The sequence below is a fragment of the Setaria italica genome, chromosome VI (assembly GCF_000263155.2).
Source record: "Setaria italica strain Yugu1 chromosome VI, Setaria_italica_v2.0, whole genome shotgun sequence".
NCBI lineage: Eukaryota > Viridiplantae > Streptophyta > Magnoliopsida > Poales > Poaceae > Setaria > Setaria italica.
The window spans coordinates 20,535,551-20,607,639 of NC_028455.1; the positions used below are offsets into that span (position 1 = coordinate 20,535,551).

Consider the following 72,089-nt stretch of genomic DNA (forward strand, 5'->3'; position numbering starts at 1 on the left):
AAAAGTTGTAGTCCTCAAACCAAAGTCCAACATTTGTTATTGAACCGAGTTCAAATTCATGGTAGATTCAGAGATACAAAGCTCCAAAGTTTAGAGAAACGCCAATTTTCCGGACTTAAGAGGAAAATCAGCGGTCTAGCTGTTTTTAAGGTGTTTGGCTGACTTGAGCTTTAGTTTTGAAAAGCTTCGAAGGCGAATTGGACTAGAGTTCAATTGATGAAGTTGTTGTACAAGCTTAGTTCTCAAACTCTTATAAAGGATTTTTCTGATATTTGGTTCAACTTTTGAGAGATAAGTTCGTGCCAAGATGTAGGGTTGATCTGATTTCTAGACTCAAGTCTAAATTGCAATTCTTGAGCTGAGTTGACCAAACTAGATGACTTTGACCTAGATTTTGAAGGTTTTCAGGGCAGATTTAGAACTTACTCCTTAAATCAAAGTTGTTAAGGTCTCGAAGCTCTAAAAGTTTGATATAGAGCTCAGCTGTAGTTTATATTGGACATTTCGAAATAAAGAGCCTCAAAGTTGGGAATTTGTCTGTTTTTCTTAAATTGACACAAATTTGTACTTTGAGTTTTTGAAGGTCTTATGCTCAGATTCCAGTAAAACACCAAAAATAAAATTTGTTAGAAAAGTTTAGTTCTACAACTCTTAGTTGGACATAGTTTTGAGTTCTTAAGAAAAAATTCGAGTTATGATTTAAATAGCGGTCAAGCTTGCGAGGGGCAAAAATTCCTTTTTACTTGCCTTCACTGCTACCAAAGTTCTTCTTTATGCGCTAATGACTTTCTTTAAGATTTAAACATGGCTTAATTAGGCTAGTTTGTTACACCGGCGGCCATAGAAACCCGTGACACACGCCGCTTTGCGTTCCCGCGATGGCAATTTGTTGGCGTCGCGCTCGCGTAGCACCTCCGACGATGAGGCTCTCTCGGTGGAGACGCGCCGAAATGTGGACTTCCTGGCCGCAGTGGACTTCAGCTGCGGCGACTCTCTCTAAGGGAATGTGAGCACACAGGCAGCTCGCCGTGGAGCGGCTGCGGTGCGTGCGTGCATGGAGGATGCTGCTGCTACGAGGAGCCGAGGACACGATGACCCTAAACCCCAAGCAGCCGCTATGCCCTCGACCACAATGCGGCGGCCAAGAGGGGTTTCCAGTGCCGCACAGGGGTGTCGCGCGCGGCATCTTCGACGATGAGGCTAGCTTTCTTGGTGGCGATGCGCCGCAATCTGGACGTTGGCTGGAGGGGAGTTCAACAGCGCCAACGAATGGTTGAAGGGAATGGTGAGCACAGGCACCTCGTCGTGAGCGTCTTCATGTGGCACGGTGCGGCGGCGGCACGCGCATGGAGGATGCCCTGGCCGCGAGGACGCTAGCACTGAGGCCCTGATACAAGGCGCCGCGAGCGATGCCGTCGATGGCAACGCAGAGGCGCGCCGGTGCGGACGCTATGGTGTCGGTGACGACAGGGCTGGGTTCGCGTCCACGCGCTGATGCAATGAGGGCGGCCGGTGGTGCTGGAAACCCGAGGCACGCACCGCCCTCCCGCGACGGCGACCCGAGGCCCTCGCGCAGCATCTCCAACAATGAGGCTGCCTGGGTGGCGATGCCAATGCGCCGCAACGTGAACTTCCTTCCCGGTGCGGAGTTCAACAGCTGCGACGAATGGTTCAAGAGAATGGCGTGCACAGGCACCTAGCAGTGCAGCGGTTTCTTGCGGCGCGACGCGACGGCGATGCGCATGCTCATGGAGGATGCCGCGGCCACGAGGACACTGATGCCCTGGCCGTGGCAGCCGCGACGTCGTCGACGGCAACGCGGGGACCAACAGGGGCGCGCCCGTGTGGATGCGATGGTGTCAGCGGCGACACGGCCGGCATTCACTGCACGTCCACGCCGCTGACATGACGAGGGCCGCGCGAGGCGCTGGTAACCTGTTGCGCGCGCGTGTGTTGGCGGCACAGCAGTGGCAGCGAGGGCGCACGTGCCAGCGGCTGATTGTTTCGGTCGGTTGGCGTGATCGTGCCCCGCTGGCGCTTCCGCCAGCTGGCCGCTGCTGGCACTTCCTCTTCCCTTCCATTCCCTCCAGCAGCGCTCGCATTTCAAATGCCCCCCCACCTCTTCTTCCTCTTCCGCTTCAACCCCCCTCCAACTCCATCGAGAACACACGAAGCAACTTGAGCCACAAGCCTACCACCCCACCTCGGCCGAGATGCCGGAGGAACCGGAGGCCCCGCCGCATCGCGCTCTCGCGACGGCGCGTTGTGCTCGGAGTCACCGCCTGCTCCCCGATGGGTGATCCTCCACGGATTCCCGTCCACCGTCGACGCCGGATCCCTTCCCGACGGTTTCGGCTTCCACACCGACCTCCAGGCACCCCCGCGCGCCACGACGATATCGGTCAGCCGCTCCGCCATCCCCGAGCCCGGGAGTGCCCGCGCAGGCCCACTTCTCCGGCTGCACTGCGTGGACTCCACGAGGCAGCTCCTCCTCCTCTCCGCCATGCTTGGGTCCGAGCCCGCGCGGTTGCTGGTGTGCCGGGCGGGCAGCGGCAAGGTTGCCGCCCTCCCCGTGGTGCCTGCCACTCTGGGTGCTGCCATCTCGTCCAGGAGCGCCATGGCAATCGTGGCCGATACCAGCGGTAGAGGCGACGAGTACTTCGTCGGCCACCTCTTCTACGGGACGGCGCCCTCGTCTTCCGCACCCGGGCCAGCACCCCCGGCTTCCGCGCCGTCCTCCTCCACCTCGTCCTCGTCCGTGCCCGGGATCATACCTGCAGCTTCCGCCCGGTCCTCCTGCGTCTCGTCAGCGGCCGCGCTCGGGTCCGTGCCCGCCGCTTCCGCGCCGTCCTCCTGCGCCTCGTCGTCGGCCGCGCCCGGGCTCGTACCCGCAGCTTCCGTGCTGTCCTCCTCCGCCTCTTCGGCAACCGCGCGTCCACCAACAGCGCCCATGCCACTGCCCCCATCTGCGCCTCCCGCGCCTGCTCCCACGGGGCTTCATCTGCGTCTTCTGGGTTACGAGAGCGCGGCAAACACTTGGGGCTCGAAGGCCGTCGGCATCACGATACTTAGCTTCCATCCTGACTGCGTCGTCCCGCACCGTGGGAACCTCGCCTTCTTCGACCTGACATGCGGGGTAATTGTCTGCTCTCCTGTGGTCACGCACGTTCGTCAATTTCCCAATTCCCGGCCGGGCCACTACAGATTTTGGGATTGGGATGCGGCGGTGCTTTGCTCGAAGCGATGGGAAGCTGGTGCTGCTTGTAATCCATGAGCTTGCTGAGATCGGACCAGCGATTAGTTGTTGGGCATTTCCTGATGTTGGGGAGGACTTTGTGGCAGAGTACCAGGTTCTATTCCGTGACATTTGGACGAACAACACGTACAAGGCAGCCGGACTCAACTATGGCTTAGTTCCTGCACTGATCCTTCCACATCCTCTGGACAGCAGCGTCGTTTACATGTGCAATGGAGCATCCATATTCTCAGTCAACCACTAGAGCAGACAGATTGTTGAATTTCCATAGCTCTGCTACTGTGTTTTCGTTGGGAGTTCGAAGCGAGCTCTTTTACGGTGGACAATACTACCGGTTGGTAGTATAGAGTATATGTCCTTTTTTAGTATGGGTAAAATTGTAATTAGCACGGTATATATTATTTGGAGAATATGTTTTTCCGCCGGTCATTTTCCCCGCACGCCAGTCCCCCGCGATCCATTTCCCACGCGCCGCCGGTCTCCCACGCGCTGCCGGTCTCCCGTCGCGGGCACGGCGCTCTGCCCCCGCCCGCACGCCGCGTCGCCGATCTCCCATCGCGGGCACGCCACTCCGGCCCCGCCCGCACGCCGCACCGCCCGCCGTCATGCTGCCCTGACCCCGCCCAGACGCCGCCCCGCCCCTTCCCGCACGCAGCGCCGCCACCTCCCGCACGTCGTCCCGCCGGTCGCGCCGCCACGCCCTCGCGCCGCCCCGCCCATCGCCGCTCGGCCACCGCCACCTCCCGCACGTCGCCCCGCCGGTCGCGCCGCCACGCCTTCGCGCCGCCCCGCGCCGTCACCGCTCGGCCACCGCCACCGCCGCCTTGCCGGCACCGCCCGCACGCTTCCACGCCCTTCTCCCCACACGCCGCCACTCCCCCACGTCCCACATCTCCAGTAACAATTCCAGGAGATCTTATTTTGTAAGAAAGTGACCTTTCCAAGAATTTGGGTATGTAATAACATGTTTCTTGCGGTATTCATTTATGCAACTATGAAATTCTTTGTTATATTTATTTACAAATAAGTGTGAAATAGCTTATTTCTTTTTCCCTTATTAGGAATTTACAAGTTTCAGCTATTTACTAGCCTACTCTAGAAAACTGAGTTTCATCGAACTTGTACTTATTTAAGCGAGAGAAATAGCAACAAAGCTTTAACTTACATAAAACCTAGCTGCAAACTTTTATTAGAAGAGATTAGAGAGCTGTAGCAAATGGAACCACAACTGGACTAAAGCTCCCAGCCCCAATGAGGTTATCAGATGAAAAACCATTAGTTGCGTGGGCCAATTCAGCATAAGATACCCTCATGTGTTGTTCACCAATGACTGAGCTCTGTTGGTTTGCTTTTATTTTTTTATTCTTTCTATATAATGAAGACAGTGCAAATTCTAAAATGCAACAAAAACACAACCACTGCATATGGCAACTATTATGGCAAGTTTTTGCAATGGCTTATTCCTGGAGTGGTTAGAGCAGGGTGACAATTTTAGTTGAGGGTTACCACCACAAAGGCCATCATTTCCAGCAATGGTTAGGTCAGACGGTGTATTGCTTAACTAATTGCTGCTGATTATTTTAATATTAACCTGCAATTGTAGATGTGGTAAGCTTTGTTAGTTAGGTTGGGATGAAGAACTTCAGTTCCGTCCTATGTTGATACGAAGGTATTCTTTGAAATGGTTGTAATACCTGTAACTTTTTTTGTTGCAGGTTACCGTAATGGAGGCAGGAGGGTACGTTAGCCTGGAGGAAACTAAAGAATATAAGTGTATTGTAGATCAGACTTTCACGAGGGAGGAAGATTTCTATGAGTTTTACAATGATTATGCATACCATAAAGGGTTTAGTATCAGAAAGGGCAGAGTTAGGTACAAGACAGGCACCAAAGAGGTGATATGGAGAAGACTCATGTGCTCCTGTGAAGGATATAGATCTGTTAAGTACTTTGAAAGGATGGATCAAAAAAGACAGCCACGTGCCCTCACCCGTTGTGGATGCACAGCTAGGCTTGATGTGGAGTGGAGTGAAAGTATTGGCATCTGGTATGTGAAGGACTTTGTGGATGTCCATACACATGCCCTTGCAAAACCAGAGCATGTTTTTGTTTTGCGGTCTCATCGAGGGCTTAATGATCCTCAGAAAGCGGAGGCAGTAGAGCTGGGACTAGGTGGGCTGCGTCCATTTTAGATCATGGACGTAATGGAGGCCAGCCACGGTGGTCCGGGGGAGACTGGATTTCTTTCGCAGGACTTGTACAATTTCTTTTCAAGGTACAAGAAGGGAAAGGTTGAAGGAAGCGATGTAGAATTTGTGTTGAATCATATGCATCAGATGCAAGAGAAAGATTCGGAGTTCTTTTTCACATTTAGTGTGGATGCACAAGGCAGGTTGAAGAACCTATTTTGGTCGGATGCACAATCGCAGATAGACTATGGTGTTTTCGGAGATGTCGTTGTATTCGACAACACTTACCGAGTGAACCGGTACAATCTTCCGTTTGTCCCTTTTATAGGAGTTAACCATCATCGAAGCACAGTTGTCTTTGGCTGCAGTATTTTATTGGATGAAACTATCTTGTCATATGTGTGGCTCCTCGAGGCTTTACTGGAGGTGATGCACCAGAAGCATCCAAAATCCTTAATCACTGATGGGGACGCAGCGATGATGAGAGCTATTGAGATTGTCATGCCTGATGCAGATCACAGATTGTGCAGTTGGCACATAGAGCAGAACATGCTGAAACGGTTCCGTGGTTCGAAGCTCAAGGATTTCAGGAAGTTCATATACCATGCAATGGAGGAGGGTGAATTTGATAGGCTTTGGAGAGAGTTTAGAGGTACCCATAATATCAAAGAAGATAACCTATGTGTAAATAGGATGTACGAACTTAGAAGGAAGTGGGCTGCCACGTTCACAAGAGGGAGATATTTCTTGGGCATGCAAAACAATTAGAGGAGCGAGAGTCTGAACTCAAGGCTTCACAACCATTTAGACCGAAAGATGTCCTTGGTTGATTTAATGGAGCATTACGAGTTTTGCCTATCACGCATTCGTCAGAATGAGATTGAGCTTGATGTGAAGGCTCTATGTTCTATCCCATTCACTAAGATTTCTGCTGATGTTCTTGAGAAAAGTGCTGTGCAGATCTTCACACCAACTATTTTCCAGAAAGTGAGCTTCCATATAAGAAAATCAAGTAATTGGTCGGTGACAGAGGTACATTGCAGAATGGATGTTTGAAGTATGAGGTTTCATTGCAAGGCAACAACAAGCGTTGGTTTCACGTGACTTGTACCTTTGGGTCATCGTTGGTTGATGCTAGATGCCATTGCCGGAAGCTGGAGCGGGAAGGAATTCCATGTGCGCATACTTTCTGTGTCATGAAGTATTCTCGTATAGAGAGCATCCCTTCTTGTTGTGTTTTCGTGAGGTGGACTATGAATGCGAAGAGTGCTTTCCCAACGGAGATGCGTACCAACACGCATGTTTGGATTGAACAAATGGATCGTTACCATTCCCTTCGCTCAAAGGGCAATCGTGCTTTATTCAAAGTTTCTAGGAGCCAAGGTGAGACGAAGAGGGTAATGAAGTTACTTGATGATATTTTGAAAGAAGACACGCAGGAGCAAGGGATGGAAGAGGAAACGACATTTGGGCCTTTGCCGGCTCATTTCTCAGCAGCCAACCAGCGAGGTGGCACCAAAGTACTTGATCCGGTGAAGATTGTTTCGAAAGGTGCTCCGCGATCCAACAAGAGGTGGAAGGCAAGCCATGAATTCTGGGGAACTGTTTGAAAATGTGCAGGTTAGATAGTTAAATCAGGTTTTTGTTTTTTGGAAATATATGATATATTGATATATGTTTATACATGTTGGGATAATTGACTAGATTTCATCCAACTAATGCAGGAGTCTGCTTCGTAGAAGGTGATTGGTTAAGAAATGCATTCAGGTGGAGAGAATCTATTGGTCCATGGGAAGAGAGGCCTGGACACTTCGGGGATGTTTGGCATTACTGGACTGATGAGGGCCTTGGATATTATGAATTTCTTCAGGTACCAGTTTACACTGCTTGATTCATCTGTTCTTTCATATCATTGCCCCTCTAACAATTAACTTTGAAATCTACATCAAATCTTGCTGAGGACCTGGACGCTGCCCCAATCTGGGTATTCAACAATGGTAATTGTTTTCATATTTGTTAAATCTTTTATCACTGTTGGCCTTCTAAACTAATGGAAAGTCTGCTCATAAAACTCAGGAGTTAGCCACAACGATGAAGTTGATACTGCTGCTATTGCTCCATTTGTAAAGGTATGTTTTGAGTTCCAGTTATTTCTCTAGCAGACTAAACATTTTTTGTTATAGAGATATAGGAGTATTCAATTTTTAATGCATTGTACTTTATCAGCAATGGGTGCAAATTACCGTTGTATATCAGAATAATATAATTTCATTTTTTATGAGAAAGAAAGCATATCTCAAAATGAAAAATTTATTGCTCAGATCACAATGAGAATAATTGCATATGATCAGTTTGGATAATCTAAAGTTATTCACTTATTCTTGAATGCTGAAAAGGACATTGTGATGGGCTTCATCCTTTACGTTTTATTCAGGCAGTTCACATGCAGATACGATGCTTGGCTTGAGTTGTGAAATAACTCTTTCATGACCTGTCATTTACATTGATTCAGGACATCCTAACATTTCTCTTGGGGTGTTCTTAGGATATTATAAAAAGGGTCCTGTGTTTCCTATATAAAACTTAGCAAAACCCTGAAATATGCACTCAATAACAACCTGAAGAGTTATAACTTACAACTCCTAGGACTAATCCAAGCGCAAGAAAGAGGATGACGAATAAGGTTGCAAATTCTTAGGTGCATTCTAATTCTAAAGGACTATAAGAAATATATATGTGGAGCCATAGTCGTGAGTACTGCCATGTGTGGATGTTATTTTCATGTTCAAGAACTTCATTGACTTCATCCTTCATGCCTATTGGCATCGCCATGTCCTGTTCAGACAGCAAACATATTTCTGAATATGATTCAAATGCAGGCTTTTGTGAGTGAGTACGCTGTTTGGAGAAGTGATGCAGGTAGAGGAAGTCTTCTTGCTTCATTGGCAGAAGCTGCTTTCCTTACCGGGCTGGAGATGAACAGGTGCTTTTTCCATTACTGAAATTGTTGGTTCCATGATGACCAGACCTGAGTTGCCATGGATAAATTTTAGATTTGTCCTTTTACTTTAGTCACCATGACCTGATGGACTTCCATCTGCTCTAGCTTCACTACTAAGAAAGCTTTCACTGTGAGTTATTTGACCTTTTGTTGGTTCTTTGCAGTGACATTGTTCATATGGCAAGTTACCTTTTGTTGGTTCTTTGCAGTGACATTGTTCATATGGCAAGTTACGCTCCACTGTTTGTAAATGACAACGACAGAGCGTTAGTATCCATGGTTTGATGCTTTATTTGCTTCTGTTCTCCTTTCATCTAACACTGAGGTAAATTGCGTTTGAATAAAACTGTCAGATGGAACCCAGATGCTATCGTCTTCAACTCGTGGCAACATTATGGAACTCCTAGTTACTGGATGCAGACGCTGTTCCGTGAGTCCAGCGGTGCTATGATTCATCCAATTACAGTCAGTTCCAGCTACTCTGGTTCGCTCGCAGCATCTGCAATTACTTGGCAGGATTCAGAGAACAGCTTCCTAAGAGTAAAGGCAAGTAAAATCTATCACATCCATCCTAGCTAGTAGCTACTATCTGGAGGAGCAAAATGTCGTAAATAATCTCGGAAAGCTCCTGTGCTGTGCAGGTTGTAAACTTTGGATCAGATGCTGTTAGCCTCACAATTTCCACAAGTGGACTTCAGGCTAGTTTTAATGCTCTGGGATCAACCTCCACTGTCCTCACATTCGGGAATGTGATGGATGAAAATTAAATGTCCACTGTCCTCTTGTTCTTTTCAGGTTGAAATTGGGAGACAGTCAGCATCAGAGCGTCAATGGGAGGTCTACAGATTGGTATCTCGAGCAATGATTGAGCTTTTGTTTGGTTCAGGGATTACTGGATGCTGACATAGATACATGCATGAGCCAGTCTGTTGTAAATTATTTTAGTGGAGATGTTGTTGTCCTCCTGCGCTTCACCACCTTTGCCTTGTTTTCCTGCCTCCTTCCTACCTTTCCTTGTATGATTGCTGCTTGTACTTTCAGAATAGAAAGAGAGGAGTAATGTAAAGCCCGGCCTCCTCATGTAAGCGCAATTTGTTTTGCAAAGCATATGTATTCAAGTTAAATGGTGAGTTTGTTTCATACTATTGAATTATTTCATATTTTTATATATAACGAATTTAACGAATTTGGTGTCAGTGCCGTCACTAGTACCTGCGAAATGCAAAAAGCCTACCGATTTGGACCATCCTTCTGGAAGCTGCTCGTAATCCTAATCTCACCACCAACCTTAACAGATAGAGAATTCATACGTGCAATACAATATTCAATTTGAAAACTAACTCTATCCATAATCTCCAAGACAGAATTGACACGTAAAGATAACAGATTCAAATTGGTAGGAGATATCCGGATATCCATACAGTACAAATTTCTATATAAATAAATAACCCCCATCTGGGAATTTGTCTCACGCCTCCATCTCCTCACGCCTCCATCTCCTCAACATGGAGCAGAAACATACACCTGACGCACAACACAAGGAGCATGCCCCACCTGCGCGACTTGATCCAATTACACCTGCACCATCCTATCCAGTAAGTTCAATCTTGCCTGCAACAATACAGTTTATGATCAGTTTATCAATACAACATGACATGGAAAAATTGTATAAAGTCCTAATTTTTTAATCAGATCCATTCATCCCAGGGAAACAATGGGGTACAGACCATTTATAATGGTCACTTAGAGAATAACACTGATGACGAATCAGATTATGAAGATCCTATCGTTAGCTTTACTGAGGACCCATTCACCTATCCACCCAAGATAGGAAGGAAGCCAGTACAATTTTTTCTGCTCTTTTTGTTGCCGTCATCATATTTTAAACCGTTATAATTTAATTAATCACAATTTTATAGGTGTCAAAGGCTTATGGTGACATAATGGCCAAATTACACGCCATGGATACCAGGGAATACAGAGACTACAATTACCTAAAAACTGCACAGGATTCAATCTGTCAGCAAGTAAAAGAAATTACTAGCGCCTTTCACACAATTCAACGTTCACTGATTGATATTAAGTGCTACAACCAGGTACGTACTGATGAATTTTGAATCCTACATGTGAGTTTGACTTGCCTACTCACAACCTTGTAGCCTGAAGAGCAGATCAACGAATTTGGATTGGCACAACAGAATGTAGCACAAGGGCGACTGATTTCAAGCACAGCCAGAGAGGCACCTAGGCCAATTGATGAAAAAGTAAGTAAGTTCTATGATCATGATACTAAACCAGGTCCCTATGATTGCACAAAAAGGAGGCGAGGCGAGTCGGATAAACCTGATGTAAAGAAAGGCAATATGAAGTGTTTCCAATCTAACATTTGACATTAATTCATATCGGTAACTGATACTATGTGATGATGTGATTGCAGAGTTCAGCTGTTTCATGGATGAATTTCTTCAAGTTATGAATATAAACAGAGGCAACGATGACGATATCATTATCAAAATAAAGGGTATTGTATTAACAAGAAAGGAGATTCACACTTTGACTATAAAGTATGACTACGACTCTTTCAACAAATGTTTAGATGACAAGGTCTGTCCTTAAACATTGTTCATTTACTTGTTGTTTAAGATACCAACATTAAGATGTGAAGTGGAGTGTCATTTAAGTACCTTGTTGTTCATGCAGATAGTAGATGCACGCATACATGACATGCGGGGGAAGATTCCGGACGACAAACGGATGTTCACCAATGTTTACCTGGAGAACACGCACATGCCTGCAAGGTTCCAGTACACACAGAGACATGAGGCTGAGCTATGTGAAGAAGAAACAATGCACAGGCGCGCAGTTACATTTAAATACGTCAGTCATGAAATGGTAGGACATATTTACTTAACTACTAGTCAATACTTTCATGCGTTCAATACTGACTACAACATTTGTAGGTATTTCTCCCAATGCGTGTGCAGACACACTGGTTCTTGGTGGTAGTGAACGCTTATTTGCGAACTGTACAAGTATTGAACTCCGACAAACAATTCGTTGCAAAAATAGTGCAACAAGTCAGGAATATGGTGAGGTTTAAGTATGCTTTGTACTGTTCAATTTTGATTGCACATTATGAAATAACATTATATGAAATAGGTTGAAGGCTTGCACTGTTATTTGGAGATCATTCAAACCGATGAGAAGGTGGACTACCATCGGTGGAAGGATTTTAATGTCAGGACCTGGGACATCGACATGCTCGGTGGATTACCACAACAGGATGACAGGACATCTTCCGGCCTATTCATGCTCAAGTACATGGAGCACTGGAATGGTTACAGACTACAAAAAGGCTTCACACAGAACCTTATTGATGAGTTCAGATCTAAGCTTGCAGCTATACTGGTGAACTCGGTCTTCAATGAGGAGCAGACTATGAAGGGATCCCCTGAGATCTAGTTCGACTCTTACAATTTAAAAAGTTATCTTCAGTTTTAGTTCCTACAATTTAAGTGTACTGCTATTCAGTGTGTTACATGCTCATTATCGCAAACAGATTTTAGAGCTATACTTGGCTAAAGCATAAGACAATACTGCGGTGAAAGCCTTAAGCCAGGAAAATATCGAAATGTTAATGAATTATTGACCCTAGTCTAAAGGTACCAGTATCTTTCCCAAGCACCAACTTGCTTTCGATTTTATATGTGGGCTCCCTTTTCCTTGTGTTAAAAGTGCCAACTTCTTAGTTTTCATACTTGAATTCGGAATTGGCAAAACTTGATCCTATTTGACCTACTGTATAGATAGCCCTATTTAACAAGTCTGCAAACAAAGAATTCACGAAACACACGTTAAGCATCCTGACCTTGTCCTTGTCCGGGGAGGGGATAACACACAGGAGGGGGGCGAGCTGGGAAGGGTCCTTGCCTGTGGAGTCCTAGACGCTGGCGCGGAGCTGGCTGAAGTTGTCTGCCTGGTCGGCGCCGGCGGCAGAGCTACTACTGCTGCTTGGGGTCGGGCTCCTAGGCGAGCGATGCGGGGCGAGGGGGTGGCACGATGCGGGAGGTGACGGAGAAGGTGGGCGCGCAGGGGTAGAAGATGAGGTAGACGGTGTCGACGAAGGCGGCGGCGAGGAGGAACAGGAGGAGGACGGCAGTGCAGGAGCAGCAGCAGGCGCAGTGGATGAGGCAGCGCCGCGCCGGGCGCACGGCGAGCTTCTTGTAGTGACGCGCGGTCTGGGGGCGGCGAGAGTGGGCGCTCCTGGAAGGACGGGTGCAGCTGCAGCGGCGTGGTCTCCGTGGCGGCCGTCGCCGCGCCGGCGTCGGCGGTTGGTTGGTTGGGTCGGGGGCGGCGCGATGCGGGGCGAGTTGGCGGAATGAGTAGGGTACGTAGAGGCACGAGGTGTTGTTGGGCCGGGCCGTTTCTCCAATTCGGCCTAGTACGGGCGAAATAAACAGAGAACTATATTATTGCATGTAACAACATCTAAAAAGTTTATAATTTATGATAATATAAAAAAGAAAATAGTTTGTGAAAATTTAAGTTTCATAATTCAAAAACAATGATATACTTTGTTTCAATTTTTAAACTTACATGATGACCTTATAGTTTGTGTCATAATTCAAAAACAATGATATAGTTTCATAATCCATGTAGTTTGTGTCATTATGTTCGTGTTAGATGAAGGCGCGTGCTTTGTGACTTGTGGTCTTCAAGAGTACATGTATGGCCATGTAGGGGAACATAGGCAATTGCATGATAGGCCAAAGGTGGCAAACAATTTGGACGGACATAGTGACATGTCAAGTAGCTGTCGGGAGCAAATTGGGTACATGCCACCTTGAAAAACATATATATGAACTTAAGCTCATAATTTTGAAATTACATGAATTTACAAAAAAATGGTAATATTCCAAAAATTATTGAGTGTTTATATACTAAAGTAAGGATAAATATTGTAAAATAAAAAAAGTTAAAAAATGGTGACTTCAAAAAATTCGTAAAGGAGATCGAACCCATGCCCTTTCAAGGCAAAGTCCACCGCCTAATCCACTGGGCTACTAATCCACTGGGCTACTAGAGTACATTAATTACATGTGCATTAATAAATTTATTTGTACCCTTCATCCGGCCCACGTAGTGGCATGTATTAGTTTACCAAGATTTACGACTCCTTTGAGGTCAGGGATGACTGCAACGGCCTTCTGTTGCTCCAGAACTGCGTGGTGAACCCAGCCACGCATCAGTGGGCGCACCTGCCCCCGCGGCCGCGACTTCCGTGCGTGGGGCCTGACTACTACGCCAATGAGTACCTCGTCTACGATCCGACCAATGCTTTGTATCATACTACTATATTCAACACGATTATATCACTTAGAGTACTATCCATGGGCAGAGTGATCACTATTGGCAGTGCTTTCTCTTTGATTTTCGTAGTCTAAATCACTAGCAGTAGTAACTTCTAGACTCTTGGACACAAGGTATCAGTAATTTGCTTGGAAAGCATTGACAGAAAAACGTTAGTTGAAAACTGTGCTATCCCGTCGCTGGAGGCATGTATGAGCTTACAAACTCTTCACGCGAGGCCTAATTTAAACAAACTCTTCACGTGAGGCCTAATTTAAACAAACTCTACACGTTTGGATATCATAGCACCTAATTTAAACTAACACTTGATGTTAGATAATAAAAACAATCTTGCTTCACACGGACTCACATGGACAACAAACTTGGTTCGCACTTATATCTTTGGCCTTCTCTGACTTGTCAATCTTGCAGCAGCCAGGAAGGGTAGAAGGCAGCTGCAGCGGCAGGAAGGCAGCAGGTAGCGGCAGTTTACCATCTTGCTTCACATCAGACAACTCAACCACCATGGATGTGGAGGGAGCTACTTCTTCGGTGCCACCATCAATCCTGACACACAAGAGCAGGACCATACACCACCTACGCAACAGAAGGAGCATGCACCACCTACGCTAATTGATCCAATTACATCTCTCCCATTCAATCCAGTAAGTTCAATCTCATCTGCAACGATAAAGTTTATGATCAGTTTTATCAATACGACATGACATATAAAAAAACTGAACAGGACCAGATTCATTCAACCAATTTTGAGCCACCAAGGCAGATCAAGAAGCAACCAAGCTCTATAAGCCGTGTAAGTCTTCCTACCTGCTATGAAAAACAACTTAGAAGGAACAAGTGCTACAAGCTGCCACTGGTCAAACTCATAGTCTTCATACAAACTCTCACTGCAAATAGACAGATTACTTTGAAAACCGATTCTAGACTTAACCAACACTGTGATGTGCATGAGCTTGTTCAAGACATAGATAGTGGTGCAATTGGAGTACTGGTACTAATGCTATGCGAGGGTAATGATTAAACAAGAGCAAAGAGCATTGATATGTACAACACTACAGTAGCAAGTTACCAGCCATATAGAACAGGGAGCACTAGGTTCAAGCGACCATACTGATCAGCTCATAAGCACTAGGTTGGGTGAATTTCTGCGACCATACTGAAAAGCAGTAGGTTGGGTGAATTTATGCGACCATACTGAAAAGTACTAGGTTGGGTGAATATACTGTGTTCGTGCCACCAAGACAAGGTAGACATTAGAATAAAAAACCTCCTATAGTTTCTTTTTCCAATACAATTGTTGAGCCACTGTTGAGATTGAGGAAAAGGGAGTTATTATATAATTTTTCCAAATCAGAATATAATTTTTAAGGAGTATGTTACCCGGCAGTGATGATCAAAACCATCTACACATTAATATTAATTCAACACCTACAAAGGAAATAGAAGACTATTAATATGTTTATTGAAAAAAAATAGATCAACAGCAATTACAAGAAACATACCTGAAGTTCACATAAGCTGCTAAAAACATCCCTAATTATTATTTTCCTTCAGGGTACATGTAAATGCTCGCAGAAATTACTAGTAGAGATTATAAGCGTGTTCAACCAAGAACAAAAGGATGCTGTTGAGAAAGCAGGATTTAGTTCTTTACTTAAGCTTAAGGACATAGAGATTCGACGCGAGCTATGCAAGGAGATTGCGGACAGTTTCGACTTAGACAAAGAAGAATTCAACATTCAAGAAAACAAGGTGAAAATATCCATCAAAGATGTTGATCATATACTAGGCCTTCCATCCTAAGACGATGAAATAAAGGAGCCTCCAAAAAAACATGTACCTGGTCTGTTTGACAAGTACACATGGAATGATTGTACTAAAATTCATTCATCGGAGTTGAGGGAATATTTAAGCAAGAACAAAACCTATGGTGATGAATTTATTTGCATATTTGTGTTGTACACCATTGGTTTCTACTTGTGCCCAACACTACAGCCATACGTCAAATCAGATTATCTTGGGCTCGTTGAAGAAATTGATAATATCAAGAACCTGAACTGGAGCAGCCTGGTTCTTAATTTATTGATCAGAAGCATATGGGAATACAAGGAGGTAAAGGCAGCTAACCTTAAAGGGAATCTAGTTCTTTTGCAGGTATGTACATTCCATATGTTGAACAAAGATTCATGACACTATGTTTATATTCACAGCAAACACAACTACATTTTTTTAACTACAGGTCTGGTACTGGGAGAAGGTGTCTATGTCTCATATGTACCCTAAATTAGAATAGCCTGGAGGGGACAAACCACTTATGCAATATTGGGACGAAAAGAGAGCCAAAGAATGATGCAAACTAGCACGCAACCATCATTTTAGGGAAAGGAAGGTAAAAGTATATCATACATCAATAACCATCTCATTACTTTTTAGAAACCCCAGCAGCTACTAACAAAATCCTTCTTTCTATTCTATGTCAGATTGTCCATGACATTACAAGACATAAACATAACAACTCATGCTCAATCCCCCAATGCCACACAACATCAGAACAATCGGACAAGGGACAAGCTGATAGCAATCACAAAATTATGCAGGAACTTCAAGAGTTCATTACCAATCAGTACAGGTTACTATCAAATCAAATTGATGACAGGTTCAATGCACTTAACAAGCGGTTCGATGATGTAATACAAGAACAACGAGTAAGTCTGTTACCATATTATTTGGCATACCTTCATTCAGTTCCAAGCTCAACTACCATCATTTGTAGCCGTTGCTAACTTGCAGGAATCAAGGGCAGTGGTACAACCTACAAATGTCATGCTTGAGGCGACGGACACACATATAGGCAAGCCTGAAATCAACATAAAGGAGGATAAGGCACAACCAAAGCACAAAACTACAGCAAGGAATCCATTGAATTGTCAAAAAAAACCCATCCAACAAACAAACATCCAGTATGAGTACAGTATTGGCACAAAACGTCATCGACCCAACAAGAACAAGGAAAAAGAAGAGATCCCAGATGTTGCGATGCCTGAGGAACCACTATCAATTGATAGCACGTCAAATGGTACTACTCCGTGCGAATTTCTTTACCAATACATAGAAAATATTATTCATCTAACTATTATCCGTAGAGTATTTGATCAATGCAGATGAGTTGTCCACTGTCCAGTACATAAATTCAACATCACAGGATAAAGTTTTGGTTGATATTGGTTTTTACACAGCAACAAAGAAGGATCTAGAGTGCCTTCTCAACAGTGAAATATTCCTGAATGATTCGGTTAGTATATCTCTACATAAAAATGTTCCTATTTCAACAATACAATCTAAAGAAGTTTAACTTGCAAGTGAAGGTTATGAATGCTTACATCCAAATACTAAAAGCACAACCTATTATCAACGAAAGGGAAGATGGATATGCCTATCTAGAGACAACTTACAATGCCAACATGATATGTGGGGATACCATCGCTTCATTACAAAATAAAGAAGAAGGCAACTTCCATTTATATCGGACATTAACTTATCTCAACAATGACATGGTACAACTTGCATCCTATTACAGCTATAAATGGTTGATTTGGCGTAGGCAAACATCTAACAAAATAAGTTTTTTAGGTCTTCTTTCCAATCAACATTAAAGATTGTCATTGGTATTTGGTGGTCATCAATGGTCGTAAGGGTGTCGTTCAGGTACTTGACTCCAAGGGGACTGCCACTCGCCGGCCACAACTACATCAACTGGTGATACACTAATAATCTGGTACCGACTTATACATGATTACCTCAACCACTGATGCTTCTATTGAACTCAGTTGCAAGGGTTGCAGAACCGTATGACACGCCTTGAAGACCTGCAATTGATCAAAGAACATAGGTGGAAGGACACCCAAGTCAAACAATGGCCAGTCATTGAATGCATCAAAAAGACAATCCAGACTGACAAGTACAAGCACATCAACACCTGTCAATATACTTGGGTTCCCATAATTAGTACTTCCTAACTTGTGTAAATACCAAATAAACTTGCAGTGCATCGTGTGGACTATTCATGGTTAAATTCATGGAGCTTTGGACCGGAAACAAATTATCTTCCTTATTCACACAGGTAAGTTGAACAACACAAATTCAGCAACCCAATCTATGCCCATCTTACATTACAGCTAACAGGCATTTGTATTTGTTATGTGCAGAAGGATATGACTAATTTTAGGTTTGTTATGTGCAGAAGGATATGACTAATTTTAGGCTCAAGCTAGCTGTCACATTGATTAACTATGCATGGAACAAAGTGAAGGGAAGTCCAGGATACAAAGCTACCGATGCCGAGGAGACATACACGATGGAAGACAATGAAAAATAGATTACATTCCATTTTTTCCGTGTTTTAGTAGCATAAGTTTTAATATATTGCCAGATCCTTTATTGACTTAGTGTTCGATACTGCCAATGTTCATAGTTCATGCCTAATGACTGATAAGTTGTTATACAGTGAGAACATTACAGAAGAGGCCATGGAGTCCACAGAAAAGAAAGTGCAAAGATATCATTATGGCAACTTGTAAAAAAAAATCCATCTAGTATACATTACAGAAGAGGCTATGGTGTATTTTTTTAGAAAAATTATGGTATGAATAAATTGCAGTTGCTAATCTTTAGAATGATGAAGCTACTTAAGCACTACCAACAAATTGGATTTCGACATGGCATATTTCACAAGGTTTAAAGTGTCACAGTTCAGTTTGATCCCTCAATTCGATCAAAAGTCAATACAAGCCAGGCTGCCAAACTGATAAACAAAGCACAATGCCAATCCAGTTTATAAAGCAAATAAGTCTGCCATGCCTCAAAACTGAAACTCGAGCTTGAATTGAGAAGAAACATACCAAAACGCAGCCCAATGTGTAGCTCCCAAGTAGATCAGAAAAACCACAAAAGCACCTACACATCAAAAGGTGCTTGATTATGATTCAGTAAAGGGAGTGTACATTTGTTGATGAGTTTTTTGAGAAATTATTAGAGGATAGAAAGGAGGCTTACGCATGGAGCAGCAACGAGTGTCGGGGCAACCAGCCGGCAAAGTGGCTCATGAAGCCTGAGGCTCATGAAGCCGCCCGCCGCGTAGTCGCCGCCGCCCGATGCCCGCCGCGTAGTCGCCGCCGCCCGCCGCGTAGTCACCGCCGACCGTTGGAGTCGCCGCCGCCCGCCGACGCTGAGTCGCCGCCGCTGCCCCATTTCAACCCTAGGTACCATGGAGCAGCAGCGCGGCGCGCATCTCCTGAACCGCGGAGTCGCCGCCGCCCGCCGCGGAGTCGCCGCTGCCCGCTGGATTCGCCGCCGACCGCCGCCGGGGAGTCGGCACCGCCGCCCCGCTCCTGAACCCTAGATGAGCCTGCGACCGATTGGAAATGAAGAGGCCAAGTTGCAACCTCTGACTAATTGGAAATGAGGAGGAATAAAAATAAATAAGATTATAATTAATAAAGATTTCATTTCATCTATTACAACATTGCCATTTTACATCTTTCCAATAATACCCTTATACTACCTATACAACTCATGCATACTACATATACTACCGCTTAAGGTTTTAGTAGTATACAATTAATCTCAACCGTTGGATCCTTCCATACGAGTCCTTTTCGAACAGTAGTATAGGGTAGTATTGTCCACCGTAAAGGAGTTCGAAGCATAAATCCTAGCATAAATTGGTTCAAAACTCCTCAGGAGCATTTGGATGGTCAGGAATGATTGGATTTTTAAGAGGGTCACCCCATCTGTGCAGATTTATTTGGTTAAATTTAAATTGATTTTTACTCAGGTTATTTTTAGAGTAAAAGAGGATTGGAAATCTCCTCCAATGTCTTGGACCTGATCGGAACAACTAGCTGCAGCGGCTGCGGCTGCAGCAGCAAGCCAGATGCTACAGCGGCTGTAGCTAGCATGCGGGCACAAAATTTTTTAGACACAAAATAAGATCGGGCATGTATTATTTAGATGCAGCTGGCTGGGCAGCCGAGCAGCTGCGCTGTTTAGCTGCAGCTCTTTTGCTGCAGCCGAAGCATTAGCTAGAACAGATCCTTTAACCTTTTTGATCTTTTTTGTTTCTTTCTTTGTTTCTTAAGTTCTGGGCTGTAAGACTTTTTCCTGTCTTTTTATAAATATATAGTCAATAGGGACCTATCCCCTCCTGTTTTGTTAAAAAAAAAACTCTGGCATAAGAATTATGGCATGTATGCTTGGAATCTTCTGCAGAACAACAGGAGGTACCTGGATATGGCACAAGGAGGAGCAGGATGGTTCGGGCCGGTTATTGACCGCGCATTGCCTGTCCCAGTGTGTGCTATGGCTCAGAGTGCATCATCCTATCTCACGAACGGGATCCAGATCGGTGAGTTAGTGGGTCCTTTGCTCCCACATTCTACTGGTGATCAATCTTATTTCTTTAGTGTGGCCAATGAAGATCAAGCACGGGACACCATCAACGAATGGAAGGAATCCGGGAAATTAGAGCAGATGTTTGTTTACTTTGAGGATGATATGGATGCTGCTGATGTTGCTTCGCTGAAGCAACTGTTCAAAGAAGAGGGGGCAGAGAGTTTGTTACTGCTCTGTGACTGATTCAGTTTGTGGATAGAGCTTCCTGTAGTTTTTTCTGAAAATTAGCAACAGTATAAGGGCTTGTAGTTCGCTATTCATCTTGTTTGTTAGATATTCGGTCAAATAAGATTGGTTTAGCCGTGTTTAACAATGAAGCACTGTCTGTACTGCTTGAACTGCCTGTACCTCATGCCATGAACTTGCTTCTTTTTTCTGAATTTCCAGTATGCCATGAACTGCCGGTTCCAGTATTAGTTGTCCTTCAGTGTTGTTTTAGTGTTAGGTAATGATGGAACTCTCTGCAGGATTCGGTTGCCATTAGCCTTGTCTTCAGTAGTAACACAGTACCAGCACGTACTAATCTTGCTAACTGCTTGTAGTAGAACATATAATCTTTTACCAAATTGTGCATGTCTAACTTCATACAGAGACAACAGATCAGATCAGTTCAGAATGGCTGCCTGCTATCAACTACGCTCATGTAGTCTATCAACTGCCTGCTATCTGTTGTTCAGTAATTTCATAGCCAATCTATGAGTTTAGAACAATCTTAATTTCATTATTGAACAATTTCAGCATTCTGATCATAGTTGTACTTATGCAGTTGAAAACATGTTTGACAGAATAGCACTTCTAGAGAAAATGTCATCACTGCCGGTTTTCAGTGATCTGACGGTGATGACTAAAACCGGCAGTGATATTATCCTATCACCACCGGTTTGTATTACGAGCCGGCGGTAATGAGTTTTATCACCGCCGGCTCGTAATACAAATCGACGGTGATAGTTGGTTCACGGACCCGAATTTTTTATCAATTTCAATTTTGACTCAACTCTGGCGTCCGAAACTCACCCAACAGGCCAACACCCACCCGGCCCACCCCCATCCCTCCCCACTTAATCTTTGTCCTTCCCTCTCTCCGCAACGCTCTCCCTCCTCTCTTGCTGCTCGCTCCTCCTCTCCTCCATCCCTCCCACCGCCCTCTCCTCCCCCTGCCTCCTCTCTCACCACCCCTCACCTCCGGCCCCTCTCATCCCTCTCCAGAAGATGTCGCCGCTCCTTTTCTCCCCCTCCGCGCACCCCTCACAGCTCATGGCTATAGTGACTAGCGGCGTCGGGGCAAGGAGAGCGGCGGCAGCCCGTGGGAGCAAGAGCGGCAGCGCGGGAGGAGATCCAGTGGTGGCGGTGCGGGAGGAGATCCAGGAGCGGTGGCCCCCCTCCCCCGATCTCAGATTTGGTGAGCCACCTCTCTCTCTCTCTCTCTCTCCCTCTCTCTCTCTCTCTCTCGGGTGGCGACGGGGCTCCGGCGGGGCGTGCTGCCAAGGTGGCGGCGGCGGCAGCAGGGTGGTGGCGTGCGGTAGGGGTGGTGGCGGCGGGGCAGCAGGGTGGGGGCTCCGGCAAGGTGCAGCTGGTTGGATCCATTGCTACTTGGTGGCGGCGGCGCGCGGCGGCAGGACCCGACGCTACGGTGTAGGGCCCAATTTTTTTTGTTTTTTTAATACAGCTTCACCGCCGGTTCTAGAACCAGTAGTGATGGGTACCCCATCACTCCCGAAATTGATAGATGGATCCAAAACCGACGCTGATGAGGGGTTGGGGGCCAGCAGTGATGAAGGTATGTGTAGTAGTGTAGATTAATCTTCTATCAAGATGTCGTCACTCAAGGGTTCCCTTAAGTAATAAATTTGGAATAGCATAGGTTAGAATCCATATGGACTAAATGTGATATAAAACAAATGAGTAAAATGCATGAAAGATCCATCAACTTGTAAGGAGATGTTATTGAGATCCACAAACTCCGAAAGTGCATTTAGATCCATAAACTTGTTAAGTCGTTCATCACATGTCCTTGCCCCTCCATATAGGCATCTAGCGCTGACATGGCAGACTGACTGAGCATCTTCTCTCTCATCCATCTCATCTTCCCCCTCTCTTCCTCTCTCTCTCCCCCTCTGGCATTTCATCAAACATGTCGACAGCAATGACACGGAGCTCTTCATCTGGTTCACCTCCCGCCCCTCCACCGCATCTATTGCCGTCAGTGCTCAAGACATTCGACAAGGGAGCCACCATGGTGCCGGCTGAGGAGATGATGGCATTAGAGGATCGAGCGTTGGCAACAGATGCGGCAGAGAGACGGGAGGTGAAGCAGATGAAGAGCTTCGTGCCGCAACTACCATCGACATGTTCGATGAAATGCCAGAGGGGGAGAGAGGAAGATGAGAGGGATGAGAGAGAAGATGCCCAATCACCGTGTCATGTCAGCGCTAGATGCCCATGTAGTATGGACCTGCGGTGAACGACTTAACAGTTCATGGACCCAAAAATGCACTTTCGGAGTTCGTGAACATAAGTGACACCTGTAACTTGGATCTCTAATACATTTTACTCAAAACAAATATAGGTTAGGATCCATTTAGACTGAATGATCCATAAAACAAATATTCTTTATTTTGCCATTTGATAAGGTCTAATGCTTTTCCTCAAGTCTAATACGCATACATATGTTTTCAAAAGAATTGATAAGGTCCTGGATGGATAACAGAGATATGCTTTTGCAAGAAATCTGCAGAAGTTTGATGTTATCATGCCTTCTCAGAATGTGCATCTAGTATATTTATGTTCTTAGCTTTTCATGGGGATAAATGACTCATTGTTTTTTCTCTCTTGAAGCTCTATAATGGTAAGCTATTTCATCTACTAATTACGTGCACTCTACTTTGTAAACAGGACATTGGATGGAGGGTGACACCAACAAAAGATGGACGCAAGTGGAGACTTTCATGGGGACTTTCAGTTGAGCTAGCGCAAGTTCCATAATTGCTAATTGTTGTGTTTGGGCCTAAAGCTTGTTAAAATTGTGTTTCATCTAGTGTAAATTCAATCAACCTAGCTCGCATGTCCTGTGCCCAAGACCTAGCTCGCATGTCCTGTACCCAAGACTTTCAGGATGGTTTACAGCCATATCTTTTCAGACAGCCAAACTGATGAACTGCAAGCAATGTCTCGTTTTACAAACCAGTAGTTGACAGTTCTTCTACAACATGTTGCCACAGGCTGCAACCGTTGACAAGGACACCTCACGGGTCAGCGTCTTTATCCCCTGCACCTAGTAAAATGGTTTGAGGTGCAATGACCCTCAAAGGGTCGTGATCTTTCTATTATGTGGCTAGGACAAATTACATAGTCAGATGGGTTTACTCTATCTCCAAGAATTCTAGCACTGCACAACTAGAGAGTTAGAGTCCGAGTTCTAGTAGCAAAGAGATTACAAAGGACACATACTTCTAACTAATAAAACATCAAGTTATCCAACAGCCTCCCTCAATCTTGACATCATTCAGTTAAGATTACGTCGAAACTTCTCAAAATCTTTAACTCCCAAGGCCTTTGTGAAACCATCCGCCACCTGATCTAAGCAAGTGTGTAGAAGCTCTTTCTCTAGCAGAATGATAATCGCTCTCGATATGCTTTGTTCTAGCATGAAAAATTGGATTAGCTATTAGGTACTTTGCTCTTATATTGTCACACCATAAACACGATGATTGCTTTCAAGAAACTTCAAGTTATGTAAGAAGTGATTGCATCCAAATTAGTTCAGCTATACCTTTTGCTAGCGCCTTATATTTACTATTTAGCTTCTATGCTTGAACAAGACACAGTAGATTGTTTTCTGCACTCCATGATATCAAGTTTGATCCAAAGAATATTGCAAAGCCTCATGTTGAACTCCTATCTTCAACACTACCAGCCAAATCCGCATCCGAAAGGCGCTTATAAGCAATAAGGATGGCCTATTAATTTCAAGACCAACCTGTAAAGAGTACTTAACATATCTTAAAATGCGCTTGGCTGCAGTCCAATAAACCACAGGGGCGGCATGAAGGTATTGACACACTTTATTTATTGCAAAGGATAAATCTGGGCGAGTAAGTGTCAAGTATTGAAATGCACCCACATATACCGACAACTTTTCACCTTGTTTAGTTGCCAAAGTTTGGAGGTGCCAAATTACTGTTACAGCACTGTAGCACACTGTAGCGTTTCGTTTGTATTTGTGAATTATTGTCCAAACATTGACTAATTAGGCTCAAAAGATTCATCTCGCAAAGTACAACAAAACTGTGCAATTAGTTTTTAATTTCGTCTACATTTAGTACTCCATGCATGTACCGCAAGTTTGATGTGATGGGGAATCTTCTTTTTGCATAGTGCCAAAGTTGGGAGTTGGGGGTGAACTAAACAAGGGCTGAAACAGATAAGGGAGTGGTGACAGGCTTGCAATCCTTCATGCCTATTCTTCCCGATAAATCCGCAGCATATTTTTCTGAGATAACAGAATGCCCAGGTTGGTCTTTTTAACATCAATTCCCAAAAAGAAGTGTAGGTCACCAAGATCTCTAGGAGCAAAATCTAAGATTTTTATGCAATGGCATGACAGCTTTATCAGAAGAGCTTGTAATGATGAAGTCATCAGCATGAATGAGCACAAATATCATACATCCAACTTATTAAACTAGTCCATCAACTTATTAAACTAGTCCATCAACCGTACTCCTGCATTGGCTAATATTTTTAAAAGATATTGAATTTAAAAATTATTCAGAAATTAAACTTCTAGCTAATAATAAAATTGTTTCCCTACTACTCTCTCATTTTTTCAATACTTCAACATAATACTCATATAGGTGTGTACTTATCTTTGTCCGGTTGTGTGATTGACTTTTAATTAGTAATTACTCTATATACTTTTTCATCCACATTCACACTTTTTTTTTATTTCGTATCGCAACTCCATACATTGTGTTTAGCATAAAAATAAATATTCTTCATCACTTCCTCATATATATGTATAAATGGTCTACATGGTGACACTCAACATACGTATATACCTTAACTTAGTATTTCTATATTAACAATGACATAACTAGGTAATTTAGAATAATATATTATTTTTTTTAAGTATTTTTGTATGATGCACATGGAGATAATTAGATTAAGATTTAGGTGTTTACTTTAGGTTATTTTTAATAACGATAAATGTGGGTAACATAGCTACAAATTTAGAATGGTATTTTAAGTTATGCTTTATAATGATATGCATGAGCAAATTGGATGATGATTATGAGGTTACTTTAGATTATTTTTCATAATGGCAGAACTCAATAATTTAGATATAGGTTTAGGGTTAATTTTAGAATATTTTCATAATGATAGTGACAGGTAACTTTTTAGAAAATATAATAGACTAATGACTATAATTATTAGAGTTTACATGATTGATGTTTGATTTTGATGTTTCTGATTTTTGTGAGAATTTCTAGTATTTGTCTTTTTTTTCTAGCGTGTCTCGTGAGAACTAATGTAGAGTCTCCAATAGAAAAAATGAGGCCACATTGCTATAGAACTATTGCCTTGAGTTACCTCTCATTTGTTAAATATTCAAACACAATACTTATATAGATACGTACTTATTATCTTCATCCGATTGTAATAGATTTTAGTTAGTAACTACTCTATAACATTTTCATCCATATTTATGGTCTTTAACTTTTCACTTTGCATCGTAAGTATGCACTTGAATTTGTTTAATGGACCCTAAGTTTGAGATATAATTTTAACATAGAAATTTATATTTTCATCACTTCCTCTACATATTTATAAATGGTAACACACATCATCCGTATATACCTTAATTATTATATCATATACCAATAGTGTAAGAAATAGATGATTTAGAATTATATATTGGTGTACATTTTTAATTAAGGTTATTTGGATTCAAATTTATGGTCACCTCATGTTATTTTTGATAGTGGCATATGTGGGTAATATAAATGCAAAATTAAGGCATTACTTTAATTTATGTTTTAAGTATTAGTGGTGGCAATTTAGTTGAAAATTTATAGGGTTATTCTAAATTATTTTTATAATGGCATAAGTGGGTAATTTTGATGAAGATTCAGGGTTTACTTTAGCTATTTTTATTTAATGATAGTGGTGGGTAATTCGGATACAGATTTAGGGGTTATTTTAGGCTATTTTCATAATAGCATAGATGGGTAATTTTTTAGAAAATATAATAGATCCAATGGCTACAATGACTGATTGATGGCTCGATATTTTGATTTTTTTGAGAATTTTTAGGATTCTCTCTTTTTCTAGAGTGTCCACTTAGGATTCTAGGTGGCTTCACCTAAAGATTTCTAAAGGTGTCTCCAATTAGTAATAGTAAGATATAAATAAGAAAATGCTTGACTCGGAGGCTATGGAACCCAAGTCTTGTAACTTGTTACTAAGTCTAGAACACGGGCTTGTTTGAACGGTCTTGTCAAGTCTGCAAGCATAGTTTGGAAATATGCTATCTTCGTACCAAGCTCTTGGGTTTGGAACTTGTGTGCGAGAAGGTGTGCGAGGAGAAATTTAAGTTGAAGTATTTTAAGCGGGTGTTTGGATACGAGGTGCTAAATTTTAGAAGGATCACATCAGATGTTCGGATGCTAATTAGAAGGACTAAACATGAGCTAATTACAAAATTAATTGCACATATGGAGTCTAATTTGCGAGACAAATCTATTAAGGCTAATTAATCCATCATTAGCAAATGGTTACTGTAGCACCACATTGTCAAATTATGGACTAATTAGGCTTAATAGATTCGTCTCGCGAATTAGACTCCATCTGTGCAATTAGTTTTGTAATTAGACTATGTTTAATACTCCTAATTAGTATCAAACATCCGATGTAATAGGTGCTAAAGTTTAGTATGATGTTCCCAACCACCCCTAAGACGCAGCTTTATTATTTACGGTGCTCCCAAACAGCCGGCGCAACTGCCTCCTTGGGGAGTTCCTTGAATGGCAGGCGGGCATGACCGTCGCTGCGGGAACTCCAAGTGCGCGGGCTAGCACGACGTAGCAGCAGACGTTGTCACCACTTGTCAGATGCCGCAGCCCGCAGCCCGCGGGTGCATGGGGCCGCCAGGTGTTCCTCCACCGCAAGAAGATGGACGGCGAGGGCGACGCGGCACCCTCGTCGAAGGAGTGCACGGCGCCGTAGCGGGTCGTCCCGGCGGTCGTGGAGCTCTGCTCAGCGCAGGCCAACGAATGGACGGACGCGCGCTGGTCAGAGTGGTTGATCTTGATGTAGCACTTCTCCTGGGAGACGCCTGTGGCGATTGGCGGCGAAGGCGAGGGAGAAACGCCACCGCCGCGGCCGGCCAGTAGTGAGATGGCCAGTAGGGGCAGCGGCGCCATTGCCCTAGTGGTGTCGTTCACTTGCCATGTCGGAGTAGGTTAGAGGTTTGATGAGGTGAATCCAAGTCGTGCTACCACACCAAATTTGTTTCAGCAAGGTGGACTCGGTTTACAGTTCGGCCGGCCTTTCAGACGTCGTCCTTCAGCGGCCCGGTCGGATTTCAATTCGTTCTTTGCCTTGAGCAATTTTATTTATAATAACTATATAAAACCTGCTAGACCGCCGGTTTCGTGGGGGATCAACACCTACGCGAGCTCGCCAACTCGCCCGCCGTCCTGCCTGGTTTGCTTCTCCCCGCTTGTGCGGAGGAGCGAGATGGAGCCAAGAGCCCAAGATCGCCGGCGAGCTTCTCCTCTCGTCTCAGGTTCGGCTGCGTTTTGAATCCTTCGAAGTTTTGCATCCAGTCGAGTTTTCACTTGGAAGTTACTAGAAAACTATTTTTTGCAAGTATATATAAAAAGGAGAAAGATAGACAATCACACGGAAATATATATGTACAAACTTTATATGCATGCTTCCTACCCCTAGATGTTTATAGGAAATTAGGAATACTTCTTTTGTTTATCAGTGCACCTATAGTTTAGTTTCAATCTGATGGCCGGTAGGAGGGACTTATACTATTGACGCCATATAGTGTCAAAATGACAAGCAATAATCTGGAGAGACAATGAAGAAAACAGGCCTTGCTTTTGGTGAAGCAATAGATAAGGAAGGAAGATCATGCATTCACTTCAAAGACCTTCCACTGGTACGTTCAACTTTCCCTTAACCTTCATTGGGTTGATCCCTGGATGTGATACCTTTGTCGCAGGACGTCCTGTACACAACTGCGTCAAAACTTCCATCGAAAGAGTTCGCAAGGACTAGTGCTTTGTCTAGTAAGCGGAGATACATGTGGCCGATTTGTCCCAGACTGACATTCGATGGTGTTGCAATGTGCAAATGTCTTAGGGCTGATTTGCCGGAACACACCCGGAGATTCGTTGATGAGTTAATGCAGTTCTACAGCAACACCATGGCAGAATGCTGGTTGAAACACTTGAAATCAGATTCGATCTTGTTGATGCCAACTAGTGTTCATCACCTGAATAATTGGGTCAAGTTTGCTGTCTCATCCGGACAAAGAACATAACTTTGGATCTAAAGCCCGAATTATTTTTCTTTCATGACTTTGAGCGATATGTGTTTCCTTTCGAACTTTTTGACAGTGGAAATATATATCATAACAGCATATGCAGCTTAGCTTTGTATCTATACATCTACCATCCCACTTTATAGGCTTCCCGAATCTAAGAAAGCTTAACCTACAGGCTACAGGTAGTTAATTCCAGCAAAATGGATCTCGAACACGTGCTGTCCCAGTGTTTTAATCTTGAGTGGCTATGCATAGACAGATGCAGTCTCAATGATGAACTAACTGTGAATGCCCCCCTATCCCATCTACTATATTTGCATGTTGACCGCTGCAAATTTACCAAGATAGAATTCAATGCTGTGAATCTAGCCACCTTTGAATACGATGGGATCCTTTATACCTATTGGACTCAGCCACTCTTTGAAGCTACAAAATGCAAATATTCAGTTGGACAGAGCAGTTTTTCAACATGCTCTCATATCACTTCTTAATGGCCTTCCGAACGTGAGAAATCTAACTTTACGTATTGCGTGGTTATTCATTGAGGTAGTCCCCTGGAAGATTCTTTAAGATAATGTTTGACTAATAGGGAAAAAATATATGTTTTACATATTTTATATCTTTTCTCTTTCAGAAACATTGGTTGTGGGACAACCCCTTGAAGTTTTCTTGTCTCAGGCACTTGCAGTTATTCATGTTTATATATGCCAGAAATGTTGAGAACATTCTTTATTCGGTTTCATTTATGAGAGCCACACCTTTTACTGAAGAATTGGAGGTCCATGTAAATGGCACATGTTATATCATTTTTTTTCCTGTTTAATTATTGCTAGGATCTCATTTTTCTATTCCTTTTTACGCTTTGATCCTATTTCATACATCTCAAATTGCTTTAAGCGGTAGTTTGGATCACAAGAATTAAAAGTAGTTTTCCTAGAACAAGTTTTATGAGTATTTGCAGAAGATAAAAGGAGTTTTACTAGTACGTTAAGGTACTATTACTACTACCTTCCATCCAGCGCTTTTATCTTGATTGACTTTGGATCCGGAACTAAAGAGTCTTTAGTTCCGGATCAATAATGAGACACCGAAGGTCACTAATGGGAGGGGTTTTAGTCCGGTTATAAAGATTTGGCACCGACGCCCCCTCCCCTTTGTCTCAGTTGGAAATTCCAACCGGGACAAAAGATCCCTCCCCCTGTCGCGGTTGGAATTACCAACCGGGACAAAAGATTTAGTCCCGGTGGTTCCAACCGGGACAAAACGCCCTCCCCACCTCTCTCCACAATAATATCTTCTCCTTTCTCTCCTTTTCCTTATCTCTCGGCAGGCGCCCCCTCCTTTCCTCCTCTCTCGCGCAGGCGCTCCCTCTCTTCCTCTCCCGCGCCCCTTCCCTTCCTCCTCCACTCGCCCCTCACTGGCAGTGAGGAGCGGCAGCGGGGCAAGGGCGGGCGGCAGCGCAGGGGCGGTGCAGGTGGAGCGGCGTCGGTGGGCGGCTGCCAGGCGGCGCGCGCGGGCAGCTGGTGGGCGTGGGGTGCGTGGTTTTTTTTATTTTTTTTTTGAAATTTTTTAGTCCCGTTGGTGCCGGTAACACCAACCGGGACTAGACCTAGGACTAAAGGACCCCTTTTGTCTCGAAAAATTAATCCCGATTAGGCATTGGAGAGATATGGCCCTTAGAGCAACTCTAAGAGTTCCCCAAAAATTTTTTTCCCAAAATAAGGTATTGGGGGCTATGCTAAAAATTTTTCCTAAAAAACATATCAGCCCACAACATATTGCTAAAATTAACCCTCAATAATTCAAAATAAACCACGTCATCGTATTGGGCCCATTAGAACCCGTCGTCACGGAGATCAACCGCATGAGCATCCACGACAAGCCCGGCTATGGTGGCGCCGGCGCCGGCAGCGTGTAGAAGCAGGCGGCCTACAAGGAGAAGGCGGGGGTGTTCGTGGAGCAGGACCAAGGGTCGTACGGCGGCTACCATGATGGCGGCACCGTGCAAAAGCAATCATCCTACAAGGAGGAGGCGTATACGACGTGCGAGGGTGCCGCAGCCGGCGTGACGTGCGAGGGTGCCGCAGCCGGCGTGAAGAACTATGGCTACAAGCAGGAGAAGTATGACGAGACCGACGGTGGGTACGGTTCCCACTACGGCTCCGCCGCCGCCAGCGTGAAGAAGCAAGTCTAGGCTACAAGCAGGAGGCCTGCGGGGAAACCCACGCGGGCCATGGTGGTGCTCACTACGACGGTGTTGCCGGTGCCGTGTAGACGTACGCTTACGACCAGCAGGCGGCATACGGCGTGCAGTAGCACGACTACCAGAAGGACGCGTACGGCGGGGCCGTGAAGAAAGAGAAAGACAGCTACGGGTGCGCGGGAATCGCGATTGGGGAAGAACGTGGTGGCAGCCTGTTTTTTAACGTCGTGAAAAAATTAGGGAAGGTTTAGAGGAACTATTGAAGTTTTTTTTTTCATTTTCCCCTAAAGAAGATATTAGGGGTAAGATTAACAGTCTTTTGAAGTTGCCTCTTACCAATCGGGACTAAAGTCAAGTTTTCCCATAGGGTATGGAAAATAGGTTAGAGTTGTTTTTTTTCTCTCTCATAAAACTGAATTTCTGAGTTTTATAAAAAACCAGATTACGTTAGTCTGGTTGTATCTCATCTAGCCAAACAAGATTTTAGGTAGCTAGCCCCTAAATCTAGTTTAACGTAATCCGATGTGTCTATAAAAAATGGAGATCCAAACAAATGCTAAGTCTGCAATCTAGTAATTTTTAGTGTACCTTTCATGGAACATATGCTTGCACACGGGCACTCTAATTTCACGATTCCATCATTACATATTTTCATATTTATTTTAAATAAATCAATGAGCCATGCGTAACACTAATCTGTTTACGCTCTGCAGTTTACTGGATATCTTTTATGGTTGGCAGATGTGGGCCCTCGCAGGCAGGACTTTGGGCAATGTAAATATAATTACTTGAAGAACATGCGCATCACTTGATTCAAGGGGGCAAGACGACAGCTCGAATTACTTTTACATGTCGTGGAAAGTGCTCCTGCCTGGAGGTATTAACTGTAGATACAAATGAACGGGCATGTGAGGAATGTTGGCCGTATGAAGGTAGGGAACCACCCTTCAAGGATGCAAAGAGGATTGCGCTAACTTGCCTGAAAAACAACTGTCCCATAAACTGTCAAGTGTGATGTTATTTAGGGCAACTCCAACAAATTAATCTTTCCATTTGCCCTTTCTCACTCTATCATCTTTCATAATTTTATCTTGTTGGGGAAAGGTGCTGCACCAGATCTCCTCTCCTCTTTTCCCTTTCGAATCCCTAACACATGGGACCCACTTGTCAATAGGTCAAACATTTTTCTTCCTCTCCTCTTCCTCTCTCTTCACTCTTCCTTCCCTTCCCATTTCTTCGAGTGCAGGGGTGGTGGAGGCCTAACCGCAAGCCTGGGAGGGCGTGCCCAGCCAGCAGGGGCGCAGGCTAGGGAGGGGTGGCATGCGACGCGCGGCGGCGGCCATGGCGGCCCGTCGGTGAGTAGGCGTCATGCCTGGGACGAGCGGGTGGCCGGCACGCAGGCAATGGCTGGGTGGCGCGCATAGGCGACTTGCCAGGCAGGCCCGACAGGGGGGCGGGCGGCGCAAGCGGATGAGCCTAGCGGTAGCCGGGGCAGCGCGAGCAGGGCGCAGGTGCCTAGGGCGGCCAGTCAGAGGGGCGGCGGTGCGGCCATGGGCCATGGCCGCGCGGGGCCATCTTTAACTCGCTCGGCGGCGGTGGCATGGACAGTGAAGGGCTCGGGGTAGAGGAGCGAGCGGCAGGCTGACGGTGGCACGGACGGCGGCGCAGATGGCCGGCGATAGCGCAAACGGAGGCCGGCTGGCCGGTGGTGGCACAAGACGGATCAAACGATCCAAGAAGGGAGAAGGAAAGGAAGGAGCAAATACCTTTTGTAAAGCCGTAAAGGGGAGGAGGAAGATAAAGAGGATTGAGAAAAAAAAAGGAAGAGGGAGATAGAAAGGGTTCTGTTGGAGGAGATTTTTTCCCTCAATCTCCTTTATAGCTGAAAAGTGGAAAGAGGAAAGAGGATCTGTTGAAGTTGCTCTTAGAAGCAGTTTGGTACGGCTTCTAATTGCATGTAGCTCAGTATCCGAGCCGAGTATCCCAAGGAGCCGGTGAAGTCTAAAGAACTGGCTTCAGCTTCTCCCACCTCTTCCTAGTTCACTTTTACTTCAAACGGCGGCGCGCGGTTCAAAAGGAAAAAAAGCGCAGCAGGCAGTCGCGTCGAAGGTGCTCTAGCGGCGTCTGTGCGCGCCGCAGGTTTCCCGTGTTCTGCTTCGTCCTTGCGTCGAGCGGCCCGTCGCGGTGCCCGCGGCACTGCAGGTAACAAGCCGTCGAACGCATGCCGTGCCGCCGGCGTGCCAGAGCGAGCGCGGCATGCTCACAGAGGCACTACGGTTGCTGGTCATGGTACACGGTGCCGCGGAGGAGGCCAATGAGGCATATACGTGCGCGCGCGAGGGTGTGGTGTGCGCCGTGTGCGGACGGGGTGAACTGCGCCACGAGATCGGCTGGGCAGCGGTGGATGCGGATGGCGAGAACCGAGCAGCGCGCTGAGCGCAGCCTTGTGCGGTGCGTACGAATTAATAAGCCGCATGGTGCCGCCATGACGGCGGCAACGGCAAGCACGCACGTGTGCAATCGGCGGCTGCGGGAACACGAAGGTGCCGCCCGGAGTCGGCATGATCGACATCTCGTATACATGCATGGCTACTGCACCGTGCGCACCCTGGAGGCGGAGGGGAACACCTGGCGCCTCGTGCCCATCACCAACAACCCCACGGCCCGCCGCGAAAACCGGTTTTCACGTGGGAGAACGTTTTTTCTCCGTATTTTTTACCGTCTCCTATGATGACGTACCAAAAATTCTTGACTAGCAAGCATATATTGCTGATGAGCAATACTTCCTCTGATTTGGCATGCTGTGTGTTTTTATTTGTCATTTCAGACCACCACCATGTCCCCATCATGTTACTTTGACAATTTTTCAAAGTTGTATGCTGGTAATAGTTATCTATAATCATATATATGTATTTTTTTTTGGACAAATGCAGTATGCCACTAATTTTGTATATTACTGGGCAAAGATGTTAGATTTTAACCGCATGTATTCACACATCTATTGAAAATGAAGGTAGCAATAGAAATAAGATTCCTTTGTCTTTGAATTCTCTTTTCTGGCAACTAGTGGCTGGTTTTAGTTTTTCCTATCCGAGTTAACTTGAGAAGTAGAAAGCCTAACTAGCTCTAGCTATTGCACTTGCAAAACAGCGGTAATGTTGAAATGTTACATACCTCAGATTCATCAATTGGTAAGGAACAACGCTCACAAGCAGCATTGTTGACAGCGGAAGCTCCAGTTCACCTATATGATAGTCAGATGTAGGTATAAGCAACTGTAGACTTTATAACATAAGTTGATTCAGAGTCTACACTACAAGATGTGAACTGTCTTCTAATTTGGTCCAATAGAACTATGATCTAATTGTGTCCTCATTCCTCCTGTTACTTCTGTTTCAACTTTGTATGAATACTTGCAAAAAGTAATGGAATCTGTTCATGTTGGCCATAAGATCTGAGTTGTTCCCGTAAAATAACTGTAAATGTTGCATCACCTGACAAACAATGTGTGAACTTATTTATTAGAATGACAAGAAAGAAACTTCACCATGAATGTTTTACGAATGGTGTTTGTTGCTCTACCTGGAATGAAGAAGAACAAGCGCACCAACAGAGCAAGAAAAGCAGTCCATTGGCTCTAATCACTCCTATAAACCAAGAAACATTATAACATAAAATTAGGAGGCGTCAATATAGAACTTTCATTTAAACCAAGAAACATTATAACATATTGCAGACAAAGGAAGATTAGAAAACCAAGGTATGAATTATTCTTTCCACATATAGCAACATCTTACTTGATCCATGAGATTATGCTGCAAGGTGCTTGCAAAGCGAAAAACGGCACAAGGAAAGATTTGTGTATGGCTGTTCCTTTAGCAAGCAATAGCACTTTGCAAAAGACAAGATTGACATTGCTCAAATAAAAATCTTACATGGTACTGCGAAATTATACTGTGTACGTGTTCCACAATCCCAGGTATTGTTGAAATAATGGGCCTAGCCCATTAGTAATTTCAGAATTTCAATTAAATCTCAAAGGCCCATGTGGGCAAGAGGTGGAGTGCAAATCTTTAGTCTCACATTGCTAGTGGAGGGGAGGGATGACCAACTTAAATATGGAAGTTGTCTCCACTCCTCCAAGCTATGTGTGTGGGAGGGAAGAAAAGCTCCACACGCGCGCGCTCGCTCGCCTCGCCGGGCCGGGCCGGGCCGGGCCGGGCCGGGCGAAGGGCGCGGGCACGCGGCACCTGCGTGAACGGTCCGCCGAAATCCGGCCCCTCGCCTTGCGGGGGCACGGCTTCCTTTTGCCGTTTTATTTTTTGGTTACTTGGTCGTTAAGTCAGCGAGATATATGGAATCCTAACCGGTTTAGATCACGATCGCGACGTGATAATCGTGGGCTCTCCTATATATGTGACCTACCGGCCTCTACCAAAAACATATCTATTCGAGCTAGGGTTTTTGCCTCCTCTCGCTGTTGCGCTGCCACCGTAGTCTTCTCCATCCCGATTGTCGGCGTGCACCGGCGATTGGGAGAGCAGGTCTCCGGAACCGTCATCTTCAGCGATCCTGCACCGGGAGAGGGCAAATAAGGTTTTTGGGAAGCGCTCTGCGCGACTGCTCGATCGCTTCCTCCGCTTCATCAAGTTCTTCGTCGACTTCTTCACCACGGCTCGTCTACCTCTTCGTCGCTCGGGCTTCACTCGTCGTCGCGAACAACGTCAGGCTGCTGATCGTCGTCGCCTGCTGTATCCGGTAGTCGTCCAGGAGCCGGTTTTCATCAAGAAAGAAACGTACGTTCTCTTAACTCGCATTATGTCTTCCATACTAGCTATTATGATCTGTTGCAGTCTGATAGCACTGGATAGTATGGTAGAATGTCTGATTCTATTTGCAATGATAGACTTGTCTAGATCTTGCGTAGACATGTCTAGTTTAATCTGCTGCTTGTTCATCATATTCATGATTTATTTCTGGATTAAGTTAAAACTAAAAGTGCTTATATATCCAACAGGTATTATGCGGAAATCACTAAAAAGTTAGCAGGAGCTGAATTTCTAAATAGACTATCTTTCTCCCTGTTTCATTCCATTTTTTTTACATTACTGTCCAAGTGTCCGTCCTAGGGAAGAATATTATGGATTACATGAACAGCTCGATAAATCATCAAACATCTGAACGAAGATTGCCACCTTTGCATTAAATCAAGCTTTGCATGTTACTTCATTCTCTTCACAATATGAGCATGTTAACATTTGTGAACCATGCTTCTATGTAATATCTCCTATATAGTATTATAAAGTTATTACTTATTAGACGAACTCTCGGACTCTTGTAAACAGCTGATTGGAAAAACTTTCCACCGTGGTGGGTGGGACTCGGTTTACACTTCCACACGACGATTTCGATCGACTCGGCCTGCCTTCCTGTGTTTGACTATAAAATCTCCGCCTGCCTCGCTCCGGTCGCGTTGCCCCGTCGCGTCCTGCAGGGTTTGCTTTTGCTGAAGGGTGGATTAAGTCACTTCCGATCCCATCTCCGGCTGGTATCTCCTCTCCTCTGCTGGCTCGGTTCCGATCCCCTTCTCGCGTTCTCCCGTCCTTAGTTGTCGCATTACCTCGTCAGAGATCGCATCTCCTTTTTCTGACTATTTTTAATAGGTCGCATACGCCGAGCATTTATAGTACGTTAATTAACGATGAAATAGCAAATTAGATGATTGCACGGAACCGCAGAATAGGAATGTTAATAGCCATCTGCTCTGTTTCTCTAAATATTCTTCTGTTGATTCCGATACAGATGGCTCAACACTTTAGCATGAAAATGACGAACGATCTAATAAGGCAAGAAAGAAATGCAGACGAAGCTCGTGGTAAAGCAATCCATGAGACTAGAAGACAATATGTTCAGTTTGAAGATCTTCCACTGGTATGTTCAACTTTTTCCCTTTTTTCAAATATGTGAAATTTAGGATAAGATAATTAGTTCTATATATTTTAAAACGGAGGGAGTATACTTTTTGTACAAATGGGATGTCTAAACTTTGCATTGGGATTTCATATCGCTTTTGCAGGACGTCCTGTACTCAATAGTGTCCAGATTACCACCAAAAGAGTATGCAAGGACTAGTGTTTTGTCAAGTAGCTTAGGTGGAGATGCATGTGGTCGGAGTGCCCTCGATTGACATTTATGCTGTCATAGTCTGCAATTGCAACACGGATGATGTGCACCTACACACTGATGAGTTCATTCATAAGGTTAATGCAGTTTTGCAAAAACACCAAGACATGGTGGTTGAAACATTGGAAATCAGTATTGATTTCAATGACAGCCTGATTCATCATCGATCTTGATGGTTGGATCGATTTTGCTGTGCCATCACGGACGAAGAACCTAACTTTGGATCTAAAGCCCCAAAAATTTTGGGAGCGCAATGACCGCTATGTGTTTCCTTTCAACTTTTAGACGATGGAAGCATATCACGTCTCCAGCATATGCAGCTTAGCTTTGTATATCTGAAACTACCTTTGCAATTCAAAGGTTTCCCAAATCTAAAAAAGCTTTACATACAAGTAGTACATGCAAGCAGAAAGGATCTTGAACATGTCCTGTCCCATTGTTGTAAACTTGAGTGGCTACGGATAGACAGATGCAATATCAACGATGAACTAACAGTGGATGGTCCGTTACCCCATCTCCTATACTTGTATGTTGAGAACTGCAAATTAACCGAGATAAAATTCCATGCTGTAAATCTAGCTACCTTCAAATATGAAGGGGCCTTTATACCTATTGACCTCAGCCACTCTTCCAAGCTACAAAATGCATACTTCAGGTTGAACGAAGCAGTTTTCCAGCATGCTCTCATATCACTTCTCAAGGGGCTTCCGAACGTGCAAAATCTGACTTTGCGTATTTTGTGGCAACATCTTGAGGTAATCTCGTGGAAGATCATTGTGGTTACCATTTGACTTATGACTTATTGAACATACTAATATCATTGACCTTTTTTGTGTATCCTTTTTCAGAAGCATTGGTTGTGGGATAGCCCATTGAAGTTTTCCAATCTCAGGCACTTGCAATTATTCATGTTTTCATATTCCGAACATGTTGACAAGATTCTTTACTTAGTATCATTTCTGAGAGCCACACCTTTTATTGAAAAGTTGGATGTCCACGTAAGTAACATGCATGTTACCTTTCAATGTTTGTTACGATATCCCTTTTTTTTTTCCTTTTACATTTCACATATCTGGAGTTGCATCAAGTGCTTACATAATGTCCCCTTTTTCCAGGGACCTTTGTATCATGCCATCAATGGCACATAGTTGTTTTATTTTTACAAAGTTGTTTGATTTTTCATGGAAGTGTTTAATAGCATGATAACTCTTCATTAACTCGTGTATTGCATTTCTGTAACAACTGGGAATCCATATTACTCTTGCCATTCTTAAATATATATATTAGGTTTAGCAAAATATAATTAGTTCATAATGAACTAAGTTATGAACTAATTAGCTTGCCCAAAATATCATATATCTAAAAATGGGGGAGAGCGTCGTAATATATAATTACTCAAAGATTATATATCTTATAAATAAATTAGTGAGCCGTGGATAACACTATTATGTTTACACTTGCAGTATTCTGGCTTCGTCTTATGGTTGGCAGATGTTGGTCCTCGCCGGCAGGACTTTGGGCTATGCAAGTACAATTACTTAAAGAACAGGATTCAAAGCAGCAAGGGGACAAGTCGAGCTTCTTTTACATGTCGTGGAAAATGCACCTGCGCTGGAGGGCATAACTGTAGACACAAAACAACGGTCATCTAGGGACCTTTGGCCACATAAAGGCGAGGAAACCACCCTTTGAGGAAGCCAGGAGGATCGCCAAAGAATCCTTGAGCACAATATCACTCCCGCAGAATGCCAGGCTCTGTGTTATTTAAATTAAGTACACAAAGCTGGATCGGCAGGGAAATCTTACGGTTTTCCAAAGCTGCGGCCTGTCCATTGTAAGGTACAAATTCAGTAACGGGCATGCATATACTTTGTTAGCTCTAACCCTGCAAATGGTTTGGGCTGAAAATAACTTTAACAGTTTGGATTTTACTTTGGGCTTCCTTAGCTTGGGTGCTAATGGGCCAACACTGCTAACAAATTCACTTGGTTTGGGCTCCACCTCCCTAGCAGTTTGGTGTGGTGTGGTGAGGGATAGTTATTATTGGAGTTCTAATGGGTTGAACCCGTGGGTTCCAACTGCTAAAAGATCCGCTGGGCGCTGGCCTCCGCCTCCGGCCTCCCTCTCCCGAGATCCCGCCGGCCTCCGCCTCCGCCTGAACGCCTCCGGCCTCCCTCTCCCGAGATCCCGCCGCCGCCACCTCCGCCTCGCCTCCCTCCCTCCCCATCCCGAGATCCCGCCGCCACCACCTCCGTCTCGCCTCCCTCCCTCCGCATCCCGAGATCCCGGCCAAGGACCCGGCAGGGGTGTCGTCGTCGGCGGCAGGGGCGTCGGCAACTTCGACCCGGCCAAGGACCCCGCCAAGTACAACCTCGTCGACCCGCCGGAGAGGAACACCGTCGGCGTGCCCGCCGGTGGGTGGACGGCGATCCGGTTCAGGGCGACGACAGGGTGCTTCGTCGGCGACGAACATCCGACAGGGGTATGCCTGCCTATTCCCCTCCCTTCCCATCGTGCTGCGCGAAATCAAACACCCAAACCCCTAACGTATGGTATTTGTATTCGGATCTGACCATGATTTTACCTACTAAATTCGATCTTTTTGCAACATTGGTCCAGTATGCTAATCCACCGATCAATGTGAAGGCTGACTTCGCTTCTGTAACCGATCAATGTTGGTCCAGTATGCCTGCCTATTCCCCTCCCTTCCCATCAATGTGTAGTCTCTAGAAAATGATTCACCCCCCTGGTCCTATTCTGTTAGAATTATTCCACAATTATTCCACAATTATCTTGTGATTTCACTTTGCATTGCTTACCTGGTTGTTTCGTGGCAATTATACGAAACTGGAATTGGCTGATCATAGTTCTTGGTTAAAGTATTACCTATAGCTCTGATTAGTTCTTCGCTAATTGCTCTGATCATAGTTCTCCGCAATTATCAAGGCTCTAGTTTATTATACGAAACTGGTCAATTATTCCAGAATTATCTTGTGATTTCACTTTGCATCAGTGGAAAAGTGATGTGCTTTCCTTTATGTCAAGCAGAGGCTGCAGGATTTCAGAAGTTCTGCTGACCTGCTCCAGTCTTTCGTTGGTGCAACTGCTATATTTTGGATATAATTAACTCATTTTCCAAACATAATTAAGCTGCAAATTGGCAGGCCATTGCTACTTGACCAGTCTCTTTTGCTTTTTTTTTACCTTGATTGATTTCAGCATGGCCGAACCATCATTGATTTGTAGGTATTAGTAGAACCGCAAAATTTTTGAAGGAGCAATTAGCGGTAATTACATGCCAGATTGGTGTGTGTTGATGCTTTGATGCAAATCATTCTTTTGTGCCCATGGGGATTTGGAGTTGGTCATGTTTTACGTCAATGATAGGTAGTGATTACTGTTGAGTATTTTATTTGAACATGTCCTTAGGAGTGCACAAGACAGAAGTAGTTGTTTCTGTTGAGATTCACTGACTTGAGTTTTAATCAAAACTTGTTTTGCTGGTAAGTACTACATGAAAAAACATTTCACTTACATGTATTACTAAATTTCAAGTCGAGACCTAAAGTAAAGTTCAAAACCTATGGCATTTTGGCTGTACGGTACAAGGGAGTGTCAGACATTTCACACTTCACCAGTAGAAGCGTATTTTCTGAACCATGTGTTCTACTGAACAAAATCTGTAATTTCGTTGCTTCATGGAGTAATGACATTTCGTATCCGCCGAACAGGCTTAGTTAGCTCCTTAGACAAGCTGTGTGACTTTTTAGGGTTGGTTGCATTTGTGTGAATTGCAGTGTGATCTAGGTTCTCATGATGTTAAGGCTGCAAAGTTTAGGTGATATGAGGTTCTGTCATTGCTAGCAAGTAGATATGGTTCAGCTTCCTATAGTCCTATTGCTTAGTTTGGTTGGATTACTGCTGAAAATCTAAGATATGTTACTGAACCATTGCCAATTGTCCTAGAGTACAGCACTCATGTAACACCCTGATCTTTCCTAAATGACCTCCTCGAATAAGACCTTGGAGATGTGGCTGTCAATTGTTTCAGGCGAACAATGAGCGACGTAGCAGTAGCTCCTAGCAACATGGAGAAATGTTTGCTTGGTCAAGGGTCGCTCTTCTAATTATAGGTCGAAGTGGATAGAGCTATTCCTTGTACTTTTAACTGTATCATGTAATATGAATAATAAATTATGGTCAAAGTGTTTGAATGAATAAATGTTTGGAATGGCCAATGCTGGATTGTGCTGTTTTGCAACTTCTGTGTAGTTTTCACTGAGCTTAGGCAACTAATCAACTTCTGTGTTTGAATGCCAGCTGAATAAGAAACAGGCACCCAAATTCAAGTTGTAGAGAACTTGATTTCTTGCAACCAAAATGCCAGCTGACTGCCCATGACACAATCTTCATGTCACTATTTGCTTTTGCTCCTTACCTTCCTCTTGATATGTTATGGGCATCTAACATGCATATATTCAGATCTGCTAGTGCTGTGATAATTTATATCCAACTTCAGTTTGGTAGAGATTGTTTTAGAATGGAATAACATTTGATGGACCTTACTCTTATATGCTTAATTTCAGTTCTAACGGCTGCTAGATCTCATCCTTTGTTAGGGATTCTTCAACATGTCTCTTAACACACCGGAAAGCTCTGATGACTCTAATTCAACTCAAACACGTGCAAAAAGGTCCAAGGTGTGGGAACATTTTGAGCAGAATCTTGTGGAAGTGGATAATTGTTTTAGAGCTGTTTGCAAGTATTGTCGAATGCAGTTAAGCACCAAATCTGGAACTAGTAGCCTTAGAACCCACATTTCTCAATATTGTCATGCAATTGGGGAAGCCGAGAGGAACAGATTCATAGCAACCTTAAAGAAGCCCATAGAGAACTTTGTGTTTGACCCTCAGTTTAGTCGTGAGCGTATGATAGAGTTTGTCATACATGCTGAAATCCCATTTAACAAGTTTGAGGATCCATACTTCGAACCATGGGTTCAGTCCATGCAGCCAACTCTAAGTGTTGTGGGACGACAAACTGTTCGCAATGATTGTCTAAAGAAGTACCAGAGAATGAAGCAAGATATTCAGAATGAACTTGAAAGCCTAGACTCCCATGTGTGCTTGACATCGGATTTGTGGACATCAATCCAAAATTTAGGCTACATGGTTGTAACAGCTCACTATATCACTCCTGACTTCAAGATCAAGAAGAAGATAATAAGTTTCAAAGAGGTCAAATATCCACACTCAGGGTTTGCTATCGAAGAAGCACTTGTTAGCTGCTTGACTGAGTGGGGCATACGAAACAAATTGTTTACTCTCACAGTGGACAATGCTAGTAACAACAACACTGCATGTGACCTGTTGGTAGATACTCACAAGTATGAGTTGATGCTTGAGGGTGCACATTTGCATGTGAGATGTTGTGCGCATATCCTGAATATTTTGGTTCAAGATGGGATGAAAATTATTCATGAGGGGATAAAGAAGATTCGGGAGCTCTTGAAGCACATTATCTCTTCGCCCTCAAGAATGCAAGCTTTTAATGAAATTGCAGTGGTGAATGGTCTTCCAACAAAACGTGGTATTGCTCTTGACATACCCAACCGTTGGAATTCCACCTTCAAGATGGTTGCAGAAGCAATCAAGTACAAGACCGTCCTGAATAGCTATGCAAATCAACATGCAGAAATTCCTCCAAATGAACAAGAATGGAGCACAGCTGATTCAATCTGTAAGTTTCTTAAAACTTTTGAAGAGGCTACAAAAGCAATATCGGCTCATAGGAAACCAACTTCATACATGTTCTTGCCTTTAATTGTTTCAATTCGGGATGCCTTGGATAACCCTTCTTGGCAGACAAGTGTGGCACTACAAGACCTGGCTGCAGCCATGAGGATCAAGTTTGAAAAGTATTGGGGTAGAGATTTTGATGAGTCAAACCAGCCTATTCCTCGCAGAAATAAAAAGGATTATGATGTCAACCTTGGAATTGTTATTGCAACAATGTTAGATCCAAGGGGAAAAGCAGAATATGCAGAGTTCTTCTACCAGAAGATTTGTAGCAATATAGATCAGATTGATTCAAGTGTTGATGCTGCTCTAGTTTGGATGAAAAAATACTTCCTGGAGTATGAGCAACGCTTGAGGAGAGTTAATGCATACTCTGTTACATATTCAAGTGAGGGCAGCATTTGTGTGGGCTCACCGGTGCTTGCGAAAAGGCAGCTAGGATCAGAATTTGCAAACTTCAAGTCAAGTCGAAGAAAGACTCGTCCACCAAAATCTGAATTTGACATCTACTTTGAAGAAGATTGTGTGGAAGACATTGAAAACTTTGACATTTTGGCTTGGTGGAAGGCACATGCTGAGAAGTTCCCGATCTTATCAGTTATGGCACGTGATTTCCTCGCCATTCCTCTTAGTATTGTTTCTTCCGAATCAGCCTTTAGTCTTGGAGGTAGGATTCTTGGGGAGTCAAGAAGCTCACTAACTCCAGAGATGTTAGAAGCCCTTGTGTGTGGGAAAGACTGGTTATTCAAGGAAAAAGATGCAGACAATGAAGGTATACCCTCATTCTGTTTTGGCATGTGTGCATATTTCCATGTTCATTTACTTACTATATGCTCATTATATTGCATGTCAACAAATTAGTGAAGATCAGACTAGTGAAATAGTCACCTTTGTCACTCCATCAGACTAGTGAAATGGACTTCGACATCTCTCAGGTTTGTTTCTGGATTTTCAGGTTTGCATTTTCAGTTGTATATACTGTTAAAGGAATTTCTGGATTGAAGTAACTATCTTTTGCATTGCCTTGAATACTTTTAAAATGATATAATTTAATTCAATGTCTCCTCTTGACCAGTGTACAAGAAGCACCACCCACCATTTCTTGATGATGAAGTATGGCGCCTGGAGAAAATTGGCAAGGATGGTGCTTTTCACAAGCGTTTGAATAGGGAGAGCATCTGTACTGTTAAGGATTTTCTCACTTTACTACATCTTGATGGTCCTAGGCTTCGGAAGGTATTGTTCTGGTCTTCATTTGTTCTGCTGCTCTGCATGTTTGTTGGCTATGGGTAGTTGCAGTTCATCAAAGATGTGTACTATTAACCCCGCTCTATGTTCAAATCATGGTTTAATCCAGTTTTGCTGAGCGTCCAGTTTATCCTTATGTTTTGCATATCCAACTGATTATAAATGTGGACTAGTTGAGCCCCCTCAAGTCTTAACTCTTAAGTAGCTAGTTGTGTTGCTTCATTTCCTATAGTTGCAACACCTAAATTGGCTATTTCTTAGTTTCTGAAAACATGGTTTAATCCATGGTATTGGAGTAATCTTATTCGTTGAATGCCCTTCATCTGCAGTCCTTGATATTGTCAAAAGTAGTTATCTGCTCTGTTTTCATGGTATTGCCAAAAGTAGGCGTAACAGCAATTTGCCATAAGATCTAAGCCAAACCAACAGAATCCTGCTCAAGCCACTTAAACTTTTCTGGACACCTTGTATTGCTTTTAAGTCAAACATTGACTGAGCATTGATAATATCATACATCGGGACCTGGTATTACTAGTGCACGAAAAGTTATACACGTGCACGAAATGCATTTCTCAAATATTTTAAAATTGACTCTCATGCTGTGTTGGGGCCTGTATTATTAAATGGAGGCTTGTTGCTCTGGATCGGATTGCGTCTCAAATGTCTGTTATCTAATTTGTGTGTACTACTGTTTGTTCAGGGTCCTGGTCAACTTCAACCCCGCTCTGGAATCTGGATGAAAGCTTGCGGACTTGCTCTGAATGATAGGTGAAAACTTGCTTTCAATGAAAGCTGTGTGCTTGCTCTGAATGTTATCTGAAAACTCCCTCTGGGTGTATTGTTTTTATCAAGCACTAGTGCTATCTATATGATACTACCCTCTATCTCCCAGCCAGACTTCTATATTGCGATCTGCAGTTACCGTGGAGCATGCAGAAACCTGTGTTTTAACTGACAAAGTGCATTACTACTATCCAGACCGTTCTGACCTTGACCATCTGTTTTTACATGTTTTCTATTTTCAGGCTGAAGCACGTGTGGCTGTGAAGCAAGCATATGAACACTGGAAGAATGTCTTTACATGTGACAACGGAACACTGAAGTTTCTACTGATGACTTCGGTTTGAGCCATTCGCCTCTACCATCACCTGACATTTTCTCGATGGAACCATCGAGTTCCTTAGACCCTTGTGTACTGGAGACCCTTGTGTAATACACTGGATAAGTTCTCCAACTCTTTGGTTTACGAGGACAGCAATCATCCCCCGTTCAGCGATATGTATTATGGCCCTGTAGATCCCAGCATATCCTTTGACACACAGGATCTTGGAGCTGCACTGAAAAGCTTTATTGCAACTTGTTTGACTACTAGTAGCTATCTAATGGGTTCTTATTGGGTTGTAACCATATTTGGCAAGCAATTTGTATAACTTATGCACTGAAAAGTTTGGGGTGGTATGGTGTGTGAAGGTGGAAGTTTGATTTGGAGTGGGTTAAATTTATATATTTGTGAGAATGGGTTGGTGGGGTTACAGTTTGGGTTCCAACCCAATTAACAGGTTGAGTTAGCTCGTTGATTGTGTAAAAAGGAGACACTGGATAATGAGTTGGATTTTCCCTGTACCAGCAGAGAAAGTGTTCCACGAAACAAGATCCATGAAGTATGAACATTGCGAGCAGCAATGAACTACTCTGGTAGAGGATAGACAAGGAAGAATTATAGATTGACACCTGGAGCTACCGAGATGAAAATATTTGATGGTTTTTTAAAGTAATCTGATATTACTATGGAGTGCAAGATTTTCGATACTTGATTTTAACTGTTTGATGTAGTACAAGCGATCGTTGCATCCGGTATAAAGTGATCGCACAGTGGGTTCAAGATTCTGATGATAACAGCCAGGATCCGTAAATTTCAGAAGAGCCCCAGCCTTAACAGGGAAGCAACAAAGAACCATAAACGGCCATGGAACATTACAGACCCATTCTAAAAGAATCTGAACTTAAATACCAGATACATTACGGTAACATCTAATTATAATACTAGGGAGTTAAAGCTACCATCCATGCCATGTGCAACCCATCTCCTCTGAACATCTAAACTCTTTTGTCTAATAATGGTATTTCTGTCAAAAGAGACCAAAATCTACCAGCGGGCTACAGACGTTAACCACATCATGTACTGCACCAGAAAAATAGCTTTGGACACACCACCAGAGGCTAATGGCTGGAGTACGGCATTGAACATTGCTGGAACTCTGAGTCCGTACTTGACTCAAAGATGTGGTGTGGAAGGGCAAAGTCACCATCAGCTATTGGGGTACCATCGCTGCTGCCCCTCTGCCTCTTGGCGGCGCGCTCATGCTTTGGACTGAGCGTTGGAGAGCCAGGCCGACAGTTGGAGTCGGGGGTTACGGGTTCACCATGAGGAAGATCATCATGTGAGGCACTCTCCATGGGCTCAACTCGGCTTCCATTGTCCTTGCTGAATGGTACAGCCTGAAGTGGAGATTCCGATGTTGGCACAGGGGTTGATGGGTTAGTTCTCTCGGAGTCGGGCAACTGTTCACTTGATGTGTCTCTAGAAGCTCCAGCACCACTGATCCGTTGCTGCTCTTCGATGATCTTCTGAAGATACTTGCCTTGTGCTTCAATCCGCAGCTGCAGCTGCCTTTGTACCTGCAGGGGATGTTTATCAGCTACAATAATGCATGTAGTGACAGTTTCTTATTATATATTGCTGCAGCAGTAGGAAGATTGTGAAAATTACCGAAGTTTATTGTCTATTTATTTACATAGTGCTCTGAGAATCTGTTCTAGTTCTGCTTCTCGTAAACTGATAAATTCACTGCTTTTGTTTACACCTATTCTCATACAGTAAATGCAAATAAGTTTTTACATATACATGTCTGACGTCTCTTTCAAATTCAACTACGCTTCAACAGAGTAAAGGCTAGCTGGTATGATTCAGATCCAAACATCTTTATCAGATATTCAGCATCTGAACATCCAGATTCCAGACACCACTATTCCTTGAAACATGGTGCAAAAGCAACACAAATGCCATTTAGAGCTTCAACTAAAATGATATAGCTTTCCAGCAATCAAGGCAGCTGATTATCATTCTAAGTCAGATGTTAAGCCATGGGTTGATACTTTGTAAGCCAACGAAAACATGGGAACTTGAAATTTGTTGGTGGTTATCCCCATAACTATAAGCATTTATAAGCAGAACTAAATATATTTTAAAAATTGCAATTTTAAAATATCATAAAGCTAGATTATTATACAAAAAATCTAGCAATAAATCTCAAAGGATGCAACATAAAATTGATGCATATTAAACTACTCCTGAGTTTAACTCAAGAGTCTCACGAACATAAAATGAACCTGTCTGTACAACTACAGCAGGATTTTTGTTCAACTAATGAAATCATGTAGACATTTTGGCTTGATGGATTAACTCATCTTTAGATGGAACGGACCATCATGGGATAATCCCATGATTTTGGTGAGATGACATCATTCTTCATATTTTGTACTAGATATGTGATAATGATTAATGAGAAACAGTTTGGTAATGGATCAACTCATTCCGTTCCTAATCAATGAAATGGCTTTTGTTCATAATTAACATTGGATGGTCCATTATTTTTACAGTCTTCAACCCAAACGCCTTATAAGTTTATCTTGGCACACAGAGTATATCAACTCAATCATACTTGTATTTTCAGTCTTGTTTCAGACTCCAATCATGATACAGTATCCTTCATGAGATAGAAAGAACTTTTCGAAACATCAATGGCTGTGCCTACAATATCATAAACTGAACACCAATGGTACCTGTGGCATCATTAATTTACCTCTAATTGTTCATGCAAGCGCTTCTGGACCTCCATCTGCAGTTTCAGGGCTTCAGATATCTGCATCGTACTGCAATACAAAATAAAAGTTTACATATCCATCATGAAACAGTTGGAAGTTTGGAACAATAAATAATTAAATATTATCGTTTCATAAAAGTGGAATAGATCATCTGCTTGTACCAAAAGAAAACAACAAGGTAGAGGGAAACTAATTGAAAGACCGTACTATTTATGGTGAAGTGAAAAGTCAGAAGACATGGGGTGGATCAAGGAATCAAATGGCATGTACACTGTATAGCACAGTTTAAGTCTAGGTCCATTTTTAAGTTTAACAATCTTCAAATATGCACCTGTGGATGAGGCATGCTAATAGACATAATGAACTACTTCCAATTCATATTAGGAAAAAAAATACCACAGTAGGGGTGGCCCCTACCTTCTTCGCCTAAAAAAAATCATTACGTGGAGATTCAATAAAAAGAAGCCATGTGTTACTGATTAAACCAGTCTTGTATGCATAAACCACCTGAGTGTCAATACACAATAACATCAACACAGATTTTGTTTGAATGTCAAAACTACATTCATTTCCTTAACTAATATTCTAATACAAAATTTACCATTGTCATTAGGTATTTTTTAATACTGCAAATGATGTCTGGCCATTTGAACTGAAGTCACCACAACAGGTTGCACCTGATCCACCTACCTCTTTCTTTCAACTACCAAGCAAGAAGACCTATCTTTACATGAAAGTAAACACAAACACACGGAGAACTGATACTTACGAGGAACCTTCAAGAGCTGCCAGCAAATCCCCTGGATCTTTCTTTTCAGCTTTGTTGTCTACACGACAGGTATGAATGAAATGAAGCAAAATAATAGTAAAATGGTGGTCTTTCTTGAATGTAATAAAACAAGATGACAATGGTCACCTACCATCGGTTGAAGGGTCTGGAATGTATTTTGCAAGACGGTATTTCTAGATTTGTTTTTAAAAAAAGAAAAGAAAGAAAGTAGTTAGCGAGGAGAACTGTAAGTAGTCTAAATGGTGAAGGGCTATTCATATAGAGAAGATTACCTGCAAGTGACTCTTCACATGGTATATTGTAAGTCCTGGCACACCCATAATCCTAAGAACTCCCTTTGGAGTGGCTCCTGTGACATTTATACAATTATACAATAAGCAGATGAAGCTACCTGAAATCTAAGCATATTGAAAGAACTAAAGAAGTGTCTCATATAAAATAGTTGTACAATGCAAAATTGATAAAGTAGTATGCAAACACTTCAGACATAAGTATCACAATTATAATGCCTTTAAGTTGCACCGATCTCAATATCTCAATGATTACAACTCCTAAACACTAGCATTGACCAATTCATCATAAATAAATAATTATCCGTATAATTTATATTTAAAACTTCTAATTAATCATCAAGCCATGGAGATTCTCATCATAAGCCACGTGAATAAAATGGTGAACAGGTACAACCTCACACAACAGAAGATCATTATATAGGACCGCCTACCACTATCACCAACATTGATTCTATCATTTTAAGTAGTACAGATACGATAGTTAGGACCTTGGTAATTTATACAATATGAATAGTGAATCCGCACATTTTTCTTGTAGAATTTTTTAAACTTTTTTAACTAATCGAATTTAGTAAATAACCACGGATTTCTGGAAAATTCTTTTAATCGGTATTATTAGTGGAGCATGTCCAATGTGTTAATGCACAACTGTCATATTAGCTTGGGAACTATTGTGCTATGTCTTTCCATATTAGTATTGGCATCCTATTCTACCTAGCCTAACATAGCTCAGCATTTTTACCAAGGACAACACATGGCATATATAATAATTCTGTGCTATAAAAGAACCAAATATTATTGATCATTATAAACTTAGAAATTTGGTCTCCAATGTTCAGATTTCTCGCAAAAACATCACACCACCAAATCGGTACCTATCGTACCCGAGCACATGCAAGCAACCTAGATATAAATCTTGAATGACTAAACTGTATCGATATCCTAACAAATCACTATTTCCAGCTACAGCAGCCATATCATTTCTGTTTCAAGAACTCACGTCATCAGAGTTAACCGTGAATAATGACCGTTACAAACTCATTTCTGGATGGTTTTGTAGTTCGTTTAAAAAATACTTATATGGCCTAGATGTAGTGCAGATAGGCAAAAACTTATATGTTCCGTCTATCCTCCTTGAAAAAAGAAAATTATGCATCTTGTTATTATCATGCTAGACCTCAGAGAGTTGGTTTTATTTTCCTGGATCCATACTTTGTTACTCAGTGTTTCTTTTAAGAAATATCTATGGCAATTAGTTGTTTATTCTCCAGCTTTTGCTGCATATCACCTTAATATCAATCTATAATAATTTACATTAAGTTGTAGTATGTATAGAGATATAGTTGCACAGACATGCATCTCATTCATCAGAAAACCATTTTCCCAATTTAGGAGACATGATTTCAAAATCAAATTCTTATTCAGAAGCCTTAAAAGATAGCATTTAATGGGTTCACAAAGGAAAGGAAAAATAGAATATGAGGGAAACAAGTTGAAGCACAAAAAACATACTATCTGGCCCGCCAAGTTGTGTAACAGCCTCCACGAAGCGGTCATGCAGCTCATTTGTCCACCGTAACCGTTGTCTTGCTGCCATGTTAGGGTTGCTGTTTCCTCCATTATGAGGGACCATAGCGCCATCCCCTGGACCCATTTGATCATGAGGAGCAGGATTGCTTTGAGTCGGACCAATGCTCGGATTTGGCTGGTACATTGCGCTTGCTCAATGCCTAGAAATAAATGCCATAATTAAGTGATATATTATATTATTAACAACAAGAAGAGAAGGTATGCCATACAATGATTAAATAAAATGCATACTTGTTGCGTCCCAGAATATAGCTACGTTTAGACTTTTAAAGTCAAACCTTTTTAATTTTAACTATGAATAGCGAAATAATCATATAGACTAATAACATAAAAATGGAGTTAGTAGATTTATTGTGATACCAGCTATTATAAGATGTAACCTTTTCTATTTGAAATAAATTAGTTTTAGAGATATTGTTGGTCAAAGTTAAAAAAAGTTTGACTTTGGAAAACCCTAAATGTAGCTATATTCTCAGACAAAGGGAGTAATGGATCAACATTTACATTGAGTTATATATTGCCTGCAAACACAGCTATAGAAGTTTACAGTAAGGGCCACAAAAGAAAATTTTGCAACAGTTTACAGTCATAAAGCGGTGCTTCCTTTTTATCCTCTTTAGTGGTGGCTTTTGTCAGTGTTAGATTTAATCTGCAGTCTAGCGCAACTTGCTCGGGATTAAAAAGGTTTTGTTGTTTGTTGTCACACAGCCATAAAGACAAGTAGCCAGAATTAGTATCATTTCTCCTGTTGACATTTCATTTCCACATGATGCTCTGCCTATTGCTTTAATAATCTTGTTCAACAAAATTTCCAAGGAGCACCAAAAGTACTTCCATCCATGCCTCGGTATTTTGCAGATATATAAAAAATAATAAAAAATCCTAATTGGACAACCGGGTTATAGTCATGCCAAAATCAGCGAGCCTAACACCAGCACAACATGGACCGCACTAGAACCGAATCTACTTGCTACACCAGCTTAGACGCCCAGAGACGGCAAGCTGACCATACTACGAGGCCAGCTCAGTACCGGAACTTAGAAGCCGTCTGTTCAATTTGGGCCTTAGTAGACAGCAAAAGGAAACCGGGAAGGGGATTCCGGAAAAGGCAGGCGCATTCCCTGAGGGCGCGAACACCATGACCAGGGAACCGAAACGCCTGCTGAATCCGGCCGCGCGCACAATCGCGCACGCTCGATTGAAATAGGACTAAATCGAAGCAATCCAATTACACAAAGCGCTCACAAGAACACCAAGAAACCTCAATCCCCCAGCGGCGCGGGGAGACGGAAGACGAGGAGAAGGGGGGAGCACAGGAGAAGGCTACTAACCAGGGGCGCGCGGTCTGAGGGGGGAGGTGGAGGCTGCTCGACGCCGGCCGAGCGCTCCCCCTCTCTCTCTCTGCGTCTCTGGGTTCCTCTCTCTCTCCTCTTTCTCTCTCTAGGCCAAGGCGGAGGGAGAAGGGCAGGTCAGGCAAGGCCCTTTTGCTGCTGCCCTCGATTGGTCCGGCCCGAACGGTCGAGGGCAGGGGGAGGGCCAAGCTAGTGTGGGTCCCATCAGGGAGGGGGACGGGCGTGGGTGGCCTGACGATAGATAAACCGGGGGAGTTTTTTTAGAGAGATTAGGATCGTGCGCCCGAAGGTAACGAGGCAAAATAAATTTCGTGTGTAAGTATCGTGAAATATTTACTTCTACATATTTAAACACACGCAAAATGCTCTCCATGTGAAATAAAAAATGACTTTACAATGAGTAATAACATAAGCATAAGTACGCTTGATGTTCTTTATCTCAACTTGCAAAAGAATAATCATGTGACCAATTCCCAAACAATATATGACAGTTAATCACCTTTACCTCGTATTCGTTTTTAGCAAGCTCTAACAGCGACTTGAACAACCTTCAACATTGGATTCAGCAGGACAATAATCATGTGGAACAAGTACGAATACAGGTCATCCAAAGACCATCCCTATCTATCCTATTTCTTTGCCTATGATGCGTCAAAAATAATGTTTCACAATGCTCAGTAGTCTTGTCCTCTAGGCATTCGCTTCGTGTGCTAAAAAATTGATGAAGAAATTGTACCGCATCGTAATAGCATCATGTATGTAAGATGAGTGCTTACTTCAAGTTTAGCTCTCGTGTGGTGGGATTTATCGTATATTGTAAAAACACAAAGAAACGTACAACAAAGTATATTTACTCACTGTATAAATGTGCACGTTTCGAGGACTATCCCACCATATCATGTATTGTAGAATAAGCCATCCATCTCACACACAAGCAATTTCTTTCCATTCTAAAAAAGGAAACTTCATTCAAAATTCGAATTATGCATGCAAATAGATATCAACAGTCTCGAACTCTGCTCAAAAACAGTCTCGATCTGAAATACATTAGACCAAAAATATAATCATAACAAAATATTCTCACGTTGTCCACTCACACAACAACAACACACCGCGACCACACCGAGCACCGAGCAGAGACTGCCTTGTGCTCGTCTCTTCTTCATTGGGAGTTTTTTTTTTCTTTTACGCTATTAAGATCATACCCGTGCGTTGCTACAGGCAACACAAATTCCCTCGACAAGCATCAAAATGATTCATATGAAATATCCTTACAACAAGTACCAATGGAGGCATATCTTTTGCCTTAAGTACATATCATTGTCAACTTAAAGCTGTCTTATATAACTTTTAAAAAAAAAAGATACTCACCGCCGTAGTATACTATGCATGCGTTGCTATGAGAGCTTACTATAGGAGAACAAAGAAACATTCTTTAAACAGTTTAGTATTATTCATCATAATGGCTGCTTGCAATGGAGTGCATCTGAGTTTAAAGCAACTTCGTGCCTACGGTCCATGGATTTGAATGAGATTATAGATGCTCGAGCTATTCTGAATCAGTCAACAGAACAGGTTCAAACCAAACCTGCTCAATGAAATAGACGAGCAAGTCCTCCGACAGTTCACACGGTCACCAGACTGTGAGCATGTCTCCATGCAATCCTTGTACATGTTGTCTTTCTTCGATAGAGCAATGGATTGCTTCCATTTGCCAGCCTTCTTGTAAATGTAGGCAGCAATTCTCCTCACCTCAAGCAACTCATGCTTCTCAAGCTGCTCGAGATATATGAACTAAGAAGTCATTAAAAATAGTCACCAACAGCAAACTCATGTGCCCCTTATCCATACACATCTATCAAGTATACCCATCATATGCCGGTGCCATAATTATTAGAACGATCCCATACTTGTAATCAAGAAATATAGTACTTGAGTTCTTATGTCAAAACAGTGCACACAATCCTTCCACTCCTCTATGGCTCGATGGACATCTATTTTAGCAGGGATAGCTCAATCTGATGCTTCCAAAATAAATACACTTCAATAGTGGTAAATCTTTTTGCTAAACATTAATTAGCTTTAATTTTACACAGATTGACAGCATCAGGAAGTACATCCGGTGATCTTTGTTTTCATGAATAGATAGGCAGAGACATTGTCAATTAAAATAAGACAAATGGAAACGATGGCTGGAATTTGTCTCGCAAGTATTATAGGAGCAAAGCACAATAATCCACATGAGGTCTATTGCACTAACTTAAATACCAATTACCAAGCACTTTGTAATTGAGAATGACAATAGTATCGTCTAGACCAAATGAATTATGTGACAGTACAAAAAAGGAATGTATGAAGTGAAACTAACATAGAACTTAACAATACTAAATTACTTATTCTGCAACGCTGAGATTCGTCTTACCAAGAATCATTTTCCCACTACTGTCCATGCCATGCTATCATCCACCCACCACACTGATATCGTAAACATGGTTTCCTGCAGCTGATCCTTGCTACTTTTCAGAAGTACCCAAGACTACGAACAGCGCTAGCTGCCAATGAACCTCAAGTAGAACATATTTCCATCTGATCACCACATCTTTTATGTCACTTTAATCCTGAAAGAACAGCAAAACACATTCACATGCAGTGAGGCCATGTCCTAAAACAATTTTTGACTAAAGAAATAGTAATAATACAAATCAATCAAAGGAAATCTGAATAATCATGTAGAAGTTGCAGCACTAAAACATACTACTCATATCTCAAGTAAAATAATCAGATGCACAAAATAAACAGGGCTTACCGAAATAAATAGGAATAAAGTGAAAAAGGAAAGAGAGAAAATAAATGAGCACAAACCGAATACATAAGAGCTCCAGTCATTGACACAATGGTGTCTCATTGGACGGAAAGCACAGCAGCTTGATTGCCACCACTAACCAAATTGAACTTAATCATATATGATCACTGGGAGATGATGCCTTCGCAGAATTTTATCCAAAATGCCTGATAACATTTGGGCAAGGCAATTGTATCCATGCTAAAATCAACAGGTCAAGTATGGTGTGAATACCTTCATGTCTGTCTCCAGTGTGTGAAAATCATAGCCAGGTCGAATTATTCTGGCCATGATGACTACTTTCAATTTAATCGCAAGTTCAGAACTTCCATTTGATTCCAGTTAACACCAGCCAACAATATGCCATCAATTTCCATTGGTTGTACATTTTATCCATTTCATGTTTCTACAGCTGGATCATTTGTACCATACAAGAATGAATCATCGAAGCCACATTTTCCGAAGATACTGCAGATATATGGGCACATGATAAAAATTCAGAAGTATAGATGAAATCTGACCTACAATCCCAGATATGGTATGCCCTTCTCTACTGTTTGATGCTCCGATCGAAACAAATATCAAATGTGTAAATTGTACAGGTACATGCAAAGATTAATTTTGAAGGGAGAGTATTTTCAGAGGGAAAAAGGTATTATTCATCTTATTCTACAGGCAGACAGTGCAGGATGGATTCTTAAGAATGGTTTCAGATAAATGGAAATTATGCATGTTAGGTTATACTACGAACTCTCGTACTGCCCTGAAGTGGTGGCACTAAATAATTCGGGTATGATTTCCAAGAGACCCCGAAAAAATCCATTAAAAAGATAAACCTTCTAGCAGCATTTTTTTTAATATGATAACAACACTCATGTCAAGATTCAGGCAAAAGTAATCACCGCCTAAAAATTGGTGTTTGTATTTCATATGTTCTCAGTGTCCACATGTAAATTGTAAAATGTCAGGTAGTTCATATGTTCTCTTTCAGATTTAATCCATTTCTATCCATAGTTGACCACTCAAATAGTAATGTAATTTAAATAGAACAACCATGAAGCAAACATCACATTGTAGCTTATACATGAGTTTGAGTGCAAGGCTGCAAGCCACCATCTATTGTTACCAGGTATTAACTTAGCTCTATCGACAACAAGCTGTAGCCACCAAGGTCAGTTCCATTCAGTTCATATGCTTTGGCCAAGGAATCCATATATGGAATGCAAAACCATGCCAAGCCTCGTGTTAATGATGCGAATGGATCCACTTGTAGATGATGAATTCCGAAGAAAAAAAATATAATCTCAAAAAATTCCTCCAAAATCTTGTGCCCCAAAATACGGACTTATCCTAAGACAAGGAGGAGGGTGAGCGGTGGCGACACAGGGCGAGAGGAGAAGGGTGAGCGGTGGCAGCATAGGGCGAGCGGCGGCAGCGCAGGGCGAGTGGCGGCGGCACGGGAGACTGGCGGCGGTGGCAGCTCGAGAGAGAGAATGAGGGGGGGATATCGGAGGGGGCCGCGGCGGGTGCGGGGATGGAGGTGTGACATCCCTAGAATTCAAAAGGTCACAATAGAATTTACAATAGATGTTTGATTAAATTGCTTGTTCTACTATGCTTGTTTAGAATAGGTGCTTACCTAGAATGGTTAATCAATTAGAACTTGGTGTTAAAACTTGAAAGTAAAACTTGAAAGTAAAACTTGAAAGTAAGGATCTACTTTAGAAACTTTTGGCAAAAACAAACCCCTCAGCCAAAAAGCCTTGCATGTCTAGGAGTCGGTGGATTAGATACCACATGACAGGTAAGTCTTGCGGAGTATTAGTATACTCAGTCTTGCTTGTGGCTATATTTTTCAAGTAATGTTGTTGATGATGTGATTGCTAGTGTGACTTGGTCGTACCAGATCCCTCCGGGATGGACGGTTGAGTGGGATCCGTCCTCGGTGGGCGAGGACCGTGGTGAGCGATATCATGGACGGCTTCACCATGGTATCGTGTATCGATGTTAGACTGATCGTTCTTTTCCGCTGCTTTGAACTCTGAACACACTTTTAAGATTTGAACTCTAAACCAATCCTTTATGCATTTGAACTGTAATAACTTAATTTGGGACCTGTAATATGTTATCTGGATTGTTGTAATCTCTGGACACGTCTTCGTGCGAGCTTGGTATGCTTGTTTCAATCAAAAACACGTGGTTGTATCGGGTGAAACCTGATATACTACCATCTTAATTCGATTAAAGTGTCTATTCACATTTGAGGCGATGTTGAACACACTTTAGCCGGGTTAATTTGGGTAGTTCTACCACAACTGGTATCAGAGCGAAAAGCATACACCAAAGAAAACAACAAGCCCTAAACACTCTTTTCAATAAAACTTGCAAGAAAAATCGTGTTTGAAAAATGCGTAAGTTCGTTAAGGATGAAAGGTAGTTCATGAAGCCTTAGGGGTTATTGGTTGTTCAGATGGCTAATTAACTATTGATTATATTATACTGACTCCTAGCACATTTACTTTCTGTTGAAACTTACTTTCTTACACAACGGTGGGCGCAGGGGTACGGTGATTGCTGTAACGTACCTACGGCACCATATGCAAATATGGTGGCGATACCCAAAAATAATGGTTGGCGTAGGAGTACGGCGATTGCTGTAACATACCCACAGCATCATATGCAAATATGATGGCGGCACATAAAATATGAATACGCTATCTTGGTGTATGAACGTTGCCCGTACAGCGGAAATCGTGCGGGTGCCGTTTCTATAGTGAACGGTAATGAATGTGGATGCTTTCGTGAGTGCTGGCACGGAAGGTTCAATTGTACATGTGATCTTTTGCAGGTACACTAACCGCGCTTATGTTAAGTTAACGAACGGTTAGAAATGCAACTAGCTATTATATGGAGAGTCGTAGTTGTTGCCTTGCCACCGGCACTAACCCCGTAAGTCCAAGTAATTGGTAGTTGTTTAATTTGTGAGGACGCATAGGTTGTGCATGCATCATGTTAAAAGCTTACAATTGAAAACTTAAACAAGCTTTGCATGAATAACGTGTTAACTAACGAAGTTCTCACAAATTCCTTATCAATCACGGAAACCTGTGGACCTGTTGCCTATCGAGTAAAATTTCCACCCAGACCTTCCGCTATCCATGACATCTTCCATGTATCTCAACTCAAGAAATGTGTTAGAATTCCAACTGAGATTATCGAACATGAGGAAGTATGGGTAGAACCGGACCTTTCCTATGTGGAGGTTCCGATCAAAGTTCTTGATCGCAAGGAAAGGAGAACCTGGAGGCAAGTGGTGAGAATATTTAAGATTCAGTGGAGCCATCATACATAGGATGAAGCCACATGGGAAACCGAAGAATATCTCAACAAAAATTTTCACGGTTTCCTATTCGAAATAGGAGGTATGTGCACAGCCACACTAGTTTTTCATCACCCTAATCTCAGGACGAGATTCTTTTTAAGGGGGTAGGTTGTGACATCCCTAGAATTCAAAAGGTCACAATAGAATTAAAAAAGGACAAAACAAGAATTCAAAGGATAAAACAAGAGAAATTAGGGGGGAAAGACTGGAAATAAACTAAATTACAAAAATCTTTCAAATTTCATATATAAACTCAAATTTTGGCCAATGTAAAAGTTGTAGAACTTTTCAAACTAAAAAACTTTTGTTATTTGAGATTCCTCTGATTTTGAGTGGAAGTTACTCAAACGTTGAATCTAAATTCAGCTGAATTTTGGGGCAAATTCAAATTCAGCCTAAGCTGGCGTTCTACTTAACTTTGCCCAATTTAAACACCAAATCTGTTGAGTTTTTCACCAGGCTACTTTTGTAAAAGTGGTAGCCAGTATTGCCATCTACAACTTTCATATTTGAACTTTTCAAAGTTTGGTTCAAAATTTCTGAGAAAATCCAACCCAAAGATCTACCCACGCACGCCACACGTGAACGCACGCGCGCCCAGTGCGCGATCACCATGCGCGACGTCGCTACGCGGTGCCGCCCGGCTGGCGCAGCGCCGGCGACCAACCCCTTCCAGAGACAAGATCAGACGCCCCTGGCGCTTGCCCAACCGCGCGCGCTATCTCCCCCCTCCACACGGCAAATCCCATTCGGCCAACCCCGGCCCGCGTGCCACGCGCGCCCGCGCACGCACGCCACCGCGACCGCCACGTCGCAGCGCGTCCATGGCCAACGCCGCCCGGCTAGTCGCCGTTGGCGATGAGACTAGACAAGAGTGCCCCCCTCGCCCACTCATCGGCCGCGACAAACCGATCCTCCATGCCACGATCCTGCCCAGCCAGCCACCGGCCGTCACCCACGCGCGCCGTGGCCCGTACGCCGCCGCGGCCACTCCCGGCACGCCCTTGCCTTGCTCCGCCTGTGCCCGGCTGCCGCACGCTCGCCCAACCATGTTGTGAGCTTATCCTGCGCTCGCTCGTGCCTCCTTACCACTATAAAAAGGGGTAGAGCCCTCCCCGCCAACGCTGCTCTCTGCCCGCACCCCCGGTGAAGCTCCACCGTGCTCGCCCTTGCCACCACACCGTTGAGCGCCCCCTCTCGAGCCCCTTCAGCTCCGCCTGAGCCCTCCAAAGCCCCCTCCGCCCACCACTCCACCTCTCCGAGCATCTCCTCGACCAGTTCCGCCGTCACTGACGGAAACGATGACAGCCGCTATCGGCCATCCTCCGCCTTCGACACCCATAGCCCGCATAACCTAGGTGAACTCCTCGACACGCCCGTGCCCTTAGCTCACCCTAAGCTCGCTGGAGTTTGCCAGATTTTGGCCGGAGCGCCGCCAGCGAAGCCAAGGACCCAATCGCGTAGCCCCAAATCTTTCTAGGGTCTGAACCATAAAATACCATGACCCCGTTGTAATGTTTCAAAAGAATCAGGGACCCTTTCACCAAACGTATTTAACCTTTTCTGTTTTAAAATGGATGAAAAGGCTAAAACTTTGAAAACGTGTAGAAAAATGTAGGAAAATGAGAAAAATGTGTACTAATTTTGTTGAACTCTAGATGATGTTCCTACTACTGTTTTAGGTTCAAATGCTTGAATGTTATATTAATCTTGTTATTTGCACAATAAATAGTGGAAAATAAATAAAAATGCAAGATAAGTTTTGTTAAGCTTCTGATGTATATGTCTAACTAGGAAAAATATTTGCTTCTGTAAGATAGGTGTTTTACATTGCTTAAATAAATACATGTGATTTAATGTACTTATTATGTGATAAATAGTTTTCATGCTCAATAAACTCTAAAAAATTTACAATAGCCTCTGTTAGTGTTGATAACCCTTCTGTAAAATTTGTACAGCCAGATTGTTAATTAAACTTCAGTTACAAATCAATCTTCATATTCTGCAAATTAATACTGTTTGATTTTTAATAAGTTCTATAGAACTCAAATGCATCCCAAATTTTTATAGTAGCTCACTTGTGTAGAGGGAAAGCTTCTGTGAAAATTTCATATTCATATCTTAACAGATGCTTCCAGAAACATTTATCCTTGTTTAAGAGCTTGTTTAAATTAATAATACAATTGCAACTAGGAATGGTAAACTAGCCAATGTTTTTATTCAGAAACTGGATAACTTTTGAAATGATTGCCAAATAGGACCAAAATGACACCACCTTTCTATTATGAATTCTAAGTTGTTAGAATCTTATATGTGTACATAATCTCCATCAAAATCAAACCTAAGTTCGAAATCTTGTCTAGGTGAATGTGGTCGAAAATACACCCTATGCTTTTACAATGATTAACGAAATGCAACCTACATTATGAAAGATTATAAAAGAGATCTTATGCATATGCATCTTATGTAGAAGCTAACCTTGCTGACGAAACGTACGAGCTCGGCCCGGAACGCGAAGAAGGACGCCCTCCTATTGAGCTGAATATGATCAAGGCAAACCAAGGCTCGAACCAAAGTTTGGAAGAGCCCAAGGCTGATTAGGGCAAGAAGGCAAGCCCCGGAGCATAACCCTAGTTTCCAAATTATGGAATACTTATGTTAGTTATATTTGTGCATTAAGTTCATAGGAGTTGCTTGAAACCTTAGTTGCATGCTCCCTAGTACCCATGTTTGAATACTAGCATGATAAGTTATTTAGTTGCTATGCTAAATAGGGGCACGGTAAAAGTCGAGTGATTTCATGTCACTCACAAGTTATAGGAGTTGCTTGTTTCCTTATGTTGGAATCATAAGGTTGACGGGCAGGGCTTGGTAATATGTTCTGAATTGGTTGATGCCCTATCTGTATAGAGGAAAAACTGCTAAGGTCGAAATGTGTGGGAGTCTTGGTCAAGTTTTTGAATGTACTAAACACATGCTGAGAGTATGGGGAATCAACAAGCCTAGTACCTGATTGAATCGGCGTGAACCTTTACCCCGCTCTCTCTAGAACCGGGTTCCCTTGGTGCACCATGTGGGTACAAGTGCGGTCACAGCACGGTGTCATTCCGGGGACCAATGGGGCCTTGTATCCAAGGGAAGTGGACTCTGGACAAGCGTCGCGAATTGACGGGAACTGTTGATATATATGAACCCATCGTGACAGTAGCATATGTCGTGTGTTTAGGTCCACCTTGCAAGGTTAAGAAATCAATTCAAATCGTCTGCTTCTCACAGTTTGGGACTGCTTGACCTCGTTTCCTACATTGAGTAAGAAGATGCACAAGGATGATGTTTAATATTGATGTTTGATTAAATTGCTTGTTCTACCATGCTTATTTAGAATAGGTGCTTACCTAGAATGGTTAACCAACTAGAACTTGATGCTAGAACTTGAAAGTAAGGATCTACTTTAGAAGCTTTTGGCAAAAACAAACCCCTCAGCCAAAAAGCATTGCATGTCTAGGAGTCGGTGGATTAGATACCACCTGACGGGTAAGTGTTGCGAAGTATTAGTATACTCAGCCTTGCTAGTGTGACTTGGCCGTACCAGATCCCTCCGGGATGGACGGTTGAGTGAGACCCGTCCTCGGTGGGTGAGGACCGTGGTGAGTGATATCATGGACAGCTTCGCTATGGTATCGTGTATCGACGTTAGACTGATCGTTCTTTTCTGTTGCTTTGAACTCTGAACACACTTTTATGATTTGAACTCTCAACCACTTCTTTATGCATTTGAATCTTGGTTTAAGTTGGGACCTGTAATATGTTATCTGGATTGTTGTAATCTTTAGACTCGTCTTCGTGCGAGCTTAGTATGTTTGTTTCGACCAGAAACACGTGGTTGTATCGGGTGAAACCCGATAGACTACCATCTTAATTCGATTAAAGTGTCTATTCGCATTTGAGGTGATGTTGAGCACACTTTAGCTAGGTTAATTTGGGTGGTTCTGCCACAAGAGTGCGGAGAGCAGCGGAAGGAGATCGGATGGCAGAGGGGAAATGAGGGGAGGAAAAAAACGGGGGAGGGGGTGCGGGGCGGACGGAAAGACGTTGACGTACGAAGTTTTTTCGTCTGTTTGTTTCTCTAAGTAGAGAAAGGAAAAATGTGTGCCTTGTGAAGCAAACAAAATACTAACCTCTGTTTCCAAATACTTATCACTTTTGACCACTTTATTTATTTTAAAATATTTGGCACTTCACGTTTCCAAAAACACTTTTCCATTTTGCCTCTATACAAATATTATAGGAATGTTCTAGAAACTCTTAAAGATAGGTTTATTATAAGGGCATTTTGAATATTTCATTCTTGAAAGGTTGAATTGCTTTGGCAACCGTGTTTGGCCAAAATTATCAAGTATTCAGAAACGGAGGTACTGTCAGTACTTCGGGTAGATATTTATGTTTAAATAAAGAAAATGCAACTAAGCTTACGTCAAGGAGGAGAGCGGAAGGGCCCTCCTCTCTCTAACTACAGGCTACAGTTAAGAGCATCTCCAGTTTACATTGACTAAACTGGATTGCTATACTAAAACTACCGCAATACTTAAAAACCAACAAAAACCTGCTCCATCAGTATACTTAATAGTTGCTAATTTTAGGTTATCTATATTCTTCTGCTCACGCGGGAGAGGAGAAAGCAACGGTCGGAGCTTTCCAAGCCGCGTACGTCCCCCTCCGCCCCTGCGCCGCCAGCGTCCTCGTCGCCTCCGGCCACCAACGCCACCATGGAAATCTGCCTCGAGCTCGATTCACGCATCCCCACGCTCGATTCCACTGTCCCCTGCTCGATTCGACGTCCGCCGGGCCAGCCCAACCCTTAGCCGGACTCGAATTGGTGGTGAGGATGGAGGCGAGGGGCGGGCGAGCGACCACCACCGGCTCAGCCCCGGCTCAGGAGAGCTCCGCGCGAGGCTTCTGTGGCGCAACCCTGACATGCGTGAGCTTTCGCAACCCAGCCCTGGTGCGGGCGTGGTCCCCTGGCCCAACCCTGAGGCCGGCGTGCTCGTCGGGGCTGCAACTCGTCGATCCCCGGTGGAAAAGGAGATGACGGCGTCGATTCAGGGCAGACGACAAGGCGGAGCGGGGGCAGGCGAGCTCCACCGACCCAACCCCGAGGCGGGTGCTACCGCGAGGGCGAGCGCCACCACCATCGTGTGGTCCCTCGTCCGGGCCGCCGAGGGGCGGGAGCGAAGGGCGGCAAGGATGGAGGCAAGAGCTGCGGGGGGAAGGAGGAGAGGGCGGGGCGAGTGAGTAACGGCGCAGCGCACGCGGCACGCCGGTGAGAAGCAACGCTGGGCCAGCGTGGAGAGCAGCGGCGCATTGTGGTGGTGGAAGAAGAGGTGAGAGGATAAAAATGTGTCAATTTGCAGATTGACCCCTGAAGAAAGGATTCTATTCGAAACTAGTCCTTGAATGAATATAGGTCACTAGTTCCAGGTACACTACTGGAGAAGCTCAATTTTTTACAAAATCTTCACTCCTGTACCTAAAACTGGTTTTAGGTATCCAAATTTACCAACTCTACTTAGAGGTGCTTTAATTAGCTCATCATTTCATCAGGATTGTGCTTTGGTTTTCTCTCACTCCCACGAGGAGGAGCTCAATTTCTTGGTTTCACCCCTTTGGTGGGCAAGAAATTTGATGCTACAACTCTACAATTTTTTTTTTTTGCTCAGGATCATGTTCCACGTGTCGTTCATGACCGCCTAGTGCCCAAGTTTGACTTCGTATGATCAAGAGGAGACGATAGCATTGGAGTAGAAAGTGGACAAGTATTGTCGAATCAATCGATATTGTGATATGTGAAAAATAAGGTTTTGCAAATCTAAGTAACCAGACTTCAAAAAAGTTGGAAAATCGGCTTTGACTTGTTTTCAAACTCAAGGGTATATGGGACTATAGGAGTAAGAGATTTGGTAAAAACTAAGCAATCCTTCGCAAAGGGAAAACTCAACTTACTCTCAAATTTAATATACTAGGCGAAATGATGTTGCCGACTACTACTTTCTTGCGTCCAAAATTTAAAGTTTGTTCAGTCCTCCAAATGCATTGTTTTTAACTTGGTTGTGATTCCGACAAATATTTGGGTATGGACTGAAAAACGAATAGAGAGAGACAAAAGGATGACCCAGGCTCCCAGGCTTTCCCTCTCCGGCAGATTCGGAGTGCACGTGCCCACCCGAGACTGGTCCAGCAAATAATACAAAAGAAATTGACGCTTAGCTTCTTTTAAACCCCACAAGAGGTTACTGCAACACAATTAGCACATGATGATGTAATCGAGTACTAATGGTTCTTTGCATTGTAGTACTGCATATCAGAAAATTAAGTACCATTTTTTTACCACCAAAATGAAGTCTCGCACGCCTAGCAATAATCAATCTCATACGTAGATTTGATTTGGATTTATTTATTCCAAGTGGAATCAGCAAACTATGGGAGAGACATTGATATGAACCTGCTAGGGTTGATTCCTGATCTTTCGATGAGAGAGGCGTGGATAACTCGATTGGTGGATGGAGACGACGTTCACGGCCCCACTACAACCTTCCAAGCTGCGCCTTAGCAACCGATACACCACCTACAATGGCTGCCGCGATCTTGTGGAGCGCGTCACCCGGCCACTAGGGCACTCGTCCTGCAAGCAATCGAAGAACAAGCAAGAACAAGTAGAACAAGCAACTCAATTGCAAATATGGAGATGAAAACAAATCTGAAATCACAAAGTTGGGGTTCTGAATCAAGTAGAACGGATGGTCTAGTCGACACACGCGTCTATAAGGAAGTAGCAATGGCTAAACTTTCAACAAACAAAACCCAATCTGTTCATGGCGGCTCTAATCCTTATTAATACCTAGGAGGACGACCAGGGGGGTGTTGGGGTCATGCTCCAACCTTAGGACATGTCCCTAATGGACCCAACCTGATACACGGCCCATTGGGCCAAAATAAGGCGACGCAGCACCTGTGGACAGAAAACCTCTCGGTAGTATTTCAATGATTGCGACTGACTCAGAGAAGATATGGATATGATTCTAGATCCATATGAAAATAGACTTCATAAGGATTCCAAGGAGTACTTGAACACCTAAAACGGAGTCCGGATGAGGTCGTGGCCGCCGTTGCAAGTTGACATAGAGCTGCAGTCCAAATCCAGCCCCAAAACGTATTGGATTGGAACTCTTTCTTTCCTTGGGCCAAAAGTGACGTGGTAGCCTGGTGGAGGACGTTAGGAATACTTGGACTTGGCCCCCAATCTACTTCTTTGGTCCTCCATGCCTTTCATGTGTGTTTAACACTATTTTTGATCCATGTATGTATTTCTGAAATTGACAACGAATACACATCATGGTGCAGCATCAATTCATCAAATGTGTCACATATAATTATGATAAAGAATTGTTTCACCTCAGAGTCAAAAGATGCCAATATGGTTGTATCCAAGCATGTGATGTCCTCATCATTCTCCCCTTCTTGGCTGCAAGTCGTCGTCGACTTGCTCCAATGGCATTCTAAGGTGCTTGTTTTGATGTTGGAGCACGGAGCGACGACCATGCTGCATGGCCACAACCAGTAATGCTCCCCTTCTTTGCCCTTACACTGTTGCATATGAGAAAAACTAGAAAAGCTTTGCAAGACATTATTAGTGTTAGTGCAGCCCTCTATTTGATCTTGGTATTGGTGGCCAAAAGAATATTTCAGATTAGATCAAATATAAACTTTATGCACCAAATATTCGCCTTTGCTGTCGTATTTGCCAATTTGATGAAGCGAACAATGATTAAAACTTGGCAAACCAGAATCAAATTTAAGTTTCTCTTGCAGACAATTTAGATTACACAGAATATCAAATTCAATATAACCCAAAGTATTTAAAGAGGACAACAAATTCAGTTCATCTTGTACACAAGTAATAGGATGGAAAAGCTTTTCTTCAGCACATTTGTATGGTTCCAAACAAAAAGTATCACACTTATTCACTACTTGTGGCATAGGAGTAAAAGAATCATCAGCACACAAGTCCTCTTTATCACAAGGAATAGCAAGTAATTCATTTTGTGACAAAGGAAAAACAGCAATGAGTTCCACTATTTGTTGCTCTTCATTAGCATGGAGAGAGGACAAATTTTGCATATAATGGGTCACATCATTCTTGCAAGTATTTACAGATAAAAGAATCTCCTTTTCAGCATTGAGAGCAAGACAATACAATTAAGCAAGATGCATGCATGATTTGCTAATTAACAAAGTTCGAATTTCAGAATTGAGCCCTCTCATGAACCTACTCATCACATCTTCCATGCATTCATCTAATCCACCATACATGATACAAATTTTAAAATCATGGAAGTATTGTTTCACAGTCCTACTACCTTACCTCAAGTTGTCTAATTTAGCAAGCAAATAATCAGCATAATATTCAGGAATGAATGCATCACTAAAAAGAAATTTAAAGTCTTCCCAAGATTCTAGAACTTTCTTACGCCTACAAATGTGTTTCCATTGTAGCAAGGCAAATTCAGTCAAAATATTAGAGGCAATATAAATCTTTTGTTTCTCGGACAGGTCATGCTCATCAAATTCATTATCTACTTTTATCTCCCAATCAATATAAGCTTTAGGATCAAACTTACCATCATATAACGCCAAGTGTTGAATAACACCCTGAATATGAGAGTCTAGTTTCATCAGCTCCAAAATCTCCATATCACCTGCCAAGGTTAGTAGGAAACAAGAAACACAAAAATAATATGTATCCTCCTGTCAACTACTATGATATGTTGGTTGTAATTCTCTCAAACTCAACTTGTAAAAACAAGCCCTTACAAGTTCTTACCAAGCTAAACAGGAGGTGAAGGCAACCAACAAGTCTACAACCGTGGAGTGAAGTGTATCGGTGCCGCAGCAACAAAAAAAAACCTATCAAGCTGTAGTCGAATATGTGGAGCTGTAGGTGGGCTTAAGCAAGGAAATATACTAGCACCACGTTAGCCACAAAAAGCAAGTTGAGTAATCATTCAACGGTGGTACTATGCTGGTCCTAGGCTAAACCATGATAGAGACGTGAGCCTAGGCACAAAGGTAGTCACTGAAAAGAGCAACTAGCACAACACAAAGAAATCAACAGATCCAGCCCTTTCTTTCTTCTCCTTGTCTTGTCTTTCTTCTTCTTCTTCTTCTTTTTTTTCTTTCTTTTTTTTGATTCTTTTTTTTTCAGAGGCCTAAATCTTTTATTTGGTACTATGACAACCCAAACAATAAGGCTATTGCACACAGCCCCTTCGAATTTTAGATTTAACAACTCTTGTTAATACAGTAGATGCGGAAATCTGTAAGACGATTGTGGAGCGCTCAGATTGAATTTTGCTGCAAGGTCAGATCTGTTGGAAAGAAGACAACTTCAAGTTTCAAGATTGTATTTAAACTCCCAAATCGGACATCATATGAAACCGTGGTGGCAGAAATGAAGCGATGATGTATATGGTGATGGTGGGTCTCGTGGTGACCAAAACATGATAGAACTCAAAACTCTAAAGGAATAGACACTAAGACCAGCAACTCGACACAACTGATGCAACCAAAAACTCAACAAGCCCTAACTAAGCAATGCTAGCAAAGGCTCAAAGGGTTTATAGGATTACAGGTAAACTAATCTACTATCTTTTTTGTGCTTTTCTGGACTATAGGTAATTAAAAAATAGCAAGGAACTGGAAGTCTCTCACTGATAAACCTTGCTCTGATTACCAACTGATATGAACCCGCTAGGGTTCATTCCCGATCTTTCGATGAGAGAGGCGTGGATAACTCGATTGGTGGATGGAGACGATGTTCACGGCCCGACTACAACCTTCCAAGCTGCGCCTTAGCAACCGATACACCACCTCCAATGGCTGCCGCGATCTTGTGGAGCGCGTCACCCGGCCACTAGGGCACTCGTCCTGCAAGCAATTGAAGAACAAGCAAGAACAAGTAGTTTAAGCAACTCAATTGCAAATATGGAGATGAAAACAAATCTGAAATCACAAAGTTGGGGTTCTGAATCAAGTAGAACGGATGGTCTAGTCGACACACGCGTCTACAAGGAAGTAGCAATGGCTAAACTTTCAACAAAAGAAAACCCAATCTATTCATGGTGACTCTAATCCTTATTAATACCTAGGAGGACGACCAGGGGGGTGTTGGGGTCGTGCTCCAACCCTAGGACATGTCCCTAATGGACCCAACTTGATACACGGCCCATTGGGCCAAAATAAGGCGACGCAGCACCTGTGGACAGAAAACCTCTCGGTAGTATTTCGATGATTGCGACCGACTCAGAGAAGATATGGATATGATTCCAGATCCATATGAAAATAGACTTCATAAGGATTCCAAGGAGTACTTGAACACCTAAAACGAAGTCCGGATGAGGTCGTGGCAGCCGTTGCAAGTTGACATAGAGCTGCAGTCCGAATCCAGCCCCAAAACGTATTGGATTGGAACTCTTTCTTTCCTTGGGTCAAAAGTGACGTGGTGGCCTGGTGAAGGACGTTAGGAATACTTGGACTTGGCCCCCAATCTACTTCTTTGGTCCTCCATGCCTTTCATGTGTGTTTAACACTATTTTTGATCCATGTATGTATTTCTGAAATTGACAACGAATACACATCATGGTGCAGCATCAATTTGTCAAATGTGTCACATATAATTATGATAAAGAATTGTTTCACCTTAGAGTCAAAAGATGCCAATATGGTTGTATCAAGCATGTGATGTCCTCATAGATGGAAAGATCAGAAATCAACCCTAGCGGGTTCATATCAGACATGGAGGAGGGCCACCACTGCTGTACTTTCATTTATGATTAGTGCTTATGTTAATAACCTATTTTGTAATAACAACTGCTCCATCCATCCATCTTGAAGTCTATTTTTAACCATCAAACTATCACTGAGTTTAATTTTGGCCATCCAACTTTAAAATCAGAAATCTTTGATCATCCAACTATCAAAATTGTTCATATTTACCCATTTAGCTGTTTTGAAGTATGGTTTCGCTAACGTGCACGTGTAAGTGGGGTCACATGCCAGCTCCTTTTTCTCTCACCTCCCTCTTTTTCTTCCTCCTCTCTTTCTTGCCCCTTCTCCCCACTGCGCCGCCTCAAGTGCCGTGCTGAATCCGCCCAAGCTGCGGTGCCCTGGACTTCCAATGCATATCCGGTGGACAACTGTTGCTAGTGCAGAGGAGCTCATGAACCTCCGCCGTCAAGAGCCCAGGACATTGGCAGCAGTTGGGCTTGAGCAGAAAAACTTACGTGGAGGTCGGGTAGCAAGCTGCACCTTGCAGGGAGGGGCTCCGACAGCTCCATTTTGCCGGTTGGAGAAAGAGGGGGGATAAGGAGAGAGATGGGAAAGAAAATGCTGATGTATGGGTTCCACAACCACGTGCCGTCCACGTTAGCAAAACCAGCCATCAAAACAGCTAGGTTGCCAAATGTAAACAGTTTTGGTAGTTGGATGGTCAAAAATTTCTAGTTTTGGAGTTAAATGGTCAAAATCAAGCTGAGGCGATATTCGATGGTGAAAAATGTACTTCTTCCATCCTAAAATGTAAGGCATTTTGGTTTATCTTTTAAGTCAAACTAGACTATGTTTGACCAAATATATAGAGAAGAGCATTAACATCTAATGCCTCAAATAAGTAAATTAGAAAAATATATTTCATAATGAATCTAATTATGCATGTTTGAGATCTATTGCCCTTTTTATAAACTCGGTCAAATTTGAAGTAATTTGACTTTGAGCAAATTGAAATGCCTTGTATTTCAGGACCAACAGTACGTAAGAACCTGCTGTTAGTTCCAAAAAGAAAAAAAATCGGCAAAAACAAGAATCTAGTACAAATCTGAACTAATTGTTCAACTGTAACGGTTTCCACTGTGGGAACGTGTCAGGATCCTTAATGATCTTTGCTCTTTTATACGCTCAGATTGGGAAAGGGGGAAACACACTAGAATGTGCAATGGAGAGAGAACAGCCTAAACAGAACGTGAAAATGAAAGCATTTGTTGGTTAGATGTGGTTATACCTGCTATACACCCATATTTGAGTTTCTGACTCAATATGTGAGCTCGTATTTATGGCTCTTTGTTCCTTTGGTGGTAGATGGTATGTCCATCGATAGCGAGATATGGTGATTTCGTTAACTTTAATATATGTCAGTCCAAACTCTTGGATGTGCTCCTAGAGGAAAGTGTGTATGCATATATAATAGTGTTTCAGGTGTATTGTATTTTTTAAAAAATAATTAAAACGGTATTTTTTTAACTGCCACACGTAGATTTAGAACGAGTGTGGATGCAAGTTTGGGCTGCTCCTCTCGTGTTCCTATTTCAAATGGATAGAAAGTAGTGCAAAAGTGTGTTTCTTTGTCTCTTATCTTTTAACCACCACCATGTACAAATATTGAATGATCTTCTAGTCCTTAGCCATTGTGAATACATATAAATGCGATCCCCTAAAGCTCATTACTTACATTATTTGATAGCTACGGTTTGTTTTTAACTCCCATGTTTAAGTTCCATGAACTACAGCATATACCAGGACATGTATTTTAGTATTTGTTCATGTCCACCAAAAATAATAGAAGCTATATACGAATTTTTCGGGCCTTGATTCATTTAGTTTGTGTGAATGCAGTTGAACTAATTATGCCCCCTAATCCCTGCATTTTTCATGTTTCTACAGTATGGATAGAAAATTACCAAAACCATCACGTATGTCACCTAGCGTTTGCGATTCCCACATAAGCTATTTTGTTGCAAATGCCAACCCCTTCTTAATTCTGTGAAATCAAATTTGTTTCATGTGCTTGAATTAGGCTTATTCATCGTATTGCCGTGATATTTTTAACTAACAAAAATCAGTACAACAACATTTAAGGTATCATCAACAATTTTTTGGTGGAATTCCAAAAGATGCCAAGATTATACTCCTGAAGTATCATCTAACTTCAATAAAGACTATGTTGGTGGCTTTCAATTACTGAAAACAAATTGAACCGGTTAATGTGTGTACTTGGTTTTGCAACAAAATAAGTTAGGGTGAGCAACATCTTAAAGATGAATCTCAAAATAAGTAGCATATGGGTGGTTTTCGCTATGTTCCATATAGAAAAATGTTAGCAAACACGCCAGCTTCACCTATGCATTACACAGCGTGCCAATTCAAAATTAATAGTATGAGTTCACATCACAATATTTAGGACCACACACTCCTAAGAGTATATCACTTCTCTTCCTCAAGGCATTTATCTTTTTATTTGCTCTTTTGCAAAACTACGTGCCACACCTACATGTATTGATGAAAACCGTAACCAAAATCTTGTTTACCGAGCTCGTTTTCAAATCATTTCCATATAAAGTGATATCTTATCCGACCATTACTGTATTTAAATTTGAATTTTCTATTTTTTTATTATTGTATTATAATCGCCACTAAATAGTTGAATAATGAAATCGGAAAAGTTCCCGATCCACTGGCAGTTGTTCTGTATAGATGATATCATTATCAACTTTTTCCGATCATTTTCCCTGCCTAGATAAACGACCTTCCATCAAAAAACCAGCTCCGACAAGGGCTCTTTAGTCCCAGTTAGTTTAGTTCCAGTTGTAATGGTTAGG

The 72,089-nt window shown here is 42.9% G+C and overlaps 3 protein-coding genes, 1 long non-coding RNA gene and 1 pseudogene across 4 annotated transcripts; 3 read left to right on the forward strand and 2 right to left on the reverse strand.

Annotated features, from left to right (window-relative positions):
- The first annotated feature begins 2,503 nt into the window (after window positions 1-2,503).
- On the forward strand, window positions 2,504-3,274 carry LOC111257702 (spore coat protein SP96-like). Its single transcript, XM_022827745.1, has one exon. It carries the CDS (start codon window positions 2,504-2,506, stop codon window positions 3,272-3,274), a length of 771 nt encoding a protein of 256 aa, XP_022683480.1.
- A 4,843-nt stretch (window positions 3,275-8,117) lies between these two features.
- Window positions 8,118-8,956, forward strand: LOC111257663. Its single transcript, XR_002678248.1, has 2 exons — window positions 8,118-8,428; window positions 8,656-8,956. It is a non-coding gene; the product is annotated as an uncharacterized LOC111257663 (long non-coding RNA).
- A 23,933-nt stretch (window positions 8,957-32,889) lies between these two features.
- LOC111257703 lies at window positions 32,890-41,669 on the reverse strand (annotated as a pseudogene).
- A 168-nt stretch (window positions 41,670-41,837) lies between these two features.
- On the forward strand, window positions 41,838-45,468 carry LOC105914573 (zinc finger BED domain-containing protein RICESLEEPER 2-like). Its single transcript, XM_022827746.1, has 5 exons — window positions 41,838-43,776; window positions 43,853-43,939; window positions 44,174-44,240; window positions 44,953-45,020; window positions 45,278-45,468. The coding sequence occupies exons 1-2, from the start codon at window positions 41,838-41,840 to the stop codon at window positions 43,912-43,914; spliced, it is 2,001 nt and encodes a 666-aa protein (XP_022683481.1). The 3' UTR covers window positions 43,915-43,939; window positions 44,174-44,240; window positions 44,953-45,020; window positions 45,278-45,468.
- Window positions 45,469-46,139: 671 nt separating this feature from the next.
- LOC101761798 (myb family transcription factor PHL7) lies at window positions 46,140-52,307 on the reverse strand. Its single transcript, XM_004973204.3, has 7 exons — window positions 52,142-52,307; window positions 50,733-50,950; window positions 49,200-49,276; window positions 49,058-49,100; window positions 48,907-48,964; window positions 48,116-48,185; window positions 46,140-46,931 (listed from the first exon to the last, which is right to left on the reverse strand). The coding sequence occupies exons 2-7, from the start codon at window positions 50,932-50,934 to the stop codon at window positions 46,473-46,475; spliced, it is 909 nt and encodes a 302-aa protein (XP_004973261.1). The 5' UTR covers window positions 50,935-50,950; window positions 52,142-52,307; the 3' UTR covers window positions 46,140-46,472.
- Between the last annotated feature and the right edge of the window lie 19,782 nt (window positions 52,308-72,089).

Excerpts from the sequence above, each read along its gene's own strand:
- LOC111257702 (XM_022827745.1), top strand. The coding sequence starts at position 2,504 with ATGCTTGGGTCCGAGCCCGCGCGGTTGCTGGTGTGCCGGGCGGGCAGC.
- LOC105914573 (XM_022827746.1), top strand. The coding sequence starts at position 41,838 with ATGTCTCTTAACACACCGGAAAGCTCTGATGACTCTAATTCAACTCAA. Across the intron at positions 43,777-43,852 it reads AAAAGATGCAGACAATGAAG|GTCAACAAATTAGTGAAGAT; the intron begins GTATACCCTCAT and ends ATTATATTGCAT.
- LOC101761798 (XM_004973204.3), bottom strand. The coding sequence starts at position 50,934 with ATGTACCAGCCAAATCCGAGCATTGGTCCGACTCAAAGCAATCCTGCT. Across the intron at positions 48,186-48,906 it reads GCAGCTCTTGAAGGTTCCTC|TACGATGCAGATATCTGAAG; the intron begins GTAAGTATCAGT and ends TTTGTATTGCAG. Across the intron at positions 46,932-48,115 it reads GCTTGCATGAACAATTAGAG|GTACAAAGGCAGCTGCAGCT; the intron begins GTAAATTAATGA and ends CATCCCCTGCAG.